Source organism: Leptodactylus fuscus, chromosome 8 (genome assembly GCF_031893055.1).
Source record: "Leptodactylus fuscus isolate aLepFus1 chromosome 8, aLepFus1.hap2, whole genome shotgun sequence".
Taxonomy (NCBI): Eukaryota; Metazoa; Chordata; class Amphibia; order Anura; family Leptodactylidae; genus Leptodactylus; species Leptodactylus fuscus.
This window is the reverse complement of record NC_134272.1, coordinates 10,397,929-10,467,815: the sequence shown is the minus strand read 5'-3', so window position 1 is coordinate 10,467,815 and position 69,887 is coordinate 10,397,929. Positions and strand designations below refer to the sequence as shown.

Genomic DNA, 69,887 nt, shown 5'->3' with positions numbered 1-69,887 from the left:
CACCAGAACGTTTTAGGAAGTTTTAGTGACTGGCCCTTGCACGAGCGTTATTCACAAGGAAAGAAGACCTTTGTCTCCATGAGTGTCGTGTCCAGATTGTGCATCTCCTGGTCAGGATTTGGGGGTCACTGTCGGTGAAGAGCAGCTTTTATTTGCTAAATCTTACCTTATGAGGATAATGGAGAAAATGTATCTTGTCTTATATGATCATTTTTGGGCATTTGCTGCAAAAAAAAGTTGTAATTTTTTTGTGCAAGTTTGGGTTTTGGATTGCTCTATTTTCTCTTCCATGCTGCCCTCATCACTTTCCTAGGTGTAGTGTGTACGGGGTCACTGTCCTTGTCAGATCTATGATCGCTGGGGCAGGTAAATGATGTCTGAGATGTCCATTAGTTATGAGCCGCTCTAGATATAAGTGCATGCGCAGAGCCCTGCCGGAGGACGCAGCAGGTTTGGGATGAGGAGTGGGTCTAGTCATAAATGGGGCGCCTCCTCTGGCCGCACAGAGATTATCAGGACTGGCGAGACTGGGATACTAAACGCCCGTCCTGATAATTCCCGCACTGTCCTCTGTTCACTGTTCTCTTACATAGATTTTACCAATGTACAGATGATGCTAAAGAAACCAATAACAATTTTTTATTGTCAGGTTAAAATATTCAAGATTTAAAACCGCGTTAGAACCAAAAGCCCCGGAGAAAGCAGCGGCCCCAACAAAAGCAAAAAGAAATAAATTTATCACCCTGGAGGACATCAAACGTAAGTATCGCCCATGTAATAGGTACATAGTGGGGGAAATTTACTGACACATCTACAGCAATGTTCTGGTGTAGTTGGGTGCACATATGGCGCCTGTATCTTTGGTACACAGCCCTGTTTTGCTCCAAAGATGCATCAGATTGTTCCTTCTGTGTCTCGCTGAGGTGTGGGGTGGAAACCAAGGTGTGCTGGGGCCCTGGCCAGTCCTGACAGTGCCCATTGGTTTCCCTCTTCTACCAGCGGGTTCATCTCACATGTCCATTCTTTTCCAGGAGTTGCTTTACCGCTTTTGGAAATGAACCAGCGCCAATGCCTAACGCGGGACTTTACAGCAGAGCTCAAGTAAGTGACTTCCATTGATCTCCGTGCATAGTATAGGTCATCGATGGAAAAATAGATGGATCACGGGCTCCTCATATTCATCACATATAATGTCTCACCTAAACTCTTTTCCTTCTTATTTAGATCCAAGGAACTGGACGATTTCCTCCTCGCCGCCGTTCATTATATGAGCTTGTTTTTAATGAAAAGATCCAAATCCAAGAAACCCCCCTCTCTGCTGCTGTAAGTGTTGCTCTATACAAGGGTTAATGGCATGAAGGGAAGGGAAGGGGTTGTTACCCCTCTATAGAGAAGTCTTGTCTTATGTTATTTGTGTTTCTAGGAGTCGGACACCTCCAAAACAAGAGGCCGAGTTAAGATCTCTGGAAGATCAGTTGAAAGCCGCGCTCACCCATCTGGCCACTAGATATTGCCAGTTGATCCTCGGAACCGGCAGACAAAAACAGCACATGGACTGTGGAAAGTACGTTGTCCTTTAAGAATATTTGGTAACACGGAACTCGCCATCCCATAAAGTTACAATTGGAACTGATCCCTATATAAGGCCCCGGTGGGCGAGACCCTATAGTAGGACCCGATAGTAGGACCCGATCATTTTCCCCTTCTTCACATTCACTCTCAGTAACACTTGAGCTGCCATCTGTGTCTCGGAGCTCATTGTAGATTTCCTGTGTTTATGTTTCAGGAGTAAATCATCAGCAACATGGAGCGATCTCCGATTTTTTGAGGTATTGCCATTGAAATTTTGATCTAAGATGTAGTATTTTCGGTGGGTCAGGGTGTGGGCACGGTGCTCGCAGGCTACTCATTTCTTACACTGGTTATGTTGTATCTTTTCAGGCATTATACAACTTTTGTACTAAAGTCACCTGGGTTACATTGTGGCGCAAGAAGTTGGAGGTGATGCAAGAGGAGTTTGGCAGGATTTTTAGAACGGAGCATTTTAACACCAAAATGCGTATTCCGGAAATCTTCAACATCTTTCGAGGGAGCCCAATGACACCATCAGCTCCGGGTGACAGGTAGGACACGACTTGCACCTGCTATGAGAATCTTGAGGTGTGCGTATAAATGGTTCAGAGTATGACCCCATTGGTGTGTCTGACCTAATAGGATGTCACTAGGTCTATTACCTTCATAGATGTGTATGGATACAGGGGGGTTATTCTGTTATTAGATTATTGGGCAGGGTGGCTGCTGCGCCCCATTAGGGATGGTTTCAATTAATAACAATAAAAGTTATATTTTATATTTTGGGTCATTCTTGGATGCCCATTCTGTTCACGCAAATAATTTTGGTGTCCTATTCACCTTGTGTTTAAGTCCTAACAGGAAACCCAAGAAACCAAGTTTCCAGACTGTCATGAGGCGCTGCTCCCCGCTCCTGACTACTGTACTGCCGACCTCCATTGACAAGTCTCCATACTTGTTTGAGCGCCATGGAGTACATCCCAAGGTCACCAAGGATGTTCCCAAGAAGATTGATTTGGAGTATGAGGTCCCTTCTCGGTGAGTTCCTTGTGATGTCCATATTCAGTCTCATCTGATGACTGATACATGTGGTGCACGTTACCCCGGGGTCACCTTACCCTCTTTTCAAGGTTTTAGAACCTTCTCATTGGCCAATGGTCAGCTGTAGATTTCTCACTGGATGGTAACATTGTATCCGACTATTTGGGCATTCTATGTGCCAAGTGCATTGTGTACACTAGATGGGCGCTGTATGATATCTTCTATTCTTGGACTATTGACTTTATTGGACTGTATTCACATAGAACGAGCAAAATTATGATGGTGGGGAATTAAAAAAGGCCAAAAAGTCTTACCATTGAGCATTAGGTCACCATGTTTTCTCATAAACATGGGGCATATTCCGGACTGCGGTTTGTTCTCCTCCTTCTTTTATGTTCCCATCTGTCACTTCTTTAGTTTGTATCTATTGTACTTGTATTATGTTATGTACTTAAAGGGATTGTCCGGAGAATATTTTATTTTCTAAGGTAGGCTAAATCCTGTAAAAAGGTCACACTTTCCCTCCGTGATTGTCGCTGCTTCCCACTCTGACATCGCCCGGTTTCCCTGCCAGGATCGGCTTCCTGAGTCTCCTTATCATACAGGAAACAACTTCTCGGCCAATCGCTCTCTGTGGCGGGTCACCAGCGGTTGAGAAAGCCGATCCTGGCAGGGGACCCGGGCAGTGTCAGAGCAGGGAGGTCGGGGGCGAGGATGAATTGTTTCAGTAGGTTACTACATTCTGAGTGTGCAGTAGACAACACAAGATCTCTGGACAACTCCTCTAGGCTGAGGCCCCACGTTGCAGAAATGCAGCTTTTTTTGTTACTGATTGTGCTGCGGTTTTTTTTTTGAGTCAAAGTCAGGAGTGGACTGATCAGAAGGGAGAAGTAGAAGAACTTCCTTTATACGTCCTTATTCCACAACGTGAGGCTTCAGGCTTAAACTTTTCTCATATGTTTGTAGCCCTGGAATAGATGGTAGCGCTGTGCAATAATAATAAGGTGTTACAGTCATATGTCAGATACGGACTGTGCAGGAGCGGCCAGACTCATTCATCACACACTCTTGTCTCTTCTGTCTCAGTCATGGCATAATCGGAGAACCAATGAAGAACTTCCACTACAAGGATTTAACACCCCTAGAAGCCAATGAGGAAGAAGAGAAGGAGGAGGAGGAAGAGGAGAAGAAAGAGGAGGAAGAGGAGGAGAAAGAGGAGGAGAAGGAGGAGTTGAACGCAGAATACATGCTTGGATCTTTTTTTCAGGTTCCAAGAAAGAGTATTCAACTCTGATATGACTACACGGATATGACAATTATTACCGGATATGACTTTTCTCTCGGATATGACAATTATTACCGGATATGACTTTTCTCTCGGATTTGACATTTATTATCGGACTTGACTTTTTTTTTACCGGACTTGACATTTATACCAGGATTTTACCTGGATTATGACCTTCATTCCACCAGCATTGCAGCCAAAGTCGCCATTCCAACATCGCTCGCAGCATCGCAGCCAAAGTCGCCATTCCAACATCACTCGCTGCATCGCCACCCCGCTTGAATTCCATCAAAGCCTAATACAGCCGCCTCGCACCACAATTCAGTCTATGTCTGTGATTACTCGAGTTGTTTGGTCTTCACTATAGAATTTCCTCTAAGGTCCCTGGATTGATCTCACCCCAGTTTCTGCCATAAGAAGCGCAGGTCTGGGCACACGGCCAATACTACATAAGTTAGATGTTTTGTGCTCCACGTGATACTGTTCTGTATAGTGGGCACGATAGGTGGGACTTATTAGATGGGTCATATCCCCCCGCAGGATGGCAGATTCATCATCCTTTACACCATAAACAGTAGAGATGGGTGAAGCGATTTGTTCCAAGCTAGAACATTTCACTCAACCATCAGTGCAACGCTCCACCAATCTGGGGGGTTTTTGGCCGAGGACGAGGCCGTTCCGCAGTAAAAGATAAATGAGAGCCCACCTGGGTTTGTAAGAAAAAAAAAGCACCTAAAGGATTCACACAACACAGGAGGGACTTAGGGACAATTCTGTGACTGTTATTCATCCAAAGCGCTGACTTGAACCCAATTGAACTTCTCTGGAGAGACTTGAAAATGTCCACCGACAGTCCTCATGTCTTATACTCCAGTCACATCTAGAGCTGCAGTCACTATTCTGCTGTTACATCATGTCTTATACTCCAGTCACATCTAGAGCTGCAGTCACTATTCTGCTGTTACATCATGTCTTATACTCCAGTCACATCTAGAGCTGCAGTCACTATTCTGCTGTTACATCATGTCTTATACTCCAGTCACCTCTAGAGCTGCAGTCACTATTTTGCTGTTACATCATGTCTTATACTCCAGTCACATCTAGAGCTGCAGTCACTATTCTGCTGTTACATCATGTCTTATACTCCAGTCACATCTAGAGCTGCAGTCACTATTCTGCTGTTACATCATGTCTTATACTCCAGTCACAGCCAGTTCTGCTACATCTGAGATGTAGCAGGGTTCAGCACACACTCAGCTCTGCTGCATCTCAGGTGTAGCAGAGCTGTGCGCTCAATGCTGCTACATCTGAGATCAGACCACAATGGAGACTGCTGTGGACCGATCTTAGACTCCGCCTCCTCACAGACGAGCCTGCGGCAGAACTAGCGTTGATTGGCCGAATGCTGTACTCTGTATGGTATTCGGCCAATCAGCACTGGTCAATGCATTCCTATGGGAAAATGTCACCTCCCGCATACCGCAAGCTGACAGGGATCCCGATGTAATACAGGGACTTGGGCTTGTTAGATGCCCCGAGACATGCTTCCCCTGCTGTCCCAGTTGCATTGCAGAGGTGTTGGCATCATTTCCTGAGGTGTCATAGTGGACTTGGTGACTCTCCTGAGTCGAATTGTGGGTTTCCCTGAAACAAAGCATTTTCTCCCATAGACTATAATGGGGTTCGATATTTGTTCCAATAGTCGAATATTGAGGGGCTATTCGAAACAAATAACGAAAATCGAATATTTTACTGTTCGCTCATCTCTAATCAGTACCAAAGCTTATGGTGTGAATTGAGGTTGTCTCACATTAAATAGATTAGGTATCTAAGGGGTTAATACATGGTTGGAGTGTAGTGTGAGATAAAATACCTATAAAAGTGACACCATATACAAAAATAGTACAAAAACAATTGTATATCCATGTACTTACCAATGCGACCTCCACTCACAGCCCCAACACGTGTTTCGCACACCCTGCTTCATCAGGGGGCTATGAAGGGCTAGCCCGGGGGGGCTATGAAGGGCTAGCCAGGGAGCTATGAAGGGCTAGCCAGGGGGCTATGAAGGGATAGCCAGGGAGCTATGAAGGGCTGGCCCGGGGGCTATGAAGGACTAGCCAGGGGGCTATGAAGGGATATCCAGGGAGCTATGAAGGGCTAGCCAGGGGGCTATGAAGGGCTGGCCCGGGGGCTATGAAGGGCTGGCCCGGGGGCTATGAAGGGCTAACCCCCTGATGAAGCAGGGTGTGTGAAACACGTGTCGGTATTGTGTGGCTATACCTATATAGTATAAGCATTATATCTCACACTATACACTCCAACCATGTATTAACCCCTTGGATACCTAATCTATTTAATGTGAGACAACCTCAATTCCCACCATAAGCTCTGGCACTGATGGCATCTGCATATATGTATTTATTGCATACAGTTGTGCGCTTCTTATCATCTACACACTGTTGTTGTACTTGGTTATCTATACATGTGTGTGATTACTATATATTGTGCTGCAGTGACATTTTCATTGTTTTTATTGTCTCATTTTTTCTTTGATAATTATAATAAAATTCATCTATTTATTGAAAATACTATCTTTGTGGTTATACTCATTACTTGATACAGAGACCAAATAGGTCCAATATGTTTTGGAGAATATGTCTGAGCTGTGACTGTCTACATCTATTATTTCTATTGCATTCAGTAAGAAAATCCCACAAGACATCAGTGCAAAATGTACAGGGACCCCAAAATCTTTAATCTGGGGCCCATACGATGCATTATATTGGTCCCTCCCTTTAGTCTTCCCTGGTGGTTGCTATCGGGCCCTCAGGGGTCCAGCTCTGGATTCTCCCACTATAATGGGGAATGACCGGGCACCTGAAGTTCCATCAGCAGAGAGAGGACTCACAACACCTCGGCCTTCCTCTGTATTGTAGATGTTGGGGTACAGGGGGACAACACATCCCGGCCTTGTTAGCATTAGTTGCACAGGCCTTTGGGGTTGTATCTGTACCTGGGCTCCCACTAACCATATACGCTGGGGTGCACGGGATCCCTGAACCATATACTTATCAGTATTACAGAAGCCTTGTCATCATGTAATCGTATGTACAAGTCTCCGGGTAAGAAATCGATTTCTCCTGTCTGATATTAATGATATGAAATATATTAGAAGTCGTCTTCTCTATCATGTAAGTGAATGTCCGAGAAAGAAAATACAAAATGACCAAAATGTTGTTTTTATTTTTTTTAGTCATCTCAAATCTACAAAGAATGGAAGATAAAAGTGACCAAATACCCCAAATTATTACCAATAAGCAGCTCTCACAATAGAAGTCCTCCTAGCGCTCTGCTCACACAGTCCTCTCCCAAACATAAACTATCAGTTCTATGTACCCAAAGATGACATAACCCACAATGGCGTCTGCCGGGTTTCCACCGTTTCTATACGTGTTTGGCAGAATCTGCGGTGGATGTGAGCCGAGCCATAGACTGCTGCATGGCCGCCTGCCGGGACCTCCAGCGCTCAGGACAGCCAGCCTCCTTTCATGCTCCAGTTGTTGTGGAACTACAAGTTTCAGCATGGCTTCTTGCTCTGCTTCTCATGGATATACCCATAGAAATAAATTGAGCATGCTGGGAGTTGTAGTTCCACAGCAGCTGCAGTTCTGATGGTTGCCGAACAGATACCCCTATAAGGACAAGTCCACACATGACGGCGACGGCAAATTATTCATCATAGAAATCCGAAAAAAAATCTGTGAAATCCACGGTGAAGCCGGCAGCGTAAACTGACATGGGGCAGAATGAAAAGCATCGGTCAGGATACACTGCAGGTATAGGAGAGCATTATACCTATAGGGGGAGGGACCCTATACGTATATATAGCATCAATGGTCTGTATACAATGCATAGAAGCCAGGTCTATAGGTGCAACCACCAGGGGCGCTATTACAATAAATGGTTAACCCCTCTCTATCCCAAATACACTAAATATAGAGTAAAGCTCATTGTAAGAGGGGGAAGAACTTTCACATGAATATTTTCTGTACCCTTAGTGCTAGAGTGCCCCCTAAAGATTAGAGTACCCCTAAAGAACACTAGAGTGCCCCCATAAAGAAGAGTAGAGAGCCCCAATAACCATTGTCAGAGCCCTTTCATATGATTATGTTTTTATAGACCCCCAGGCACATGTATTACACATCTATTCTTTCCATACACATTAGTAGTAACACTATATAATAATGGACTATGGGCACGGCCGGCCCTCATACAGCGCTCACTTCTTCCCCATCTACTAATAAGGCAGCACTAGAAGTCGCCATAAAGGTCTCTCCCAATCCTCAGGACACTGGACTGTCTCTCACAGTGTATATGTCAGTGCAGGGCAATGGACACTGCCAGGCAGGAGCTACCTGAGGGTCTCACGGCCATGACATCACGTCACCTGCGCACGGCCAACTGACATTCAGAGCTTAACTGTCGACGGCGGAGAGAAGAAGCGATTAGAAAGATTTCTAAGGATTTCTACAGATTTCATTTTGGATTAATTTGAAATTATTTGGATTGAGTGAGACAACCAGGATGGTGTCCACTGGAAGAGGAGAGGACGGAGAGGAGAAGAAGAGGAAGAGGGAAGAGGAGAGCGACGGAGAAGAGAAGAAGAGGAAGAGAGTAGAGAAGAGTGACAGAGAGGAGAAGAAGAGAGAAGAAAAGAGGAAGAGGGAAGAGGAGAGCGACGATGGACTAAAGGAGAAGAACAAGAAGAGAAGATCCCAGGATAAAAGATCGGAGGACCAAGAGCCGACCCCTGGAAGGAGCCAAGACGCTGGAACATCAGGCCCCTACCCCGGCCATACCATCAGCCGTTTCATCCTCCACAAGATGTTGGGTAGGGGCAGCTTTGGCAACGTAAGTTATATCACTTTTTATTCATTTTGACCCCTATTTTATTTTGTGTTGTCAACATTGCAGACTGGGTAGATATTAACCCCTTAAGGACGCAGGGTAGTTTGGGCCTTAAGGCTCAGACCCTGTTTTTCAAATATGACATCTTTTACTTTATGTGAGGATCGCTTCATAATGCATTTACCTATCCAGGTGATTCCAAGATTGTTTTTTCATGACACTTTGTACTTTATGTTGGTGGTAAATTTTGGTCATTATACTTTGCGTTTGTTTGTAAAAAAAAAAAAAAAAAAAAAGGACAATGTACTGAAAATTACATAAAATTATCAATTTTGAAAGTTTGTTATTCTCGTGAAAACACAGACAGTCCTATCACACAAAATTCTTCCTAATTAACATTTCCCATATGTCTACTTTATATCGGCTGTTTCTTCAATGTCTTTTTACTTTTCTAGGAAGTTAGAAGGCTTATTATAACTTTAGTAGCAAATTGTCAGATTTTCAAGAAAATTTCAAGATTTCGTATTCTAGGGACCTATTTAGTTGTGAAGTGACTTTGAGGGGCCTGTATAATAGAAAACACCCAAAAATGACCCCATCTTTGAAACGGTAGTCTTCAAACTATTCAGAATTGTATATAGGAACTTTATTAACCCTTTAGGTGTTCCACAGGAATTAATGCAAAATGAAGGTGAAATTTCCACATGTCACTTTTTTATGCACATTTTCCATTTCAAACCACATTTTTCCGTAACAATGAAGGGGTTAACAGCAAAACCTACCATAATATTTATTTCTGTGATTCTGCAGTTTGTAGAAATATCCCATAGGGGGCCCTACTGTGCAACGTGACTCAATACGTGTCCTCAGAAATCAAAGAGCACCTTTAGGGATTTCGGGCAGCAATTTCATTAGGATGGATTATAGATACCATGTTGCATTTACAGAGCCCTAGAAGGACCACAATAGTGGGAAACCTCCAAAAGTGACCCCATTTTGGAAACTGCACCCCTCAAAGAATTTATCAGGGGGTGTAGTGAGTATTAGTATCGCAGACGTGAATGCACAGTGGATGGTGAAGAGGTGATATGTAAGCGGTGCAGAAGACATTGGGAGCACCACATTCCCTACTATGTCCCAGTAGCTCCTATGATTGGGGGGTCACTTTGGGGGTCTCTTCTATTGTTTTTTTTCTTGTAAGCTGCAAAACTGGTCTGTACCCTGACATACGCTCGCACCGCTTATATATTCCCCTCCTGACGCATTTGGCGATTTTGTTTTTTTTTATGTCTTCACATTATTCAAGCTATATTTTTTTTATTTTTGTGTTGATGTGGCCATATGAGTGCTTGTATTTTTCCGGGATATGATGCATTTTGTAATGACACCATTTTTGGGTGCCTATAGCTTATTGGCTATTTTTTATTAACTCTTTTTTTGCTGGATAAAAAAAAAAAAAAAATCAATTCTGGCATTGCATTTTACTTTTTAAATGTTTTTCCACATGGCGTACAGCATAAGTATCATGTGACCTTTATTCTGCGGGTCGGTACGGTTATGGCGATACCTCATTTATAGGTTTTTTTATGCGTTAGTAATTTTGCCGAACAAAAACCCATTTGGGGACATATATCAATGTTTTTTGCATCGCCATCTTCTGAGATGCGTAACATTTTTATTTTTCGATTGACAGAGTTGGTTGAGGGCTTATTTTTTGCGAGACAACCTGTGCTTTTCATTGGTACTATTTTGGTGTACATACGACTTTTTGATCACTTTTTATAGCATATTTTTTAAGGTGAGAATGCAAAAAATCATTATGTCCGGCGTTTTTTGTCCTTCACGTTAACCATATAGATGAAATAATGTTTTAGTTTTATGGTACAGGTTGTTATGGATGCGGTGATACCAAATATGCATTGTTTTTATTAATTTATAGGTGTTTTTTTTTTTTAATAACTCATTTGCTATAGAAAAAGGGAATTTTGGGGCTTTATAAATTAATTTATTTATTTCACACACTTTATGTATTTATTTTTTACACTTTTTTTTACATTTTTTATTTGTGTTATAACTATACTTGGACCAGTAATACTCTGATTGCTGGTCCAGTACTATAGCCTGCAATACACATGTATTACAGGCAGGGCCGGCGTCAGCGCACGGCATAGTCGGGCAAGTGCCGGGGCCCACAGATCCTCTGGGGGCCCCCCGGCACTTGCCCGTCCTAGCACTTGCCTGTCCCGATTTCAGCTCATCGGTGTCCGACGGACGCTGATGAGCTGATTAGGCGATTAAAGCAGGAGCTGTGACAGCTCAGCTCCTGCTTAGCTGCGGTCCAGCTTGCGTGTGTAGGCGCGATGATGTCATCACATCACGCTTACACACGCAAGCCGGGCCGCAGCTTTAAAGCAGGAGCTGAGCTGTCACCGCTCCTGCTTTAATCGCCTATGTGAATGGAGTGAGAGAGCGGAGAGAGGAGCGTCGGGGGAGCGATGGAAGGTGAGTGTAAGTGTTTGTTTTGTATTATATTAAGGTGGAACATAATGAAGGGGGCCCATGAAACTGGGGGGAAAATGAAGGGGAGGGAACGGCATGACACTGGGGAAGATGAAGGGGGTGGGGAGAGAACGGCATGAAACTGGGGACAGAGATGGAGGGGGCCCAATGAAACTGGGGGGCAAATGAAGGGGAGGGGGGAACGGCATGACACTGGGGCAGAGACGGGGGACATGAAACTGGGCAGATGAAGGGGGAGAACGTGATGAAACTGGGGACAGAGATGGAGGGGGGGACATGAAACTGGGGCAGAGGAAGGGTGTATAATAAACTGGGGGAGAGATGGAGGGGGGCATATAATTTACGGGTGACTGTAGGAGGATTATACTGTGTGGGAGCACATGATGAATGAATGAGAATGTGCGGAGTCAACATAAAAGTGGGTGGAGCTAAATTTGCACATTTTGCCCCTCTTTCTACTCTTTAAAAGTTGGGAGGTATGGCGTTGATGACACCACACTCCTGTGTGACGTCACTTGCTTCATCTGCGACGCACAGTGTCTCAAGTCCCCCGCCTCCTTTACAAGGGGGCCCACTGAGGCTCTGTCGCCCAAGGGCCCATAAAAACCTGGAGCCGGCTCTGATTACAGGCAGACGCAGAGACACACTTCCAGGCATCACGGCAGGATCACCAGGTAAGCGGGGGTCCTAGCAGCCCGGGGTCACTAACCAGACCCCAGGCTACATAAAATTCATCAGGGCACCCCCCGCGGCAAGGTCATGGGGGTGCCCTCCAGGGCGGGTGATGTGACAGAAAACTCTCTCGATGTCGCGGACATGTGTCCGCGGCATCGGGAGGGTTAATACCGCCGATTGGAGCGGAGCTCCGACCGGCAATTCACCGGGACAGCTCGTCCTGACTCTCCGCTGTGTAATGCAGCTGAGTATCGGGAGTAATGGCGCAGGCACAGCTTCTGTGCCCGCGCCATTACTGGTCAGTAATAGTACTGACCTGAGCGTGAACGTGCTACTTGCCAGGACGTACTATTACTGACCAGAGTGTTAAGGGGTTAATTATAGTCTAGGTCTATGGGGTGACTGTTAGGACGCCCAGAGACTTTCCTGCCCCCATGACCACTGCTTTGTGCCCCATATCTCATCTGCTCTGTGTATCACCATAGCTAGTGTTAATATAAAGGAGTACTCTGACTCATGGAGGATCTCAGGATCAGAGCTGGGGGGGGTGGACTGTTTATTTCCATGCTGACCCCAAACCGATCCACCCAGCCATCTTGTGCCTATTCTGTCCATTCCCATATGGTAATAGTAGAGTCCCCCTTTATGGCCTTTCCATACACAATCCCAGAGCTGACACTACATGATGCCTATGAGCCCCTTTTCCTTTTTGATGTAGTAACCATTTTCTATTTGTCTCCTTCAGGTTTACCTGGCATCAGTCCCTGGCCGACAAACATTCATGGCAATCAAGACCATCGACAAAAGAGAGGACAATATGGATACCATCGTGAGAGAGCAGCAGATACTCGCCGCTGCCAGAGAATGCCCGTTCATATGCCACCTCTATGCCGCACACCACTCTGAGCAGCGGGCATATTTAATAACCGAGTATCTGTCTGGCGGCAGCCTGGAGGATTTGATAAAGATGTGCGGCTGCCTGAACATCGGCAATGTAAGGTAAGAAAAGGGGTAGATACCGGGAGGGGGGGGGGAGGGGGAGAAGATAAAAGCTGAGGTCGGGGGTTGTAGTCTGGGATTTGCTAACACTGACATTTCTCTTTGTTCTTCCCCCGAGATTCTACGCGGCAGAGATCGTTTGCGGACTTCAGTTCCTCCATGGACACGGCATCGTCCATCGGTAAGAACTTTCTTCCTTCTATGTCTCCCCTTTACATTCTGTATTTCATGCACCCACCTTTCCTAGGGTCCTGCCTGGTTTGTAGTCACCCATCCCCCGTCTCCATTGTTATTGGTCAGATTGTCATTTTCTTCTCTTATTTCGTTACAGTGACATCAAGCCAGGAAACATCATGTTGGATGCAGAAGGCCACACCCGTATCATCGACCTGGGGCTGGCCCAAGATGGAGTCACCACCTCCTCCAAACTCTGTGACGTGACGGGCACCTTCAACTACATGGCCCCAGAGGTGCATTTCAACACCGGATATAGTGTAGCAGTGGACTGGTGGAGCTTGGGAATAGTGACATCCAAGATGGCAACAGGACAACACCCGTTTTCCGAGGGTAAAAACCAACGGGAAGCCTTTAGAGCCAAACTCACCAAGAAGCCAGAATTACCAGATGACATCGATGCGGACTTGAAAAATCTTGTTGAAAATCTGCTACACAAGTCTCCTACGCATCGCCTGAGTTTGTGCCGCAACATCAGAGAGCATCCATTCTTTGCTACCATCGGCTGGGAGGAACTGGAGCAGAGGAGGACGCGGCCACCATTTACACCGTTTCAGCCAGTTCTGGAGAAGGAAGATCTGGAGTGGCCAGAGGACAGGAGCGCCCTTCATCCCATGGACCACCATAACTACACGTCACCAAGCTGGGATGCCTTACAGAACGAACTGGCGCCTACAGCCCAGAACTACACGACTCCTCCATGTCTCTGCTGCTCTGAACAACCAAGGCTGCCTTGAAACACCGACTCTCTCCATCGCCATGCCACACTTGCCAAACAGCGTGAAGATCGTCTGCGTCCATCGGGAGCGGCCTGTGCTCGGCTCAGCACAGGCCTGGTAAGTATAATGCACAACACACATCACATACACTACATGATAGGTATAGGCAGCACACACTACATGATAGGTATAGGCAGCACACACTACATGATAGGTATAGGCAGCACACACTACATGATAGGTATAGGCAGCACACGCACTACATGATAGGTATAGGCAGCACACACTACATGATAGGTATAGGCAGCACACACTACATGATAGGTATAGGCAGCACACGCACTACATGATAGGTATAGGCAGCACACGCACTACATGATAGGTATAGGCAGCACACACTACATGATAGGTATAGGCAGCACACGTAGACACATAGAGATAGCGGCCATTGATCCTGGGATTTATTCCGATTGCCAGATTTGGGGTCAGGAAGGAATTTTCCCCTATGCTGAGGACAATTGGCCCATTCCTCACAGGGTTTTCGCCTTCCTTAGGATCAAAACACGGCCTTAAATAGGATTAGATGAGAAGTAATAGTAATAATAATAATAATAATAATAAGCTAAAAATAGGAATTAATAGGAAAAAATATGTAGTTACAAAAATATAAAGATTAGATAAATGTATAAGAATCTGGAAACAGAAATAGTAGAATAGAAATCTAGGAAAAAACTAAAAAAAACTAAAAAAAAATAAGACTAAGTTATAACTCACACATAAACACGCACGCACATATAGAATATATATATATACACACTAGCTTAGTATAGAAAACATAGGATAATATGTAGTTTTAATATTATAGTATAAAAAAAAAAAAAAATAAGATATAGGTTATAGTTCACACATACACACACTTATAGAATATATATATACAGTATATACGCTACCTTAGTATAGAAAAAATAGGATAATATGTAGATTTAATATTATAGTATATAAGAAAAAAAAAAGAAAAAAAAAAAAAAAGACATAGGTTATAGTTCACACATAAACACATAGGAAAAAATAGTATATCTATATACACATACAGGTATACAGTAGTGACATATAGCATTAGTATAGTAATAAAATGTAACCCCTCCCCCATCTATAAGATTAGTATAATACACATATATAGACGTAATATAATAAGAATATAATAATATAATATGACCCCTCCCCCATCTATAAGATTAATATAATACACATATATAGACGTAATATAATAAGAATATAATAATATAATATGACCCCTCCCCCATCTATAAATAAAATGTTCCCCCCTTTACCTCTTACATCTTTGTCCTTGTCTTTATTCTCATTGGATCTGCTTGTAGTAAATCTTGTTCAGGCCTCGATGTCCTTTCCCAGCACTCGGGATCTTCAGGGGTTTCCAATCTCACTTTAAGTCATGTTACCTCTAGATGTCTATAGGTGGTGTGAACAGAGCCCTAAAGGGGTTGTCGTCTCTTTACCGTGTCTCTTCCTGTAACCTGTGGTCGGACCTGACTGCAGCCGTTCACTTTCCCTACAGCGCCTCTAGAGGTAATGACGTATAACACACTTCTCACTGACATCACTGGGTTGTCCATGGACCTGTTGGGTCTTCTGTTAATCCCATTCTGGGTAATAGTTGGTGGTTGTGACTGGAGGACCCCCCTCTATTACCTCAGGATTCCCCGGGGCAGTATTTTATATGGGTTTTCTAAGGCCGGGTTCACATCTGTGTTTGGTATTCTATTTGGGGAGTTCGCTTGGGTACCCCTCAAACAGAATACCGATCACAGATGTGAACAGGGCCTAAGACAGGCAGCAACTTTATTGGTCATATCATAAACAGGGAGGGTTTGTTACAGTGTATCAGTGCAGGACTACAGACTAGACTTAGTGGGATACACTGGATGATGGCGGGCGCTCTAATGCTGCCCCCTATAGTCAGGGCCTTCGCCTCACTCATGTGTTTCATATCCGATCCTCAGAGGGTAACATTTATAAAGAAGGAAAAGACATTAAAACCAAGAAATCCAACAGGAACCGCGGATTCCATCATTTCCTACTGTATCTGAGAAAGCAGGATGACAACAAATATGGCCGCCACATTGACTACCACAGGGGTTGTCACCCAAATTCTACCAACGGTGGATGGAAGAAAGACAGAGAATTAAGATGACAGCTATGTAATGTGTATGGCCACCTTAGCTTATGTTCATACACAGAAATTTGGTGCTGATTTTGAGGCCGTCACCCTGTATGAACCTGCCCTTAGGGTTCAGCTCCAAACAAATGCCCTTCACACCCCCCATGTAAAGTAAGCGGACATGTTATAAGAGCTTTTATTTACATTTTTACAACAGCCAAGTAATAAGGAGCCCCCTATGTATGCCCTGCCCCAGGCACCGGTGTTGTGGTGATGGGGATGTCCCCGCTATCCAGGTCCTGTAACAATTCAGAACATCTTATTACGGGGCGCGGATCCTCACTTCAGCAGGGCTTTCTGTAGACGTATAATGGACTCCTCGGGTCCTAGTGACAGTATCATCTCAGCCACACTGGGTCCGGTCTAGAGAGGAAGAAGGAAGCTTCTATTATCCATCCCAACGGGAGTCATATTGGTTTTTCAGGCTAAAATATTGATGACCTATCCTGAGAATAGGTTATCAATATCAGATTAGTTGGGGTCTGCAGCCCCCACAACTGTTCTCAGCAGCTGATAAACAGAAAATGGATCAGGAAGCAGACAGCTCCGTTCTCCGTGTAGTGGCTAGATCAGGTACTGCAGATCAGGTCTCATTCACTTTAATAGAAACTAAGCTGCAGTGAGTCAATTTAGCCACTAGGCAGAGAACAGCGCTGTCTGCTTCCTGTTCCATTCTCTGTAGGTCAGATGCTGAGAACAGTGGGGGTGTCGGACTACCACTGATCCAATACGGAGGACCTATCCCCAGGACAGTAAAAATCAGTCATCTCTGGGCACTTCCTATGGCCCATACAGTAGTGACTACCTTGTATTCTCATGAGTGTGACTGTACCTGGAGTCCGCTGAGCAGCAGACGGAGCAGCTTCATGGATGTGCTGTATTTGGTGGCTCTCAGCTGCTGCAGGTGACTCTTCAGTTCCGTACTTAACACTTCCAGGCCGGTGACATTGTGGCTGTTCTGCAGAATCCTAAAAACAATAAGTTCCAATTTCTTCATCAGTGACGTGAAGACGACCTGTACGCTAATAATTCAGGCCTAGTCACAGTATAGGCCACAATCCATGCAGCAGTATCACTGGTTGGTATGGGGGATATCATACATTATATGTAATTTATTAGGATTACAAATGCCGTCCACATCATAGGGCTGAGATCTGCGCTGTCATATTATATGGCCACCTGAATGAACCCTGAAAATTACAAGATAGGGTATAAGTGTCAGATTGCAATGGTTCCAAACATTGGTATCCCCAGTGATCAGGAGAACAGGGAGCAAAAATTATCCGGAATACTCTCTGTGAATGAAGCGCAAATGCACTGACATGGAAAGCTCTGCATTCATTTCATTTCCGGGACTGCAAACTCAGCAGTGCCATAGATGGAAATAGAGCGGCCACCAAGCAAGAGCGCCGGCGCCTCATTCACAGGGAGACGTTCTGTTCCCCATTCTCCTGATCACTAGGTGCACTCCACACAATCTGACAATTATCCCCTATACCGTGACACAATCCCTTTAAGGACATGTAGAGAGTAATACCCACCGCACAACAAGGCTTCCAATCTCAGTGGCTTCACTTGACAGGCGATGAAGATCTTCCTGCTGCACTGAGGGCCGGATCCACAGATACGAGTAATCCGGAGACAGAAGATCCGTCAGCAGGTTCAGGTGTCCCTGGGACATAAAAAAGCAGGAATGTTACCCTAGGACAATATAGAAGAGCGATGAGAGACATATGGAGAGATTGCCCGCAGCCAGGACCCCTACTCATTAGTCAGACTGTAATGGTGATACAAACTAGCACAGATCGATCTGTTTTATTGCCGATCAGTGATTGTACCATTGACCCTTGTAAACCGAATGGCATAAAACCACCAAAATACGCACAATGTAACTTTACCTCCATATTCCACATTACAGTATCAGACTTTCCAGCCTATCAGATGCCGGACTAAAGGAACTTCTCTATAATTTAGTCAAATAAAAACAGATTGTTATACAATGACTGGCTGTCCTCATACTGCACCTTCCTCAGCACCAGTATCCGCTCAATGTACTCTTTCTCAAACGTCACATCCTTGTACTTTTCCTGCAGCAGTGTCTGTAGCTCTGCCACCAACTGAGCGCGGGTGTCAGCACCCTCAATCCACCGGGTGAGGTGAACCCTGCAAGGAAATGGAGGGGTACGGATAGTTCATGGGGTCGGCAACCTTCAGCACTACATCTGTTGTGGAACTAAAATTCCCAGCATGCCCAGTTGCTCTGCTCTTATTAGAGCTCCCACACAAGTGACTGGGGCATGCTGGGAGTTGTAGTTTTACAGTAAAGTGCTGACGTTTGATGATCCACGAACAGTGAATATTCGGGACACATGGCAAAAACTTTACCTGTTGAATTCTGGGAGCCTATCCATATCCAGGAGAGCGGAGTGGGTGCTGATGCTCTGCAGGTTGTACTGCTGTATTAGTTCAGGGATCGTGCGGCCGATCTGGTTTCCTATATAAGAATATTAAATACAAAATTTTGCACAGTGCAATAAAAATTTGGCAGTTTAAGGACAAATTCACACAGGACAGATTTGTTGCAGAAAACTGAAAATCAGAATAGACTTCCATTTATAATGGAAGCGCATACAAATCTGCTGTGTGTGAACGCCCACTAAATGGGTTGTATGAGGTTCAAAAAACATGGAGGCCTCTGCATTACAGACCAAGAACAGCGCCATGAATTTTCTTAGTATTACAGCTCAGCCCATTGACTTGAATGGGACAGAACTGTGATCAGGCCATGTGATAAATGAATGTGATGTCTCATGGCCTGTGAAGCAAAAGCGACCCTCAAGGAGGGGTCCGAACGCAGGGGTCTCAGGTGTCGGATATTCAGTTGATGACCTACACCAAAGATAGGTCATCAATTAAAAAGTCCCCAAAAATCCTGTCACTGGAAAAATGTCTCCATATCAGCATTATCTAAGCTAGATAGAGACTGTTATCCCTGCCAACCCCCCCTACACACTTGCACAATCTGTGTGTCTGAGTATGCAAGTGCAGTCAATGGGAAATAACACTGTTATATAATGGATGATATTGGTGCCCCATTCTGTTACCAGCGAATCCCGATCCGCAGTTAGTAATAATGTCCAGCAGCGTTTCCGGCATGTATCCCTTCTGGACGAAATGTTGGATGAATATATCCCCCTGTCGTTTGGATAGTTTGCTGCCATCTTTGTTGAGCAAAAGTGGGAGGTGGGCATATTCTGGAGGTTGCCAGCCCAAGGCCCGGTACAGGAGCAGGTGTTTGGTCGTAGAGATCAGCCATTCTTCTCCCCTCAGGACGTGACTCACAGCCATTTTATAGTCGTCCACAACATTAGCCAAGTGGTAAGTGGGAAAACCGTCCCCCTTCAAAATCACCGGGTCTCCTTCCACACTTGCTACATCATGGTGTGTCCATCCATAAACAAGGTCCTGGAAAGAATGAGCACCGCTAGGTAACTGGAACCGGACCACAAAGGGCAGATTCTTAGCCAGCTTCTCCTGTACTTGGCTTGAGGTAAGATGTCTGCAGCGATTGTCATAGCTTTAGGTAAGAAAACAGAGAGTAGCATTTAAGTATCAGCATCTCTTACACTGAAAGGGTTAATGTCACATGATAGTAATGGAGGAAAGGTGCAAAGAGAGACCTTCACTCTGGGAAACCCCACATATCCCTGCAATACAGACCCATTGACCTCAAGAGATGACGCGTAACCAGCACTTAAAGGGTTTCAGACATTACATATAGACCACTTATCCTTAGGACAGGTCGTCAACATGTGATCGGGGAGGTCTGACACCCGGGACCCTCACAGATCAGCTATGTGAAGAGGCTATGGCCTCTTCCTTGTACCAATGATGTCACATTCATCGGTCACGTGATCAGGAAGTAGCTTTGTCCTATTTGAGGGAATAGTACTGAGCTGCAATACCAAGCATAGACCCTATGATGTATAGGAGATTCAGTGAAGAGGTGGCAGCACTCACCTGAAAACTACGGCCTCATCAACCAGCTGGTCTGCGTGGGTCCTGAGTGTCAGACGCCAAATGATCAATATAAGTTATATTGCCCTAAAAATCCCTTTAAGAAATTTGAACTTTAAGTTCTGAACAAGAACTACATGTGACACTTTGGGTGCGATGTGAAGCAGAGTTGTCGCTTAAAGGGATTTTCCAAATTCTGAGTCAGGTTTGGAAAACCCCTTTATTGTACACGATGATGGGGGGGGGGGACATTTAATGTCGTATTGGTTGATTGGTTACAGTGGTCATGTGACATGATACCTTAATGGATAGGTTATCACAGCACGGAGGATCATCAGATGGCAAAGTCTCCAACTACAGTAATAGGGACGGTCGTCTTCAGGACTGTGAGTATATGTAAAGGATGATTTTTTTCCTGGCCTCTTATACAGTTAGCAAGTTTCCTGGAATCCACCTGGATTTTGGAAACCCCCTTTAACCATTGTACCACACCTGGAAGCAGCATGCACTATACGGCAGGTAGCAATTTCCTACCCATTTACTAAGATATATGCTGACAAAGATGTCGAGCGGGGTTTTCCTGAATCGGTAGACATTGGGAAGATCTCTGGTTGAACTTGATGGACATATGTCGTTTTTCAAGCATACTCACTATGTAAGAGGTCAATCCCTCACCAGATTTCCGGCCACTATAGTCTCTCTGCACTTTAATGGAGAGGTGGGCACGGACAATGGAGGGGTGGTCTTTCTCAGCTCCTTATGTAACTCCCAAAGACTTCAATAGTGAGGGCTCCACTTGAATATGCTCACTTCTCTATTGAAGTGTATGGAGAAAGAAGCTTTTGATAGGTGTAATGACAACCATGTTTGCTAGCACCCATCTTTCCCAGAACCTGATGGAGAAAGACTGCCCAGGTCCAAGATCTGCAGGTTCAACATAGAATAAAGCGCAGGTAAACATATCTATGAAACTCAAGGAAGCACGGTCTTACCGAGGTGTCTGTCTACTCCTCAGCGCTTCTTTCTTCATCAATTCCAGCCTCTGCGGAGTGCAAAAACAGCGGTAAGCCGCCCCACGTTCCAGCAGTGTTTGCACCGCCTCATGGTATAAACTGAGTCGCTGTGACTGTTCGTAGGGTCCGTAAAGACCTCCTCGTCGGGGACTCTCATCCGGTGGGATCCCTGAGGACAAGACATTCACAATGCAAGTATTAGCCACATCTTCTACTTACAGGTGCCAAATGGTTTGCATTGCACGAAGTGCTATAGAACATAAAGTCTACGGTAGAACAATCGTCTACCTGCCCACTCCAACATGTCTTCTATACCCTCCGCTGCTCCCGGGACCAAGCGGCTTCTATCTGTGTCCTCAAGGCGCAAAATAAAAGCTCCCCCATGTTTCTTAGCAAAAAGATAATTGTAGAGGGCCGTGCGCAGACCACCGAGATGAAGAAAACCTACAGAGATAGAAAGTGGTGATGAGCATTAAAAAACAAAACAAAAAAAGGAATGTTGGATTAACATATTTCCCACAAAATAAAAAGAGAGATAACGCCTCTGGTACTTCTAACCTTTGCCCCCCACCCTTTGTGTCCCATTCACTGTCATAGTGCCTTCTTTGACTCATAGTAATAAAGTCCCACACAGTGATGATGCCCGCTTAGTGCTCCAGCACACTCCAAGTCTGCCACCCCAGCACACGCCAAGGGCGCCATCCTAGTACCCCAGCACACACTAAGGCTGCCACCCCAGCACATGCCAAGGCCGCCACTCTAGTTCCCCAGCACACACTAAGGTGGCCACACTAGCACATAGTAAGGATGTAGGATGAAATAGTGACCCTTACATAACTAAATGAATACTCACCCAACTACTGTAATGCCCCTAAATCAGGGGTAGGGAACGTACGGCTCTCCAGCTGTTGCAAAACTACAACTCCCAGCATGCATACTTGCTCTGCTGTTCTTGGAAGTGAATGGAGCATGCTGGGAGTTGTAGTTTCACAGCAGCTGGCGAGCCAATGTTCCCTACCCCTGCCCTAAACAAACGGGGCAGATCATTCTGCAGATTTTCTCCAGTCTATGCCTTCAGTGAACCGGCAAACCAGAAATGGTGACGTCACCGCAATCCACCAGCTCCAATCCAGTGATGCCAATGGTTACAGGGTGACTGGTGGAGGACGGAGCCGACCTCATCCTACTACACCATCGTATTGAGCCATAGCTGTGTCTTGATGATCCAGTTGGAATCAGGAAAGCGATAAAATCCAGACTGACCCCGGATACGGAATGGCTGAGAGTAATGAATGAGCGCTCTATTGATGGAGTAATTTATTAAAGGGATATTCCAGGCTGTATCTTAGGGATAGGGGGCAACTTGCTGATTGATGGCGCGTGCAACCCCAGGGGCCTCCAATGATCACAAGACCTGGGGCTTTGCTCCCCATTTTAGAACAGCAGGACAGTAATGGCCGCCCCATTCATTTCAAAGAGATCACCAGAGATGGCCGAGTTTTGCGTCCGGCAGTTCCATAAACATAAAGCAATATTGCCCATAGTCCTACCAATAAGTGTATACAGCTCCTGTACAAAGCTATAGGTTTCCATCTCCATGCGCCCCCTGATGGTGGACATGATAGTAACATGATGCACAGACTTTCTCTACTGCATAACTGTATAAATGTACCTGTGGGGCTGGGAGCAAATCTCACCCGAATTTCCTTCTGAGGCCCTCCAGTGACCCCCCGGGCCCCCTGCCGCACAGCTGGCAGCAGAACCCTACACAGCAGCCTCATCTCCTCAGCTTCTGTCCTTGTCAGGAGCTGTAAACTCCATATACTCCAGCAACACGCCGGCCTGTCACAACCCTAGTTCTTTGAAATGTCCTCACTACAGGAGCCATTTTCTTGACGCCTTTCACTTCACGTCTATTACTTTTGTCTTCAATAAAATGGCGCCCGCGGCCGTATTTAAGCGTCAGATGCTCTTGGTTGGCAAAACACCGGAAGATTGGCAAAACGAGATTCCGGTGACAGCTAGAACACCCTGTGAGCGCTCTATGGTCTCAGCATTCTTCCGGTCCTCTCGAGGCCTACGGTTGCCGGCTGGACCCAAAAACGTCTGAGTGTGAGTTTCCCGGCAGCACTAGCGCTGGCGACTTGTACACAATCATCATGGCGTCCCAGGACGGTGGGTACCGGGTCCCCCGAGGGCAGAGCTGTGTGTTACCCGATTCTGAGCCGCCCTAATATTTGCGAGCGCTTGTTGCCCTGCCACTTAGACTGTTGTGCCAGCTGGCATGGCTCTTCCCTGCTCTAATGCCCCCTGACAATAAGTGCCTGCTCACCATGGCTGTAGATGCCCCTTCCTTGCTGCCCCCTCCTCCCCAGGACCCGCCCAGCTACACGTCCTAACTTTATGCCCAAGTCATCTGCCATCTGTCATTCATGTGCCCACCTTATCTGTAACCACAGCCCCCTATTGTGTGCCATCTGTGCTCTATATGGGACACTGTCACCCCTATACAGGGGCGGTGCCATCTGTTAGAAGTTGTCAGACCTGCCCTCTGTGGGCACCATATGTCAGCTGCCTATACTGGCCCTATAGAGCAAGTTTTGGCTATTCTGACCCCGGCACGCTGCATAAAAGGCAATGAAAGTTGCGCCACCTATTGGCAATCTTTCCTGGTGCCGTATTCGCTTACTCCATTTTGCCATGTGCGCGCCATATTTATTATAAATACCCGTGCCATAAGTAGGGCAGGCTTACTCCCTTCACAGATGCCCCATTGTATTAACCTTTTGTGTGCCAGCGCTTGCCTGTATGTTGCGTGAATGTACTGGTGCAGCAGAACTTTCCGGCATGTTCATGGGTGAAATACGGCTTGTTTGTCTCGTCTTAAAGGCGTTGTCCTTGTCTCCAGCCAAACTTACATGGCTGGGGTAACTATCTAGAACGGGGGTAGGGAACCCTCGGCTCTCCAGCTGATGTGACATTACAACTCCCATCATGCTCCATTCACTTCCATGGGAGATCCAAGAACAGCAGAGCAAGTATGCATGCTGGGAATTGTAGTCTTGCAACACCTGGAGAGCTGTACGTTCCCTACCCCTGATCTAGGGCCTCTCTGGCATCCTGCACCACTTCTATCCTGATTAATAGGACCTGCACGCTGGGGCCCAATGTGAGACTTGGCTTGGTTTGCATAGAGTAAAACTTCCCTAAGTTTAGTGATGGCGCTCCTGGTGCACAACTATAACTCCCAGCGTGTCCTGACTTCTTGCAGCATGCTAGGAATTGCAGTTTTGCATCACCTTGAGAGCCACAGGTTGGACACCGCTATCAGACCGACTACTAGGTTGCAGTAGCTCCAGTACTAGACCAAGACCTGCACCCCTTTCTGTCCTGTTGACTTCTCTTCCTTGCATTTAAGGAGGTGACATCCGGCCATAGACTTGAATTACATTGTGACCCATCTTCATCTCTGTAGAATGTAAGTGTCACATGTCATCTCATGAGGAGGACGCTAGACTTGTATGGGATGTCATCTGACCCCAAGCATTGCTTCTCTATGATGTAGCATAAATGCCATGTGACTGAGCCATCAGGGTTTTTTTTGCCAAGGGACAGATGACCCTGATGTCAGACCCTGCATGAAGATTGATTTATTGTTGATACAGATCTCATCTGCATTCTCTAGAAACAGGATTTCTATATATTAATGTATGGGAATGTGGGGGTCAGTGCTAAATTTTGGGCGTGTCTGTTTGTTCAGATAATTGGCCCCCATCAGGATTCCTAATGAACAGGTTTCTATCAATCGAACCATCTGAATGTTTGTCGGGACTATTTCCGTAAGGCCAGATCATGGTCAGGCGGCCATTTTTATGATCACCCCTATAGCTTTAGTAGATTGATTTACTTGCTATTACAATTCTGACTGTCTATGCCAGTAGTTATTACTAGTCTTGCATCCATTTTACAGGAGAAGTCGGTGATCTCCAACCAGTATCTTCCAGCTATTAAGGTGGCTATAGACATCAGGCGACCGTCAGGAGTGGCCAATCATCCAATGTATATTGGGTCCTAACTCTCTCTGAAGGTTTGGGCATGTTAAAGAGAACCATTCACCTCCTCCACCAACTCCAGCACCTGTAAATAGTCTTCACTCGTTCCAGTACAGTTGGAATAAGTTTTGTGCATGGTATACTATTTAGTCTCTGTACTGTCAAGTGGGAGGTGTCAGGCAAGAGGTGTGACCCTGAGCTCCAATCAGAGGCAGGTAGTATCTGAGCTCAGAATCGCACTCCTCGCCTGACATAGAGCCTTAATAGCATATGAGACTCCAAACCTATTCGCACTGATTGCTCAGGAACGGTGGGGGCTACAGAAAAAATCCAAAGGTGCCAGAATTGGTGTATTCGCCCATGTTAAATGATGCAAAGAACTTGACTTGGTGGAGGTGGTGAAAGGACTCAATCCATTTTCTTAAACTCTAAGTCAGAGCCAGATGTCTCTATTTAGAATAGGCTTGCTCAGATGAGCCAAGTGTGCATGTCTGTAGAGGGTCAGGAGGTGTCGCTTTAGGTTATATATGGAGATGTGAGATAAAGCAATGACCAAGGGGCGGGGATAGTTGTAGCATTAACCCTTAAGTACTACCATCGTTTCTATAATAATGATATGTCTATGGGAGTGGTACATAAGACACTATGATAGTACTTAAGGGTTAAGGCTAGGGCCCCATGTCGCGGAAACGCAGCTTTTTTTTTTTTTTTTTTTTTTGAGACTCAGCCAGGAGTGGATTGCGCAGAAGGGAGAAGTGTAAGAACCTCCTATATATTTCCCATTCCTTTTGTCGCCACTGTTGGCTTTGGCTCAAAAAACTTCAACAAAATCTGCAGCAAAGAAAGCTGCGTTTCTGCAACGTGAGGCCTTATCCTAAGGCCGGGGCCCCACGGGACGTAGATGCCGCGATTTGCCCGCAGCGGAGATGCTGCGATAAAAATTGCGGCGGTTTACAGTGCAAGCAAAGGGGATGGTATTCATGTGAATCCCATGCCCACTTTGTGGAAGAAATCGCAGCGCGGACATGCTGCGATTTGCAAAGCCGTTGCGGCTTTGCAAATCGCAGCATGTCAATTATATCTACAGAAACGACGGCTGCTTTCCGGTAGATATAATGGAAAGAGAAAATCCGCACAGGAAAACTCTGTGAACTTTCTCTTAAAAGCGATGCGGAAAGAACCGCAGTGCATTCACGCCGCGGTTCTTTCTGCAGTGCTTTAGCGCTTCGATTACGGCCCGTGGGGCCCCGGCTTTTAAGCGGTTTTCTGGGACTTGCATATTGACTGCCTATCCTGTCCGTGGGTGCCTGACTCCCATAGCCCTGCACCGTTCAGCTGTCTAAAGACGCTTCTGTACTGTGGCTACTCATCTGTGTTGATGACATCACATTCATCAATCACTTGATACAGTCTCAGTCTCATTCAAGTAAATGGGGCTCAGCTGCAATACAAAGCACAACCACTAGAATGTGCAGCGCTGTGCTTGGTATTCAGTGATCAAGTCTCTACGTTAACCTGACAAGTGTGCGCCTCTTCATCCAGCTGATCTTCCAAGGTGTCAGCAATCCGATATTAACGACCTGTCCTAAGAATGTGGCAGCAATGTTTAAGTTTTGGAAAAACCCCTTTAGGCTAAGGCTGAGTTCAGAGGTTTTTTTGGTCAGGAATCCGCCTCAAATCGGCCTCCAGAAAAAGCCTCCCAATAGAACTGATAGGGCCTGTTCACACGGAGTAAACACGCCATTGGAGTCAATGGGAGTCTTATTTTTACACATGTATTTTGCCAAGATACACGCGTGTTTACTCCGTGTGAATGGCCTTTAGGAAGCTTTTTTTTTTTTTTGGAAGCTGATTTTGAGGCGGATTCAAACTCTGTGTGAATTCAGCCTTAGGGTGCATTCACACTACGGATACGCTGACTGATTCTGAACGTTAAAACACGTTCAGAATCAGCGTGTATAAAGCAGTTCCATTCATTTCAATGGGAGCCGGCATACGAGCGCTCCCCATTGAAATGAATGGGCTGCTTTTTTTTTTTTTTTTTTTTTTTTTTTTTTTTTCTACGAGCGCTCCCATTGAAGTGAATGGGATCTGCTTTATACGCGCTGATTCTGAACGTGTTTTAACGTTCAGAATCAATCAGCGTATCTGTAGTGTGAATGCACCCTTAGGCCCCACATTGCAGAAACGCAGCTTTTTTTTCTTGCAGATTTTGTTGCAGTTTTTTTGAGCCAAAGCTAAGAGCCTACAAAAGGAAAGTGGGAATTTCTAGGAAGTTCTTATACTTCTACCTTTGCTCAATCAACTCTTGGCTTTGACTCAAGAAACCAAAGCTAAAGCCAAAAATAGGTACAAAAGGATTGGAGAATATCTAGGAAGCTTCTTATACTTCTCCCTTCTGCTCAGTTCACTCTTGGCTTTGGCTCAAAAATCAGCTACGTTACCACAACGTGGGGCCTTGACCTTAAAGAGCAATACAGTTGGCCTGTCATGGCTGATAACAGGGAAGAACTGAGCACGTGGCTGCTGTACATTATAGGTTTAGTACCATTTCTTAGTCTCATTTGCTTTCACCTTGGTGTTTGTCAGTCTTCTGTGCACAGTGGCCTCAGATGTGATACCAAAATATCCTGGGTAATTCCACCTGTATGAAGGAAGGGGGCAGCCTTGGGCTCTGGGTGGGTAGCGCGTACATTGGGGGCCACTATTAACCAGCTATTAGGTGACTGGCTGATCTGCAGATCCTCAGTTTGTGGTTATCGGTTCCGCCAGCAGCCATATAATCCCCCCCACGTCAGTGGCCGTGATAAGACGTCTTACGTGGTAACGTTGGTGCCATCTCCCTGGAATAATCTGCAGCTGGCAGTGAACTTGTTTGCCCCTTGTGCCAGGTCAATGAGGGGGACAATTAAGAGACCTGTTACCTTCATTCTGCTGACACAATAATCCGACTCATGTGGAATGATCTGTTTTGTGTGTGGCCTGAATTGACTGTTCATGTCCCTGTCCTCTATAGAAGTGGAAGAGCTGGGCATGGAGGCGGATGGACAGAAGGCACAGCTGAGCTGTGAAGAAGGTGGAGACGCAGTTCCTCGGGCCTCTGAGGACGGCAGCACGGCACAACCGGAAGCAGACGGCGCCGTCAGCAATGGAGGGGACTCCGAGTCAGAGAAAGAGCTTGTAGAGTTTAAGATCATTTGGAATAAGAACAAGTACGACGTAAAGCTTCCACTGGATAGTACAGGAGCAAGCCTTAAACAGAAGATTCACACCCTCACAGGTGAGTCCTGCACTGTATGAGAAGGGGTTTCTGCCTTTGGATAGGTCATCAGTGGGGTCTGACACCTCGAACTCCCAGTGACCAACAGTTTGGAGTAACAGCGACGCGTCCTCCTCCATGTCACAGGCCGTGTGATATCACATAACCTGTAAGTGAATGGGGCTAAGCTGCAAAACCATGCACAGCTGCTATATAATATATGGTGCCATGCTTGGTTTTCAGAGGCTGCAGCGCTCACACTTGTATAAAGATGACATAACCTTTCCCCAATGTGTCCCTTTAATATGGCCATTGGCATGACATTGAATCCTGGCCGCCATTGTCAGGAGAACCTACAGCACATCCATGTTTCCTTTATTTTTCAGGTCTTCCACCAGCTATGCAGAAAGTCATGTTTAAGGGACTGCTGCCCGAGGACAAAACACTACGGCAAATCAAAGTCACCAATGGAGCAAAGGTTATGGTGGTCGGATCCACCATCAATGACGTACTGGCTGTTACCACCCCCAAAGAGACCATCCAGCAAGAGGTGAAGGAAGAGGAAAACAAGAAGGAGCCCTTGTGCAGGCAGAAGGTAAGGGCACCAGCTGGTCTCTTTCATAGATGCCTCTACTTAAAGGGGTATTTCCATCTTAAGACGTTATCCACTATCCTATGGGTAACTTGTAGGACCAAGGATAGTCCAGTTGCTCAGGCACCCCCAATCAGGAACGCGAAGAGAGGTCCTCCATTCTGAATGGAGCCGTTGTTGGGATGGACACACACTACACATCCTGTGGATAACTTTATAAGATGGATATCCCTTTAACTCGGCGGACAGCAGCATTGTAAATGTGGGAAGGAACTATAGTAACCAGAGGAAAGTCATGTCAGCACACGGTGACCGTACAGACTCCATGAGGATGATCTTAAAATCTTGGCAATAAAGGGGTGTTGTAGGCCAAGACATAGTCACAGAATGGGTGCAGGTCCACTATGTAAAACATGGAGGTCTCCCCACCCCGGCCCTATGGGTGTTCTGTGTATGAGGAAAAGGCTATTTTCGAAGCTCCCATAGAAGGGAATGGAGATGACCCATCAGCTAGGTCTCATGTAATTTCTGCTTCTTGGACTTGTCATCTAACTTTTCTTTCTATATCACAAAAGCAACACAGAAAGGTTCTGGACAAGGGCAAACCGGAGGATGTCATGCCATCCCTAAAAGGCGTGCAGGTAAGGAACAGCTTTTTTTTTTTTTTTTTGTGTGAACTTCAGACATTATTCCCTATCGATAGGATGAGGGATAAATTTGTGATCAGTAGGGGTTGGACTCCTCAGACCCCCACTAATCCAAAGAATATGGTTCGGTTCCCCCATCTTGAATGAGCTTAAGGCTGAGCAAGCCCCTGCGGCTCCATTCATTTTCTATGGGAGCGCTGCAATGTACTTGGCTCTTTCTGGTACTGCCATAGAGTATGATTGGAGTGGCAGGGCGCAGGCTTGACATACAGATCTTTCATGATGTGGAACCAGGCTCTCATCCTTGGGATTAGTGAGGTCTGAACCCCCCACTGATCGTGAAGTCGTCCTCTACCCCTTTAATAACTCTGACCTAAGCATAAGAAGCGGCCTCATCTATAATCAATCTTATGGTTTTATTTAGGCATATACAGCTGGTGTAGAGGAGAATTAGGAACAAGATCCTGCTTGTTTTTTTTTTTTTAACCCCATAAACGGTGCCTCTGTTTTTATGGGCTGGCTCTGGTAGACAACCCATTGATTGAAGCCTTTTTACAACCTTCACAAGATCTGACTATTTACTATTAATGTGTTCTGTTACAGGAGAGGCTTCCGACTACTCCTATATCTGGTATGTACAACAAATCCGGAGGGAAAGTCAGACTGACATTTAAACTGGAGCAAGACCAGCTATGGATCGGTACAAAAGGTAACTACTTAAGCAGAAGGGCAAGAAAGTCACCACATACTTTACATTTCTGATCCTGAGTTACATCCTGTATTATACTCCAGAGCTGCACTCACTATTCTGCTGGTGCAGTCACTGTGTACATACATTACATTACTTATCCTGTATTATACTCCAGAGCTGCGCTCACTATTCTGCTGGTGCAGTCACTGTGTACATACATTACATTACTTATCCTGTATTATACTCCTGTAGTAAGGTTCATACATGAGCATGGCTCCATTCCCTTCTATGAAAGTGACAGATATCTCCAAGTGCAGCACACTGTCAGTCCCGTATAAGTGAATGGAGTAGTGGTCACTCTGGCTCACTACCACGGGTGACTTGAATACCTCCATTTTCAGGATCACTTAGCGCTCCCACCAACCGACCCCCAAATTGTGGGAAAACCCCCCTCTAAGGCATTGACACGTGGCTTTAAAGAAATGGATTCACCCCGGGTAACCCCCATTGATCTGAAAGACACAACAGGCCCCGCTGATATGGGTGCAGGTCCCGAGAACTCTGGTGCACAGCAAATTTTTGTTGGGGGGAAAATTTCAGCTGCAGTGACATGGTAATGTCCATGGTGGCCGCTCTGATGTTTGACTGTTGATCTAATACACAGACAACCCTCGCCCGCGGCGTCTTAGAAATCACATGTGGGGGTTTATATAAAGGCCTCACAAACTGGGCAAAGTATTGTGGCTAATGTTCGGTTTTTTTTTGTTTGTTTGTTTTTCCCTTGCAGAAAGAACAGAAAAAATCCCCATGGGTTCTATTAAAAATGTAATCTCCGAGCCAATTGAAGAACATGAAGACTATCACATGATGGTAAGTGGCTTCAGTATTCAGCTGTCCTTTATAGCTCACGTGCACGCTACTCCCAGGAGTAGTTGTCATTCTTAAAGGGGTTGTGTGTGGATAGAAGCTTCTTATAGTACATTCCTTGCTTACTATATAGGAGACCTTTCCATGGAGCAACAATGACTGGTTTTGCATAGCACGGGTGAAGGTGAGGGGTCACAAGTGTCTTTCCTCTGCCTCTCGGTCACACGACTGACTCTGCTCTACTCTATGGACTTGTAGCTGGAGTATAGCAGAGTAATACTTGTTACAGGGAGCTGGAGAGACTGAACATAGAAACTTCCGCCCACTGCAAAACCTATGGACGCCGGGGACTGTCTTCTATACTGTAGGCAAGCTTCTACAATGCAGTGATCACTTTCTGTTCCCACATAACCCCTTTAAAGTGATAGTCATGTTGCATCCGATGTCCAGTTGGCTGCAGCATTTTGAGAAGGAGCTGAGTCGATAGATTTATTTTAATATTCGTGTTGTGGACAAAGATTTAGTGAGATATGCCAGTTATCTAAATCTCAGCTTTTTCTGGGCTTAGTGGCTGGCCTTGCTTAAAGGATTTCTCCAGGAATTGGACTAGGCCAGGGAGGTGTAAAATAAAGCCTACTAATCTGTGCTCTGTAGTCCTCTGCTGGTGTCAATGCCAGAAGTCCTCGGCCTCACATGACCACAGTCACTGGCAAGGAACTGGTGACGTGAGTGACCTCATCTGTCCCTCTTCACCGCCTGCTGAGGCCACTGATTGGTGTCGCATGAGGCTCAGGACCTCTAGCATTGATGGACGACACAAGACGGAACGGACACTGGCTGTGGACAGCAGAGCAGCAGGGACAGGTGAGTGTACTTTATATTTTACACCTCCCCAGTCTCCACACGGGTTGTTCCATTTTCTTGGCCCCACGAAACAACCCAGGAATTCCCGTGCCGCCTCTATTACTTGAATGGGATGGGTGCTGCACTCGTGCCTGTCTGATAGCAGCTTCTAGAACAGATGATCTGTGCAGGGTCATAACCTCTCACCCCAACAGATGACCTAACGATCAGAATGAGAATTTTATTTGGGGACAGAAACCCCCCTTTAGTGATTACCAGCTGTCTCTCCATGCAGTGTCCTACAAGGACTGTCTATGATGGTCCTTACATTGTGGTGAGGATTAGTAGGCACGATGAGGTTGCCAGGAATGACACGATCTGTAATGTTTTCCATCCTAATTTCTCTGCTGTTTCACCCACTGAATAACTTTCTCTTCTCGGCAGGCATTTCAGCTGGGTCCTACTGAAGCATCTTACTACTGGGTATACTGGGTGCCAGCACAGTATGTGGATGCCATCAAGGACACAGTGTTAGGAAAATGGCAGTATTTTTGAAGTTACGCTCACCTCTGGCACAGGACACGAGACAATTGGAGGAGCCAACCAACAGCCACACCTTTTCTCACCCCGCGTCCTCAACACCTCTACCCCGACCCCGCATTTGAACCCCTTTCTCCACTGCTCCAAGGAAACTTACAGGGCTGGAACTTTTGCCATTGCAAAACATCCTGTGAGACACAGAAGATTTATTTTATAGGAGCCAGAGGTGACCGATCCAATAATAGTTTACATTTTTAACTCTTGCACGTTGTAGGCTCACCCCCTGCAACTGCGTCAGCCATATATCCAAGTCAGTAAAGCAAACCCATCCTTTTTTATCCCCCCCTTTAAACCCTTTCACTGCTAGGAAGACCTTTAGGGAACCCTTTACATAGGTTTCCTTGAGCAGCGCCTGGGGATTATTGGATGATTTGATGCTGACAACCTGCAAAAACTTGGAACAGCGCCACCTGCAGATGCCACATTTTCACTGCATGCAGGGATCCCTTCAGAACACACAGAGAAAACCCCACATGATGGCGGCAAATGTTTCCATAAATTTTGTTTCTTTAGTACCTGCCGCCACAATAATGGAGGGGCGTCAACCTGCTTAATTTTGTTTGTTTTTGTTTTTTTCTTTTTGTTTGATTTGGTTTCTTAATATAGAAAAAAATAATTAAATGGATGCAGGAGAGGCTGCACTGTAAAAAATCATCTCTGTCCTTGTGTAATTGAGGTTTACGTGCAGCAATGGATATAGGGGAGATACAGGAGTACAAGGCTTATAGCAGTGACTGTCTGGTCTCCTGAGCAGTCAGTTTGGATCTCTTTGGGGGTATACACAGAGTCTCCTCCTACAGGTCATGTGATGTAAGTAAAGCAGGTGGGCAGAGGCTGACTCTGCCAGTCTACTGTATTCTCATAGGGTTTTATTAGAGTCGTCATCTTTGTCTGATGGCAGATGTATAACCTGAAGCTTCTGGGCCCCTGTGCAAAATCTTCTAATGGCCATTGAGAATAGTGGTCTATTTTATGTGGCAGAGGGTCCATTGGGGCCCCCTAAGGGTCCAGGGCCGAGTCGTGACTGCTACTGCTGCACTTGCTGTAGCTACGCCGCTGGGTAAGACAGATGGTGGCAGCAGAAGCCCCTCTGCCCTGTGTGCAAAAGGAGAAGATTGTAAGGAATCTGTCACCAACCTGGGAGCCGATAACTTCCCCAAATCAGGTTCCCATTGTCTTCAATGGGAGGCAGATATTGCATCAAGACATGAGGAGGGGGGAGAACAATAATCAGTGTCCTTCTCGATCTTGCCATGGATTCTGTGGCTGATTAGGACCTGGAGTTTGCAGCCCAGAGTCCATTAATTTGGCCCTACTCAGTGGAGGAAAGCCTGTGGCTGAATACGGTGGTGGAAAATGAAGAGGAATTTCTCTTAGTTTTCCGCCGTGTGAACTTAGCCTTAAAAGGAGTATTCCAGTCATAAGAACTCCTCCCCTCCCCCTTCATGCACAAGGTAACTGTAACTTGCATTATGATTCTGACTCACAAGATCAGGGGTGTCTTGCACTTTGAATGAAGCCGTGCTCAGGCAATATGTGCTGCTATCTCATTCATTTCATTGGGGCCTGTGGAGATAACCAAGCGCTCTACGCTACCTCCAGCCATCCCATTGGAATGAATGCAGTGGGGGCTCGTGTTTCTGTCCTCTATTCCATTCCAACTAGGGTGCAAACACATCCTCGTGATTGGTGAGATTCCTGCAGTTGGACTACCACAATCAGCAAGTCACCCCTTTGTCCTGTGGATGGGGTGTAACGTATTGTGACTGCAGTCCACCCTGCCATTTCCCTAACCCCCCCCCCCCCCCCCAAGATGGCTATCAGCCAAACATGAAATTAATCACTGGAATTGCAGATTTGTGTTCGCTGCAACATTTCTACAGGTCTATACTGTGGCTGACACTGGGTGAGGACAACTAATTTATTTTTGTCCCTTTAGTGTTCCTCTTAAGGGGTTATGCACTTTACTAATATTGCTGGCCTATGGGACTAGGTTTGTGGTGGTCCAACAGCCATGAGATCCCTGCTGATCAGCTGTTTGGTACACCACAACTCCTGGCAATGTTCATGTATCGGGAGCTGCTCACTCACCATAGAAAGTGTAGCAGTGGGTTTAGGTATTGCAGCTCTATCCCACTAAAGCAGGGGTAGGGAACCTTTGGCTCTCCAGCTGCTGTGAAACTACAACTCCCAGCATGCTCCATTGACTTCCATGGGAGTTCCCGGAACAGCAGAGCCAATATGCATGCTGGGAGTTGTAGTTTTGCAACAGCTGGAGAGCCGTACGTTCCCTACCCCTGCACTAAAGTCTATGGAACGGCACTTCAGGACCTAAACCCTTCCCTACACCTCATACGGTGAGGGAGCAACATGGCTTCCGGCTCATAAACCATACCAGGAGCCATGGTGTTTAGGATACGCTCATGGTTGCCTGACCCTATCCTAAGAGGTAATCAGTCTTCAATGTTGTTTCCACCCTTCTATATATATATATAATATATATTAGATCTATGCACACACACAGAACAGTGGGCATTTGCTGTGTGATAGATCGATCTATCTGTATAAAAATCTTCTGATAACAGAACAACATTGAGAGAGTGTTGCAGTCCTCTGAATGGTATATGTCAGTGAGGCTGAGAATGAAGGATCTGCAAATTTGCAACACCTGCCATCTTTATTTAGCATCCAATTACTGGACACCGCACCCGCGGTCTGTGCGGAGCCTGGCACCGGTATACTACATAGAATCCTGCAATGTGTGAACGGTGTCCTTTGTACTCTGTGGACAACGTGAGAGGACAAATAATTGTCTTGTATATTTAATGTGTTACTCAGGATGGGAGAATATGATGGATATTACGTTACAGTACACACTGAGATCTGACAGCTCGGCCTGGACGATAAATCAGGTTGTCAGATTAGAATAAATATCCTGCATATAAGAATCTTCCTGCTGTGCCAGCTCTGCTAGCCGGAGGAACCCCGGGGGCACGAGGCAGAGCCTTTCATTTTAGATGATCTGGCACAATTATAAGACCGCTTTCTAAGATGGGGGGGCGCGGGCACAAAAAGCACATCCATTACTGTCTCCCATTAAAACCAACTGAGACTGCTTGAAGTTCTCCAAACTCTACTGTGTGAACATAGTCTAAGTTTAACCCTCAGATGACATGATCAATAGCGATGGCGGCAGGGTCTGTGCATCAATGGATCTCACGGCAGGGTCTGTGCATCAATGGATCGTGTGCGCAAGTCCTCGAGAAAAGTAACCAAATACCCCCAAGTAGCCATCACTTCTAAATGTTAACAAATGGCATGTACTCCCCCACATGTAGTATAATGGCCCCTAGTGCTCCTACATGTAGTATAATGGCCCCTCAGTGTCTCCACATGTAGTATAATGGCCCCTCAGTGTCTCCACATGTAGTATAATGGCCCCCTAGTGCTCCTACATGTAGTCTAATGACCACTACAATGCTCCATATGTAATATAATGGCCCCCATAGTGGTCCAAATTTAATATAATTCACAATAGGCGCTGTCATTTTACTTCCTGCCAGTAGGTGTCGCTGCCCGCAATTCCTCTCCCCTGACAGGGCGGAGCCCCAACACTGGGGAGGGAATCTCTTTGGTGACGTCTGCTGCGTCATGTGACGCATGCGCCTTGGCCTGAGCAGGAGAAGGCAGATTGGAGCGCTAAAGCTGTGACTGATGCGCTGGGCCCGGCTGTCCCCGCAGCTACGTTGGATCCTGGAGCGTCTCATCCCTTCACAGTCCTGTCCTAGTTCTGAAGATCGTGTGTGCCGAGCAGGCCGCAGCCCGAGACTCGCGTAGGAGTTGTCCCAGGTGTCGGGCCTCTTGCCTGGGTGTCCAGTCGGTGAGTTCCGCCTGTTTCTTGTTGCAGCATCCGGCTTGGCCACACTTCCTATCCCATAACTAACCCCCTGGGTTGTGGTAGGGGGCTCTGACGTTGTCTTGTATCTGGTGGACGGTACTGTGTAACCTGTGGCGCCCTGGTGCTGAGGAACTACAACTCCCAGCCTGCCCTGACCTGTCTCACTGTGGGCTGTAGGTTTATAAGGGACAGAAGTGACTCTGTGTAAGTGTAGCACTACAAGTCCCAGCATGCATTGTGAGCAGGGCATCATGGGAGTTGTAGTTCATCCACAACAAGTAAAACCGGTATTGTTGTGTCTTATAGGTGTGCACTGAGTCATATCATGACCTGGCGGTTTCTTGGCATTCCTGTCTGACATGTTGGGCCTTTACATTGACATTTATGGGGCTATAAGGCTGCGGCGTACAATTTGGTGATGTCCGTACTCTCGTCCCGGGCAGATCTGGGCTCTGTTTAACACCCGGGTCACATCTGCGTTTGGGGACGCCTCTAACGGAAACCTATAAGCATAGAAAAGCGGTTACCGGGGAAAACACACAGACCCCATAGACTATAATTAGGTCCGTGTGTTTTCCCGCACCCCGTTATAGTCAGTGGGGTCCATGTGCTTTCCCAGGTAACCGCTTTTATATGTGTATAGGATTGTGTTTGAGGGGTCCCCGAACGGAATCCCAAACGCAGATGTGACCCGGCCCTCAAGGGAACGTACAGCCATGTAATGTGTATATCTCGTGTGAGAGCCACTCCTTGTAAACAAGACAAACTGACCGAATGGACAAACCCTTTAAAGAAATGACCTGCACTCCCCTGTGACCGCTCACCAATCCTGCAGCGATGATGTTGCGTTATTCCCTTGACCACAGGCATACATGCAAGCATCGCCATTAAGGCCAGTGATGGACTGCAGTGGTCAGGTGGATGATGTGGAACTACAACTCCCAGCAGGCTCCGTTCACTTCTGTGGTAGTCCCAAGAGTTGCAGTATCACAACATCTGACGTGCCAAAGGTTGCTGACCCCTGATGTATGTCAGGTCATTGCTGCTGCTCCGCTGCACTATGACATTTGCACACTGTGGGGTACTGGCCTTAAAGGAATCTGTCAGGGAGATTTAGGACACTAAGCGGCCTTATGGACCTCCGGTTTACTGTATATTAATGCCATCTGGCGCACAATCAAAAAATATTATACTTACCCATCACCTGTAGTCGTGGTGCGGTTCTGCAGTGAAACCTGAGCAGCGACTTCAATGTCCTCGGCCTTACTGAAGAACTGCACAGGTGCCCGGAGCACCAGAGAGGAGTCTGATGAAAGGGATAAGACTCCTCTCTAGGTAGGCACAGATGGCAGTGCTACAGGTCTATATGGGACGCTAAATCTCTGACCCATAAGGGACCTGGAAGTGGTTTAGAGTCCCATATCCACATGACAGACTTACTTTCTGTTGCTCTGCATGTTAGTTGTTGGGTCCTGTGTGTGGGTTTAGCCTTCTGACCGCCAACAGCTGCTCTTGGGGATGGTTTATATCGTATTTTAACCTCTAAAATTAAAGGGGTTGTCCAGGATAAGTTGTTTTTTTGCAAGGTGGCTGGGGAAAGTGAAAGGACGAAAATAAACACCCATCCTCGCCTGTCCCTGGTGCCCCAGTGTCTCTCACTGCAGTTCGGTCCTGCTGCTCTGGGGTCTTGTTTTGGCAGAAGCCCCTGTGGACTATGTAAAGGACCTGCGGTGTCACTCACATTCGTCCCCCGTCCTTTCCTCAGGTTCCCCGAAGCAGCGAGAACGTGATTGAGGGTTGGTTGTTTATTTTTTTTCACCTTTCTCATCCTCCTTGGAAAAAAAAAAGCAGTTATCCTGGACAACCCCTTTAAGTCTTCTTTACAGGTACATGTCTGGGCAAGTTAATAGGGCTGGCCGATGGGGCTGAGCACTTATTTCGTATAACCAGTACCTATGTGGCCACCCCCGGTGATGTGATGTCATTACTGCAGCAGTCGCTCTGTTATTGCCAGGGAAACAGTCAGCGAGTGCCTTAGATGGGGCCTGTTGACATCAGGTCAGCTGTGCATTGTGTCCTCGGGTCGGGTCCATTGACGACATTCTCACGTGCACAATCTGCAGGTCACAGGTTCTGCTGCGCAATTAACTCTTTGCATTGCAGAGAGTGAAATCTGCCATGAAAACCTGCTGCTGCATACATTTCTAAGCGAATGAAATCTGTACCGGGGGTCAGTTTATGCTGCAGATTATTTTTTGTGTGGGTGATACTTGTTACCGTCTCATCCGCCTTGGTTTATCTAGACTACATTGCGGGTCTCCTATCTGCAAATCTGAATGGAAGATCCGCAGTGTATTGATGACATGTAGACGACCCGGTGTGGTCATTGGTGCCGGCTCTCCTGTCTGCTGTATACAATGGTGTCCTGAGTGGCCGCACCTGCACCCGTATGCTGTGAGGGCTCCACAAATGGGGAATCAAGGTGGGAACATCTAGTCTGTACATGGGTCTGATCTATGATGCTGGGAGTCCTCGCCTGTATGGGACAGTAGACCCACTGGGACTCCCATCATCCAACACTACGCTGCTCGGAGTCCTGGTGTTCTGACTGGGTGATGACAAGATATAAATTTTATATATATATATATATATATATATATATATATATATATATATATATATATTCTTCACTCCATTTATCTGGGAACATACTGCGCCCTATACCTGGTCGGCAGATCCTATACAATTGTGGCATTGCTAGGGTATGGCATCACTTTACGATTAGTGGGGGTCTGTCCATGAGGCTCCCACCGATCTTGAGAATAAAGGGGCCACCTAACTGCCCCCACATAAATGAATAGGGCTGGATGTAGTTCCTGGGGCTCTGCTGTGCGGGCAGTGACACAACCTCTTTATTCTCAGGATCAATAGGGCAGATAAAGGGATGGCACCTCCGAGCAACCTGTCATCACCTTATAAGATGAGAATACTCCTTGTGAGACTCCTTACAATTACTCAAGTGTCTGTGACCATGAGATACGAGCCAGATACATCAGGTAGAAATGTCATCCTTGTTGTGTATACACCAGTGACGCCCTAATAACATGAGCCATAGAGATTCTTTGTTCCCGCGCTATTGTTTGGTATCCTATGTCCAGGGGGAGACGGCTCCAGTATAAGCCATATGCTGCCCCCCCCCCACTCATGTCCATGTGTCACCGTGAGAATAAAAACAGAACATGGCAAGTGTATATATATATGTGTGTGTGTATATATATATATATATACACACACACACACACACACCTGGGAACCTCCCCACATGGATGAGACTGATTCATTCTCTCTCTTTCTCTCTATCTATCTATCTATCTATCTATCTATCTATCTATCTATCTATCTATATATATACATACTTTGCACTGTTATCACAGCCTTCTAATCTGACGATCTGTCATGGCACACTTGCAATGGAAAGTGATGCCTCCATATTCGGTTTTGCCTGTTTTGTGCGGGCGCACGTACATGTGTCCTTACAAGGCGCTCGTGTCCTGTACAAGCTCATTATGGAGATGCGCTTAATGGGATTTTTGGATTTTCCCACTGTATCGATTGATATGTCAGGAGTCTCATTACAGGAGATTAACGCTCCCCCCTTTCCATTGATCGGGAGACGGAGGGGTCCAGTAACTAATACAGAAGTAGTAAGGTGGATGGGCTATACTTATTGGGGTTAACCCCTTATTGTATGCACGGCACGGTTTGCAGGAGTGATGGGATAAAGTGTTTGGGCATATGTTAACAAAATATTAGGGGAAAGCAGCTAAACCTCTGTGACACAGATATAGTAATCTACTCTCTCAACATATTTTGTCTCCTTTCTGTGAAATCCTGCCGGTCTTTGCTTGTCCGTTTATTGAACGCTGACATCTGTATACTGCTTCTTGCTAGGGTATATGGGCTCTTGTATAATGCCTGGGGGCTTTCTCCGGCACTATAAGGCCGGGGCCTCACGGGTTGGTCTATGATTTGCTTGAGCGCTGCGGATCATCCCATGGCCTCACACCTAGAATGAAGACTCTGGTGCGGCTTGAAAGTCGAGAATCTCCGCTCAGATCGCAATTCTCTATGTAATATGTCCAGAGATATCGCCAGTTGAATCAGAAGCGGCGGCATGTATATATCCCAATCCTGAATTTATACAGCTAGAACTGTGATCTTGGTGTCATATGAAAGCTAAAAAATCTCCTTTCATATGTCACTTGTACCGGGTTTTGTAATGCCTGCGATATACCTGTTTGACGTCACCCCCAGCCCTTCAGTCCCGGCCCCCCAGCGTTATACAGGATCCCGTACACCCGTAGTTCTAGGGACAGTAGTATACAGGTTTCAGCTCTCAATAGGAAAACATAGGGAAAGTATAATGCCTGGTTCACGTCTGCAAGATTGCAACAACTACCATTAGGAGCCATCGTGTGATGGAACAGAAAAAACGCAAATGCATATGTGTCAGATGTGAACGGAGGCCTAAACTGACCCCATTCCATGAAAGATCTCGTATAATCTTATTATGTTAGGGATCAGGGGACTTGCTCTGGCTCAGCTCTTTGTCATGGTGTTTCCTTGTATATTTTATGTTTGCTTTGTCTTGGGTCAGGGAGGCAGGTGGATGGTGTCCCCTCCCATCCTGCCAGCAGGGGGTATAACCCCCCCCCCCCTTTATTTCCATACACCAAAACAGGCGTGAATTATAATGAGTGTCCATCGATTGACTCCCTGTCTTATGGGCTTTGAATCTGCTTGAGGTTTTTTTTATATGCTGGAAGCTTACTGCGTGTTTTTTTTTTTTTTTTCTTCCCCTCCCTCTCCTCCTTTTTGCTGTCAATGGGTTAACTCCCTCAGTGCTGGACAAGCCTGTGTCGCAGTGATTTGTAACCACCCGGGCCTGGTCGTTGCAGGCAGGCGAGGGTTAAGATGCCGAGCCATCTGCCTGTGTTTTGCTCTTCATGCAAATAGTTCTGTAATCCGCTCCCCTGCCAAGGAGTGGCTGCCGCCCTGCCAGCTCGCCATTGGAGGAAGCGTCCATACCTCTCCCTTCATCATTATGCTAGCCCAGGGGAAGAATAGCCTTTTATGCTCTATAACCGGGGGATGAGGATGGACAAGGGAGCAGCTATCCGACAGGCAGAGGGTCCCGGAGCGCCCAGCAAATTGGTAATAGAAATACACGGAGATAATACTGGCATAGGGACAGATGTGAGGATGCCTGATATACATGGGGGGGTGTCAGTGATCCGTATACTGGTGTATGAGGATGGGGCTGGATTGTGATGTGCCTGTGTTATCTGTCTGTCCACCCCATATCTATCTATCTATCTATCTATCTATCTATCTATCTATCCATCTCCTATCTATCTATCTATCTATCTATCTATCTATCTATCTCCTATCTATCTATCATCTATCTATCTATCCTAGCCTACGTTATCTGTATCATTAGTATATACACGTATACTTGTACATATGGCGTTTGCAACGTGGATTGCTGTGCGTTGAAACTTTTTGTCTCCTGTTTTTCAGGATTGCTTCCCCACCCTGTCTCTCAGGAATATTTAGATGAGGCAGCAGCGAGGCGCGAACAACCCCATCTGCAGTCTATAGAAACCTTTCCAGGACATCTTTGGTTGACAGCACCTGGCAGCCGACAATTCGGAAGAGCCTGACATGCCGTTTGCCTCCTGAGGGGGAGGATGGGGACTCAAGGAAGCCCGGTGAAGAGCTACGACTACCTCCTGAAATTCCTGCTGGTTGGAGACAGCGACGTCGGGAAGGGAGAGATCTTGGAGAGTTTGCAGGACGGAGCGTCAGAGTCCCCTTACTCCTATAGTAACGGTAAGGCTCCTTGATATTTGCTTGGCACTGAATCTCTGCCAATAGCATGGCACCGTATAGAAGCGGCATTCTTAGAGCAAAGGAAAGGATTGGATTTCTATTGAGTCATTTGCAGAGGTGATGAGATGGTCACATAGGGTGAGAGCTCTTATTTGGGGAACATAACCAAATTCTGCCACAACTCCAAGTCTGTCCTATCTAGACTCGTATCTGATCCTGTCCTTGGCTCTAAACTCAGCCATGTGTAAAGAGCGTATTGTATATTTAAAGGGGCAATAATAAGGCTTACCAGCGCATTCCCCAAACTGGATAAGCTTTATTACCAATATTCACCTCAGTCCCCCGGAGCCCCATTTATTACCTGTGCAGAGGACAGCTAAGGACCACTTGTTCCCTGTCCTCACTCCAGCTCTCACTCATGTCACCGACTCCACTTGGACCGCACAGGTAATAAACTGGGGTTAGGGAAGACTGGGGCGTATATCGGTAATAAAGCTTATCCAACAATGTATTGTACCCTGGACAACCACCTAAAAGCATGATGTGATCTCATGTAACGGGGCACGGACAGTTATGAACCGCTCTCCCCCTTTGTTTTATCTTTTGCTGCTGGTGGTGGTGGGGCGGGGGTATAGTCTATTGTTTTCAGGGCTGAGTTTGTGATATTTGCTCACCTTTGGAATCACAATGGGCGGAAGGTATTGGGAGCTGATAACTTTTGTCAGGACAGTTGTCTTGCCCTTGAGCCCAGCCCAATTACACTGGCCATTGCAGGCAGGACAAGTGCCCCTGATGGTATAACACATCCATACTTGCTTGTTTGCATTGGCCAGGAAATACCGATCGTCTGTCCCCTATCCAGGCCCATGGTGTGGTGGTCCCACGTCTGTTTCCACAGGGTCGATCAAAGATGGGTTATTATGCGGCTAAGGCTCTGTTCACATCTGCATTCGGGGATTCCGTTCCCCTCTCCACATGGAAAATACAGAGAAAAACATCGCAAGCGGCACTTATCTCTCCACGTTTTTCGCACGGAAACCACACAGACTCCATTATAATCTATGGGGTCCGCAGGTTTCCTCAGGTAACCGCTTTTTTATGCGGATTCCCACGAATGGAAAACTGAACACAGACTTGACTCTATCCTTAGAAGATGTGATCACCCGGCTGCTGATTATTGGGCGATATTTGGCACTCGTAGGGTGAGGTCACACACCCCATCTTTGACCCTGCCTTCATTTAACCAAGCAAACCAGTTTATCAGCCTTCCCCATTGCCCTCGGACTTGTAGTCACCGCTTACTTGTATCGTCACCTTTATTTGTTGCTTTCTTTGTCCTTCGGCCACAGATTTGAGCACCTTCGGGGTTTGTGAGCCCTTCTTTGCCGAGGTCAGTGACCTGTCTGTCTTGGTATCACATGCCTCCTTAGCTTCTATATAAATAAAGTTGGTTGAAATGAACACTATGTACACTAGTATGTCTTCATAGAGCCTTTCCATGTAGCATGAGTGCATAGTTGTCCTTTTAATCAACTTTATTGATATAACCTTGCAGAACACTAAGCTTAAAGGGATTCTACCATTAAAACCTCTTTTTTTTGTGGATAAGACGTCGGAATAACCTTTAGAAAGTCTTTTCATCTCTTACCTTTAGACGTGGTCTCTGCTGCGCCGCTCCTTAGAAACACCGTTTTTTACCGGTATGCAAATGAGTTATCTCGCAGCGATGGAGGCGTTCCCACCGTTGCCAGAGAAGTGTCTCCAAGCGCTGCCTCCTTCTTCGTCCGCCGCGTCAACTTCAAGGTCTTCTTCCGGCGCAGGCTCGTAACTTCTAGCAGAGCAGACTGCACAGGCCACTGGAAACTGGCCGCTAACAATACTGTGCAAGTGGGCATTTTCCTGTGACCTGTGCGCCTGCGCAGTCTGCTCTGCCCGAAGCCTAGAAGTTAAGAGCCTGCGCCGGAAGAAGACCTTGAAGTTGACGCTGCGGACGAAGAAGGAGGTGGCGCTTGGAGACACTTCTCTGGCAGCGGTGGGAACGCCTCCATCGCTGCGAGATAACTCATTTGCATACCAGTAAAAACCGGTATTTCTAAGGAACAGCGCGGCAGAGACCACGTCTAAAGGTAAGAGATGAATAGCCTTTCTAATGGCTATTCCGACGTCTTATCCACAAAAAAAACAGTTTTGATGGTAGAATCCCTTTAAGTGCAAACTATCATCCTGTCAGATGAGCCGCTTATACGCTTCACACCTACGTATGTAAAATATGTTGGAGAAAATGGAAGCAGAGAACTTTCCAGACTTGTAGAAGAAGACTTCACGACAAGGCTAAATCTCAAAGCCTAAATGGGCTGATAACGGGGAACGATAAATTATACCAGGCCGCACAAGATTAGTACAAAATCTCTTAATCTATGGACGTCTTTCCTCCCATGATACCAGAGCGCTCCAGATCTGACAGTCTGCCGCCATCCACCAGTGACACGGGGCTGATCTTATGCATATAAGGTATTAGCGGAGATCTGCGGTATTCACATGCAAAGCAGCGCGGGCAGCTGAGCTAACGGTTTATGGTCATGTCTGGGGAGATGTTCCTGATCCATGGTCCCGGCTTTCCTTGAAGTCTTTTGTGACATCTCCAGTGACTGGCGTTACTCGCAGGCAGCGTCTTACCCATGCAAGCATTGCATCAGTGTGCGTATCTGTAATATATGGGGATTAAAGGCCCATCTCGTGCACTGAGGGAATATTGCTGGAATATGTCATCACTGCTGTGTGAATGGATCCTGACTGGTTTCCCCTGCAAAATGTTGCCCGGTCATCCTCTGTGCAGGTCTGGTTTGTGGCATTGGTCTTGCTCTATTGATGGGGTGACATTGGTACAGGCTTCTTGTTCTCTGCTATACAATCCCTAGACCAAGGCTCAGCAACCTTCGTCCCTCCAGCTACTGTGCAACTACAACTCCCAGCATGCTCCATTCGCTTCAGTGGGAGTTCCAAGAACACCAGAGCAAGCATGCATGCTGGGAGTTGTAGTTTTACCACAGCTGAAGGTTGCCTATCCCTGACATGTTGGTGCTTTCCGTCTCCAATCTTTACGCTCAGGCAGTTTCCCTTGGTCCGTGGTTATTCCAAAAAATGAAATTCCTCTCCTCCCCTTTCAGTATTTTCCTAAACTCGTGAGGATCCCCCCGGGACATGAGTCAGACTTGGTTTTTCCAGCGCAGTCAACAAGGCCACATATCGTTTATTTTTCACCAGGCCGGATCACACCCCATTGTCGTGTACAGGACAATAGTAACCTGCTGCAGACAGATTGCAGGTTGTGACTATTACTCTCCGAGTCTGTCGCATCAGATGCCGCCACCGCTGTCCGTATGGGAAGCAAATGTTTGTTTCAGGATGCAAACGGTTAATAAAGTTGCATTTTCCGCAGCCAAGTTTTCCATGGGCTGAGAGCTCGTCTTCCCCCAGTATTTGGAGGATAGTATTACTCACAAGGCTCTGCAGGAAAAGCCATTTACATGATTGGAAACGCTCGTCCTACCCCTAATGGCTTCTGGGAAATGACTTGGAGAGCGGTGCAGTGTAGATGATGGATCACAAGGGGCGGGGGGGGGGGGGGGGGGGATGCTTTCAGGGACGTTCACATATTATATCTACATTATTTAGCATATCGCCGAGATGTGGGAGGTCGGACGCCTTGTGCATACTTCTATCTGCCGAGTCCTGTCATTGAGTCGTCCTCTTCAGCACTCTCTTAGGCTGAGGCCACACGTTGCGTTTTCTGTTGCAGATTTTGATGTGTTTTTTGGGGGGAGGGCCGGAGCCAAGGAAGCAGAAATATAAAGGAAGAAAATGCAACAAAACCTGCAACAAAAAACCCACATCTCTGTTTAGGAAAGCTGGGTGACCTGCAGCATGGCCAGCTGTTATATACAGTCGCCACTCGGCTCTCCCTGGCTCCTGAGTGGAAGCCTAGTGTTGCAAAATTGGAGAAAATTTGGTGTTTCGGGCCTGTGGGTAAGTAGGGGTAGGGCGGCTGTGGGCCGGACAAGAGAGTAAGGTTTATGGCCGGCTTTAGGCTTTAGTTCTCAGGTGTTGGCTCAGAATTCTTGTTTTTGCTGCGTAAAATATTACAGAATGAAAAGAAAATCCATCACTTATTCACACACAATTCCATCTGGAAGACGTCTAGCAACACACAGACTGATAATATGAAGGTGGCCATACACTCCGTCAGCTGGACAGTTATTCCTACCGACCTCCTCTGAACACATGCACACTCGGCTTGGGGAAAGTAAATTTGATGGTGGCAGAACTTCACATACATGTTATGGTCGACCATTCCTGATGTCTTTGGCAGGTTTGGCAGGCATTAATCTAATGTGTATGGTCAGCTGAATAGCTATTTCTATTGACCTACCCTATACACATGCACCCTCGGCTTGGATGATCATAGGGGAAAGTAAGAACAATGGTGGCACAACTTCCCATACACATTAATATACGCATAAATCTACTGTCTGGCCACCTTTATAGCCATGGGGTCTCTAAAATATTAGAGGGGAGTGGGCCATAGCCTGTGTAATGCTTCTGCAGTGCCGGCCATACATACATGGCATTTTCTGGCCATATGATTTCTGCTCTCAAGAGCAAAGGAGGATTGGAAACTTGACTTTTAGACCCAATGCACATGGGAAAAAGGGTCGGTGCAGGGTGTTAATTTTGGATTACACAAGGGCAGGGCTCCTTGCATCGTAATAATGTCTGATACTAGGAGTCGCTCTACAGTCAGTACTGTATACGGTGCGGGGCAGGGACTGCTAGCATTAGAGATCACAAGGGGTCCGGTCTCCTGAATTCAGGCCGAGAAATCCCTTTCATTTAGGGACTGGATATTCTCGCTTGGGTTCATGTGTATAGGGCCTTATCCTGGCAGTGCATCTATCTTGCAGGATAAGCAGCGCCTGTCGTTCCTTGCGGCTGCTTATCCCACATGTCACCAATGTTATAGGGATCTTTTTACGGGCCGGGTGTTAAGCCAACAATTGATCCCTTAAGGCGACATCTGAAGGGGCAGTGGTTTGGTTCCTACGTGTTTGGTCATCTGAATCCGGCCTGTCTCTTGGGCTTCCGTCACCTCCTGCAATAAACCTGGACGGTTATTATTGTGCACTTGCGTCAAAGGTACAGCCGAGGTAATACGGGCATCACGTGGGTGCAAGGTTGCCATAAACCAGCAGCATATGTCCGGCACTTCCTCCCGTCCGGGGTTTGCTGCACTTTTACAGCTAAGTGCCTTGTAAACAAGTCATCGGCGCTCGCTGCTCTCTTAAAGGGACAGACTTCTTTATTTTATGTTCTGTACTAAAGCTGGGACCACATGAAGACCAAAGCCCGCCATGTTGCCCTGCGACTCCTTCACTAATGTAAGTCCATGGAGTCGCCGTGTGGCCCTGAGGCTGCCATGACTTCTAGTGGCAAAAAAAATCCAAGCAAAACCAATCTGGGGTTATGTACCACAGAAACAAGCGGCTATAGCAATGTCTGGCGGCTGCTTATCCCCGTCTCCTGTTGGAGGCCATACTGTTCCTCCCGCAGCACATCCATTATCCGCAGGGCCGCATCCATCAATGTTTGTTGTAGTAATTTTGCCGTTCTCTGAACTGTTTGTACTCTCTTAATAATTGATGAAGACCATAATGTAGGAAAGTAAACCGCACTCACGCGATGGACGGCGGGAACGCCCGGCGGTTATTAATAGCAAGAAACGTTTGCCTTTCAAGAGCCCTTCATCATCAAGATTCAGGTTATCAATAATTTACATATAATGTAAGAACGGTGAGTAATGCTGAGCGCGGCAGAATCTGGAGGCGATGGCGAGCCCCATCTACGATTTATAGGACTGCTTGGGACGGGACACAGTCTGGATTCTTCAGCCTCATAGATTGTAGATACTGATCCAGGACTAGAAAGGAATTAGGAATGGCGCCACTCTGAGGCCCTGTCTGGTATTGCAGCTCAGCCCCATCCCACCAGATACCACAATACCCCCGTGCTATGGGGAGGCCTCGTGTCAGAGCAGGGGACCACTGGGCCTAATATTAATCTGCCATGAAATAATAGACATCTGCAAATAAAACTTTCCAGAGTGTGCTGACGTCTTCTTCTTACTCTTCAGGTATTGACTATAAGACGACCACCATCCTTCTAGACGGCCGGCGGGTGAAACTGGAGCTCTGGTAAGTTCCTCATGTCGGGGCCTAAAAACACTGAGATCTTTCCTTATAATGTGACCCCATCCTCAGGGCTCATTCACACGACAGGATTCTCTGGCCTTCATACAACGCCAGCCCCGTATACTTAAAGGGATCTATTCAATCAACCAATGGACCGTGTGAACGATCCGAGAAGAAAAATACAACCTTCTATATCGCTCGCTCTGGTTTCGCAGGTCTCTCAATAGACTCATGTCTGTGTCCATGAAAATAGATTACACTCCTGTAGAAGTACTTTCTATGTGTGAATATAGCCTGATGGTAATGGCCGACCTCCTTCTCTGTTGACCTCTTGTGCTTTTCTTCTCAGGGACACTTCTGGCCAGGGAAGGTTTTGCACCATCTTTCGTTCTTACTCCAGAGGAGCCCAGGTAATAAACTGCTCATGTATGTCGGGAGAAGAGCAGGAGCGCGGTAGATTATAGTCCATGGACTCATGTATATCTGCTCTGCCTCCTGTTTTAGGGAATCCTCTTGGTTTATGACATCACCAACCGATGGTCCTTCGATGGAATAGACCGATGGATCAAGGAGATCGATGAGGTACGCAGCATGGTTGGGGTTGTCGTGAAGAATAAGTATGTCGCGGGTGAGGATCGTGTTCATTGGTCATGTCAGGAGACAATACAGGAAGGGAACGTTCGGCTCTCCAGCTGTTGCAAAACTACAACTCCCAGCATGCATACTTGCTCTGCTGTTCTTGGAACTCCCATGGAAGTGAAAGGAGCATGCTGGGAGTTGTAGTTTCACAGCATCTGGAGAGCCAAATGTTCCCTACCCCTGGTCTAGACCCTTTCTTCCTTTGGGGATCTATATAGGTTAACCCTTGGGTTTCTGCACTGGGTCACATCCTCTCCCCCCTCTACCCCTGTTCACAGGTTACCTGTACTAATAAAGTGATCTAGTCGGCCAGCCGCCATAGTACAAGTGAAAACCTATGAACATGGGCAAGGGGTAGGAGTCACTGGTGTCTTTCATGTCACCCAAGATCAGAACCAGCCGGGAATCCTTAGGTTTGTCCCAAATAGAATCCTGCAGGATGTCATTGTTTTAGTCCCTGGATAAGGATTTTGCAGATTGACATCTCTAGGATAGACGATCATCGTCAGATCAGTGGGTGACCCTTACCAGTGAGTAGGGATCACGATCAGATTAGTGCGAGCCCTGAAGACAGTCTATCATTGTTATAAGATGGTGAGGATCCGGCTGAACGTGAACTTGCAATACAGAACCTATTTGGAAATTACATAAAAGCTTAACCTGCCAGTCTCCTTGTTATGGGGGCCGTGCAGCTGTCATCAGATGGCAGATGTTATGGAGGTGGGAAGACTTCTAGGCGTGTAGTTGTTTGAGCAGGAGATGCGGCTTATTCCACTAAACCTGCACACTCGGCCAATAAGAACTTATCAGCTATTTGCAATTCTGACTTGTAATGAATCTCCTGTTTTGCAGCATGCGCCCGGGGTGCCCCGTATATTGGTGGGGAATCGACTCCACTTGGCCTTTAAAAGGCAAGTGCCCACAGAGCAGGCCCGGGCCTACGCAGAGAAGAATGGGATGACGTTTTTTGAGGTCAGCCCCCTCTGTAACTTCAACGTAACAGAGTCCTTCACAGAATTGTCCCGGATAGTGCTGATGAGACACGGCATGGAAAAGATCTGGAGACCAAACAGGGGTGAGTGATACCTGGAGATGGGTCAGTACTGGGGATGGAAGTTTCTGGGATGTTTCTTACACGACTCTCTTTGTTCCTTAGTATTCAGCTTGCAGGATTTGTGTTGCCGGGCCATTGTCTCCTGCACGCCTGTACATCTCATCGATAAGCTTCCTCTTCCAGTCGCCATCAAAAGCCACCTCAAATCCTTTTCAATGGCCAACGGGATGAATGCGGTGATGATGCATGGACGATCTTACTCCGTCGCCGGCGGCAGTGGCGGAGCTGCAGGCAGTGGTGGGGGAAGCAAAGGCAACAGCCTAAAACGGTCAAAGTCCATCAGGCCACCCCAGAGTCCCCCTCAGAACTGCTCAAGAAGCAATTGTAAGATATCATAGCCATGGGGATGTGGAGAAGACGAGGCTGCTAAAGGCAATAAACCCTACAACGTGGATGAAGAGCCAGGTGATGTGGCCCCGAGGGTCTGCCGCTGGTATCAGCATGGTGCCCTAGTGAGGTCATGGGAGGAGAAGACCCTAGAAGAGGGCGCTCAATTGTCACCCCAACCATCCTCATGCATGATGGACGTGCCTCAGCCCCGCATCCCCGAGAGCAGCAGAGTGTGCACTGTGCTAAAGGAACCCCCTCTTCCTTTATTTATAAGTATATGATAACTGACACCTCACTTTTATAGTTCTAATGCCTGACCATACAAGTCTTCTGTATCATGCTGTAAATAATATTTGTACACCCTTGTGGCAGGGACGAACATGGAGCACTTGTCATACGCCTTTATACAAACCACCGCGTGTACCGCTCATTAACCGGTCGTGTAAAGCTGTAGACTCAATATTAACAGGGGTGTATATATAATATATATATATATATATATATATATATATATATATATATATATATATATATATATATATATATATATATATATACATACTCTGAGCCTCAGTCACCTGCAATGATCACTTCCTCTTGTATGCACAATATGGCTGCCAGCAGAGCACAAAAAGGCAGCTCGGCCCCATTATGCCTGTCTATGGGACCTACAAAAATTGATAAATTCTACCTCAGCATTTTTGGATACAGACCCCTCTATTAGCAGTGACGTCAATGTTCGCCACCAGGTGGGGCCGCACCCTGTTGATTTTGAGGCTTCCTTTACATGGTGAAGCACATTTGGACACGATGGAGGTAGGGACGGGTCCTGTGAATGTTGACACCGCTACTGTGTACTGTCTGGCCTAAAGTCGCCACTGCAAAAACCGCGACAATCTGCGGGTAAATGGTTTTTCAGCGGTCTGACTCTGTCGACTTGATCGCCATAGACCCGTACACAGACGTGAACTGAGCCTTACAGAGTAGCTGCCGACTCCTTATACACAGGTCAATGGTTTCTATTAAATAACATTTCCGGCCCATCGTCTGCTTTGTGCTGTTCCTCCGTTATCCCCCCTGGACACTGATGAATAAATTACCAACTGGGTGTTACTGTTCCCCTGGGCAAAACTCTGCTCTGACTTTCCGCTGTTGGACAGTAGGCCGAGGTGGAAGGTCATCTCCGATCCATCTTCCAAGTAGGCCGTGTGGACTTACACGGTACAATCAGTACTGACAATCTGAGACTTGTATGACATATCATGGCGACGCTCAGCTGTCTGTTGCTCATGTATTGACAGGGGGAGAAACGGAGGTACAGCACAATGCAGAAGTTTCAGAAAAGTTTCTGTAAAATTGGTATTTTCTGATCAATAGGAGTTAAAATATAGATGTGTAAGGAAAAACCACAACTCCCAGCATGCCCTGCCAGTGGCAGGAGGGCCATGCTTTAAAATTTTTGGCACAGAGTGTCAGTCCTAGACCTATGTAAAGGATCAGGTTATGGAGTAGGCAGTAGACATTGGAAGGTCCCATGATGGCCGCACATTCAAACGGTCCCTTCACCCTCCTCCTCGTGTCCATTAACCTATTCAATGGCCTCATTGCCTGTCTATGAAGCAAATCCCTGGCAAAAGACGAAACGCTAGGAGTTATTGCTGAGGAATTGGGCACTCCCCGGCCATACCATCCACTGCCTCCCCCCTCCCAGTCAGTCCCATTGCTGACACAAGATCTTCCATGTCCAACCCCTATGTACAGTAGTTTTTATAAACCAAAACCTAAATGTTTCAGCAGAAGAGGATTCTGGGTATATTAACCCTTTTGTTGACTCAGGGCGCGAATGTTTGTGCAGTCAGTGATGGATAAATGAAGGTATAAGTTATTAAAGCGAGACGGTCTGTGCCGAGTGCGGGGGCAGCCATGTTGTAATGTGTGAGAATGGCGCCTCCACTGTTTGCAGGGAGAGGTTGAAATTTAAAGGAGTTTTCTGGGGCTTATATATTCATGGCGTATCTTTAGGGCATGTGATCAGTGTATATTGGACAGCCAGGAACTTCGCAGATCAGCGCTGATTACCAAGCCGTAGGGGCTGTGCTTGGTCGTGCAGTTCAGCCCCATTCTCTTGAATGGGACTGAGCTGTGGCTGTACCATATAACATCATTAGCACATGGAAGAGGCTGCATTGCTAATGAGCGCAGGTGATGGGTGAGGGTCTCTGGTGTCTGACCCCGACCCATCACTTACCGATGACCTTTCCTAAGGGCAGTGCATTGACAGGCAAGTCCTGGAGAATCCTTTTAAAGGACAAGTCCTGTAAGATTACAGAAAAGGCAGCGAGATCAGGTAACTGGGCAGTGAAAGTGACAAGACAACAACTCCCATCATGTCACAACTCCTAGACGTGATTTGCTGGCGGACTGGAATGGCTCTTGTAGACATTGACATATTGTTGGTATGTTCCATATTATATACGTTCCACCTACCCCAGATTGGAAATGGGTTTTCCCTATTAAAACATCTTAAAGGGAAGTTCCTTTCTTGCAGTCATGTATGACACCCGGGCACGCACCGAATATGACTGGCGTTTGGCCCCCGGCTGTCTCCAGAGACACAAGAGATTTTTGGCATCTGAGATCAAAACTTTTGAGGGCCTGCGGCTGAGTGTATGGTTGTGCCCGTCTACCCACATAGGCCATGTACATTGATTATTCAACTATATATACAGACATGTCCTTCTCTGGGTTACCTAGGAGTAGCCCTGGGCACGGGCGTGGACTCTTAGGTGTTTTAAGGGGTTGCTGCACTTATCCACAGGATGTCTGGAGGGTCCAACAACTGAAATCTCCACCAATCTCAAGAACAATGGCCTGATGCTAAATGGTTGTAATAGGCCTGCCCCTTTAACAAAGCACTCCAGTAAAAAGAAAAATAGTTCTGTTCCTCCACACACACCCCTACACCTTTACCAAAAAATGAGCTTGTCTATAGTGTAATATTATAAAATAAGTGTATTGTGAAGTTATGTGATCTCATCTGGAGCACTGACCTCCTATTCGCTCCTCTGATGCACACAGTTGGCGAAATTTACTAAAAGTCAGGTGGTTTCTGGTGTAAAAGTGAGGCGGTCACTGGCCGTAAAATATATTCCACTCTCTTTGTTTGTCACCTGCTCAGTACCTTAGAAAGCAGTACGGAGATGAAGGTGGAGGTGGCAGATTTACTAAAACTTACACCAAAACCTGAAATCTGTGACAGTCCCTGACTGGTGGACAATTCAGTTTTGACACACGGGGACCTCAAGAATTATTAGGAGGGCGAAGGCTTTAAATAGTCCCAGCAGGAGAACGAATTAAGACTGGCATAGGAAACGCACATGAGAGGAGCAGAGAGGAGGTCAGCGCTCCAGCGGAGAGCACGTAACTACTCAATAAAGTTATCAATGAGTTACATACTATCATTACAATACACAAATACTGGAGAGCTTCTTTAAGGGAACTTTCCCTTTAAATACACAGTACATTAGTATATGTCATATTTTGGGACCACCTAAAGGGGTTATATAATATATTAACAAAACGCCCGATTTCTTCCATAAATTGTTTACCTGGGTTTTCGTTTTGGACGGGCACCCGGGTCAGGTTGAAAACACTAAGGGCTTAGTGCATGATCGCCCCCCCTCCCGCTGTTAGGCTTCTCTCTTCACGTTGTGTCCCCTTCTATATTTCGAAGTGACCCTTTTTTAGAGGATTCTTCCGCCATATTATCTGAGGTCGGAGGTGGCGGAGAGCTAATGTACCCCTCCAGGTGTGTTATGGGGTGTAAATCGGGGGCCGTACCCCCACTTACTCTCATGTATTGTATGCCGGATGGGAGGAGGCTGCACTAGGGTCCTCCATGGGACCTCCATAGGTGTGTATGTCGGGTGTAGTAACGTTTCGGTTGACATTCCATCCCCCGCTTTATCTCCCATTGGTTCTTTCTCCTTGATCTTGTGGCATGTGATGTGCGAGGAGATATTTATGCATCATTCATATCAGGCCCGGGCAACCTGTTTCTCCCCGGTTGATCTTCATCTTACACGTCCAACATGCCTGACCGGTCACCAACCCAGGAAGGTATTCTGAGACTTGTAGTGCGACAGCTGCCCGGGAGCCATTCTATTGCACATTGCCTACCTCCACTCTATAGCTCAAGTACAATATTAGGCAAAGCTCAAACGACGGGTTGGAATGGGAATTTGGGCCAGGATTATTCTTCATTTCTTCCAGCAATCTCTAGTTTCTGCTGCTCGGGGCCGGTCTAGCATTCCGGGACCTCACCCGTGTATGGGATGGGGCTGATCTATCCAACTGTGAAAACATGAGATATATTTTTTTTTTCTAAAATAAATGAAAATCCCTGTGTAAATTGAAGCTGTGTCTGTGCCGTTTCTTCAGTTGGGTGTAATGAAGGGGTCCCCTGTGTCTGGATGTTGGACATGGAAACTGGGAGCTTGCTTATCTGCGGAACAAACAATCCTCTACTGGCCCATCTGGAAATTGTGCACCACCTCGTGTACCCATTGCTCTTAATATGTCCTACCAGCTAGGCCAGAACCACCTAAATGGCAATCCAATGATGTCAAAGGAGTACACTACCCAAAAGTAGCCTTGGAGAACCTTTACATAGAGCAGCAAGGAAAGCACTTTTACGCCCTCTTGTGGCGAGACCCAGTGTTTGATCAGACCCCACCTGTAACTATTGACATATAGGACCGAGACATAACGGCAGGGCGAGTTTTGAAGCAATCCTACATTTTTTTCTGGGTGTGGCATTTTTTTGGCCTATGAGTGTCTTTACTAACATATATAGTATATATTTCCTGTATATAGTAAGCTTTCTGGAGAACCTTGTCCACTGTCGGCCGCACTACTACTCCCTAATCTTCCATAGGTTGCTTATAGGAAGCTCTTACCTGCCCCCTGCTGTCTAGAAGTAGTGTTGCATCATCATTTCTCCCCTTTGTGATGTTATACTGGTAATATCCCTATTTCGAGGACATTGTGACATCACATCGCTACGTTTCCCTACAATAAGCGCAAATACCTTCTTCCTACACTCTTCCAGACTTCCAACAATGACCGACTATTCTCATCCATTGTCCCCGCTGACGCCTCCGGGACTTTTTACCATTCTTTTATGGAATTCCCTGCCGCCCCCTTAATGCTGACATCTATGAAGCTGCGTTTATCCCTTCCATGGCTATTTTATGCCTCTCACTTTCGCATAAGGCCTGAACCCGGCGTAATGGAGAACAAAGAGTTGCATAGAGTTCTGTACCAGCATAAGGGGGTTCTCCTGAATTGCCCCCCACAAAAGACTAAAATATGGGATTATTGAAATGAGTTTCCTCTCCCCCAACAGACCTCTCCATAAATCAATCCCCTTCCCATTGTCCTGCACATCAGATGTTTGCCTATCTGAACTGACCCCTATGACTCCCAATTCCCTCCTCGAGGCGCTCGCTTACATCTTAATGTTTGGAGGACACGTGTGAAATGTACGAGCCGCCCCACAACATCATGATATCCATCTCCCCATGGAGTTTGCAGCAAATCCTCATGTAAGGCCACAGCTGGGGTTTAGTCCTGTTAATGGCTGCCCTTATAATGAGCAGGCCGGGGCGTGCGGGGTGGCGAGGACGCCTTTGTTCAGCAGTCACCCTGCAGGCAACAGGCTGCACGGGACCTTACGGCCTTCATGATGAGAACAGATGGGGCAGTCGTGCAGTTCTTTGCACCCACAGACTTAATGGAACATAAATCCCTTTTGCTCGGAAAATGAGACGTCCGCCATAAAGCAAATCTTCTATCTGTCATGGATCATTATAGGCGCAGACAGAGATGGCAGCTTTGTCCTTGTCTTAAAAGCTGCTTACTCATGAATATAACCGTCCATAAATTACTATTATTACCCGTTCTATCAAGCCGAACGTGTGTATAGGGAGACCGAGGATACGACAGTCATAGGCGTCCCACCCCAATATTGATTGTGCGGCCTGATGTCCATATATCGGAAAGGACGGTGTTAATATGTATTTGGTATGTGCTCCCTATAGGGGGTAATAGGAGCGACCTCTTATGGCCAATACCCATCCTCTAAAAGGGTACATGAACTTGTTGAAATATGTGCTGCCTGTTCTCTGGCTATATAATCTTTCATACATGATGTCCTATCAGTATTTCTGCTGTCAATAGCCCCATTATGGCTGCAGCACACTTTACAATTCTCCCTGAGGCTGTGGGTTTGTACAATAAGGAGCAGTCTGCCCCCTCCATCCATTACAACTACTACTGGTTTCTTTATATGTAATTCTGCCAGGAGTAACTGTGCAACAGCAATCAAATATTATGGCCCAAGTGACCATAACATAGGAGACCCACTAGATTATAAATATAGGGCAAAGACACACAGGCAAGCAGCTAAAACGCAAGAAAAAAGCACAGTAAAGCAGCTTGTTGTCTGTGAATAATATCCCATCTGTAATCATACAAGAAGCCAGAAGTAGATGCCAGTACATGGAAGATGATTCTTATATTATAAGGAGTGAGCTGTGCAGAATGTTCAGTCCAGTGCACAGAGCAACAGTTTGCAGATGTGTGTGCAGGCTGTGAGGAGAATCAGCCCCTCCCCTCTCTATGTGAAGACAGAACAGACTTTCCCCCTCTACTCAATGCGAAGCCGTCTTGCTTTTGGATGGTACCTATGGACGAATCGTCACTAGCAACAGGGAGTGAACTGAAAATTAACTAGAACTTTAGAGAGGTTTTTCAGACAGAAAACATCATTTTTAATTAAACTGTTTTATATTTGGCCAAGAATCACATGATTTATGAAAAGGTAAACTCCATGATGACGTCGATCAGATTCCATAGTAAGCCATCTACAATATGCAGATTCTCTGCTTGCTAGGAAGTCCCCGTATGTGCTTAGGTAGTTGCCTAGCATACAGGTGGTGCAAGCAGCAGGTGACCACTCTTGTGCTCCATGCTCCTGTGGAGTCATTCACGGTACAAAGGGATTTTTGACAGCTTGTATAGATAATACTACAGGCAAAAACCCCGCCATGCAGTTTACTGAAGCGTACAGAGAGATGTGCAGGGCAGATTCGCTTTCATCAAGATCATTTAGAAGAAAAATAACCTACAGGAATGTTTGAGATTAGTCACTGACAGGTAGGATATGCCATTACATAATGATCGGTGGAAATGTGATCTCTGTGACCTACGATGATCCTGGGAACAGAGTCTACACAATCATCTATCACTTTCTAATAGATGGATTGTGACCTAAGGATGTAAGGAAGATTAGAAAATCTAAGCATTAGTCAGTGACTGTGAGGGTAAGTTCACATGGGTTTTTTTGGATCGGAACCGTTCCGATCCAAAAGCTGAGTAGCCGTGACTGAAAGCCGTTGCACTGCACCAGCATCCAGCCGCGCACTCCGCTCCGGATTAGGCCCCATGAATGGAGGAGGAAGTGTCTTCAGGCCGAATCGCGAGGCAAAACAGCCTCAAGAATGAGCACCTCGATTTCAATGGAAGCCATATTTTTGGTCAGGATCTTAAGGCGAATACGGCCTCAAAATCCTGACCAAAAAACTCAGTGTGAACTTCCCCTAAGGGCTTGTTCACATGGAGTACTTTCCACAAGGATTTGGGACAGAAATCCTTGTGGAACTTTCTTTCAAGAAGTCTCTACCTTCATGTAGAAACTGCGCTGCCTCCAAAAAAGAGGTTTCTGGAGCGGAAACCATGCTGGCGTTTCAATACCACTCATTGGGTCGCTGAAAAACCTCAACCGGGGAACTCAAGTTTTTGGAAACATTTTTAAGTGATTTTTTTTTTTCTACATCAAAGAAACTCTATGAACATAACCTAACATAGGGTTCCCCAAACTTGTGACCCTCCAGCTGTTACATTACCACAGCTCTCCGTAAAAGGGTCCTCAACCCCCTCCTCTATTCCCCCTGATGGAGACCTGCTCTCTTTCCATAGACTTGACTGAAGGGAGTCAGGCACATACACGGCCATCTTTTCATTCGAGATCTCGTCCCTTCATCTACTTGACAACTCTCCTGAAATGTGCAAGAAGCTCTGACAAAAAACAGTGACCTCTTCCAGTCCCGGAATAGTGCGGCGGGGCCACTCAAAAAATGTGGTGACTCCCAGACCTCCATTGGAAACAGTTGGCCAGTACGGTTATAGGACTGGATGAGAGTTCCTGCCCGTGGCGGCCATCTTATAGGTGATATATTACATGGCCACAGGGGCGTGACATGCTACAAAATGGGAGCGGAGACTCTCAAACAAAAACTTTTGCGCCATACTTTACACATCACGATTCCCAGGGGCCTGTGGATATGTCGTAAATGTCTAAGATCAGAAACCCCCTTTAAGAAGCGTACCCCATGACATCATACTTGTTACTATAGCAACCAATCAGGGCTCAGCTTTAATCTTTTCCAAAAAGTGGGATTGGCCGCTACGTCAGAAAGCGTCTCCGTATCCGTTAGTTATCAAAAAGTGTAACCAGAGTTTGACAGGCGTAGCTTTATTGTTCGTTCCCTATTGACAGGACTTGTTTCACAACTTTAGGCCCAGGCGTAGCAGCCCCAGTGCATTGTGGGTCTTGTAGTTCCCTGATTTTATTTTATAGAAGGGTTATAAGAGGAATGGGCCGGATTGTCAGGGAGATGTCAATGCAGGGACTGAGTATGCGTGGGAAGGGGTTAAATGGCAGCGCCCTTTGATCCCCTCATTTAATGTCTGCAAGAGGGGAGGGGGCTACAGACTGGAAGCCACCAACACTGAATGAAAGGAGACAACAAGGGGTGGAATTGGGTTACTCCCCCATCACAGGGAAGCTCTGCTCCTTCCCTCCTCCTTCTCCTTTCCACGCTGCTGTACACCTCTGTGGCACACACATGTAGACAGGCTCCCTCTGTCTCATCCCGCACACTACACCTTTGTCGCACAACACGCCTGGCCGGCGCACTGCCCTCTACATCACAATGGGCACACTCTTGGCCTGAGTGTGCCACCCAATTTCGTCCACCATCTGCGGGGTCACGCGTAAAACACACACATAACACAACGCCCCCGTGCCCCGGGGCAAACACACCAGTTGCTGCACTGGGTACATAACTTGTATGGCCTTCATACACGTCCGTGTGACCGGTCCTTTAGTCTGTATCTCACCTGCACCCCTTACAACCTGGGCACGCACACTGCACCCTCTGCCTGCTATCCCCATCACCCCCTATAAAACCAGACACACTAACCCCCTCCTCACACAGACACAGGGTCTGCTCCCTCCCATCCAGGATCCTGTTTAGAAAGTTATCCTGTCCCACATCAGGGGCGGGTGAAAAGAGGACAAGAAGGGAGTCCACTGGGCACATCACACAACACTCGGGAGACGGTGCCCACAAGATGCCCTTCTCTCTCCTCAGGCTGTCAGGGATGGCATTGTGATTTACCTGGAACATACCCAAGAAAGGTTAGATGTCACCAGTGCACATGTATGTGACAACACGGGCACGTACATGGACTAGGACACATGCCCACGACATGCCCGCACACATACATGATATTCCAGGCTTTGGTCCTATCCATTGCATTTCGTATGTAATAGCGATATAAAATATGTAACTTTGGCCTAAACCTTTAACACACGGACACGTATTAGAGATGCACATACATGTGCGTGATCTCGACTTCTAGTTGAAGGGAGATGAGGGCTACACTTTGCTTTGTTCTGCTTTGCCTACAAGCCCAACATGCTAGCTACAGCTCAGCCCGGGGGCATTTTGGCATCTGCCCCAACCAGCTGAATGCCAACTTGTGGGTGGACGCCCAGAGCACCTGTGAAAGGGAATGTGAAGCCGATCAGGTAAGAACGGTTTACTCCACTGAACCCGCCGTAACCTTTGAATTCTATTCATTCTGAAATCTGTATTGTACTTATGGAAAACCTGACACTAACCCAGATTAACATGGATAGATGTAGCAGAGGCGAGCTAACACTTCACAGGACTCACCGTGGGATCCTAATGGGAGGTTTTACATGGGACTGCATATAACTCACACCGTTATCCTAGCAATGCCGCATTGTTATACAACAAATTCAGCTCTGCTACTTCTGCATAGAAAATACAGTTTTGCATGTTGTGTGTGCCTAGACCAAAAGAATGAAATATGTCCATATATACCGCCATGTTGACCAATTTCTCATATTTATGAATGGGATAATCACAGAAATTTTATTAACAAATGTCACATAACTACAACTCCCAGCATGACCCGATAGTCGCAGGTTCTCAGTTGTAGCTTCTCAACAGCAGAGACAACAAGGCGACAGGATAGGAGAGGCCTCATGTACTATGCAGCACTGAAATGGTTAAACCCCAAAGGCTTATGGGCCATTTATTATAATTCTGTCTCATTCTGATTTCTCTTCAGGACTGTGAACCTTTCGAAAAATGTTGCACCAATGTTTGCGGCCAGCAGAGCTGTGTGGCGGCCCGCTACCCTGATTCGGGCCTGCCAGCCCCTGGATCCATCCGTCCTGCCACCTGCACGGGTTTTGTCTGCGCTCAGCAGGGTTCTGTCTGTGAGATGTGGGAAGGACGTCCAGTCTGCCGCTGTCGGGAGCGATGTGGGAAGCAGCCGGGGTTCACCTGCGCCTCCGATGGCCTGACTTATTATAACCGCTGCTATATGGATGCCGAGGCTTGCTCTAGAGGTATTACGCTGGTTGAAGTGCCCTGCAAATTTGTGTCCTCTTGGCCTATCACCACTATGGCACCTTCTGAAACCACCCTGCAGCCAACCCAACCATCAACGCCCTTGGAAGTACCGCTGCCACCAGCCTTGTACCATTCGCCAACCCCACAATCGGTGACCGTAGGTGGGACCGTAGGGCTACAATGTGAATCTAGTGGCCGCCCACGACCTGAGATCCTCTGGGAAAAGTTAGGCGAGGGCCCTGCTGCACCACTCATGCGACCAGACCAGATGTATGGCAACCTCGTGGTGACCAATTCTGGCCAACTTGTCATCTATAATGCTCGCCCAGAAGACGCCGGTGTTTACGTTTGCATGGCGAGGAACTCTGCAGGTCTCCTCCGCGCTCAGTTCCCACTCTCTGTCGTGAAGAAGGGTACATCTTCAGGGGTTACAACCAACCGGCGTCCAGTCCACCCATCTGAATGTCTCAAGCCTCCCGATCATAGAGATTGCCAAGGTCCTCGAGTCCTTCGCTGGTTCTATGACTCCCAAAGTGCTGACTGCCAGACTTTCTATGATAAAGGCTGCTCAGGTGGTACCAATGTCTTCCAGACTTATGAAGAGTGCAGATCATCGTGCCAGCCCCGGTCTCCAGACCTTTGCACACTACCACCCGTGAGAGGACCGTGCAAGGCTCTGCAGTGGAGGTGGGCTTATAGTTCTCTTATGCGCCAGTGTTTTTCTTTCATTTACGGTGGATGTCATGGCAATCAAAACAACTTTGAGAGCAGACAAGCCTGTGATGATCGTTGCCCCCTGCCACGTGCCAAGCCATGCCAAGGATGCCACCTACGAGGACGACTTGTGCCTAGCTTGTGCCGTAGTGACTTTGTAATTGTGGGGCGGCTTGAGGAGTCTGGGGAGGAACGAGTTCTGCGGGTGGTCCTCATAGAAGTACTGAAGGATGACTACATGGGTCTCCGTCTTTTCCATACCAAGTATTTGGAGGTGACGGTGGGGGACGGCGGAGGAAGCGGGTGCATGTGCAACAGCCTTCCAGGTTCAGGAGACAACCAGCTCTTGATCATGGGTGAAGTACAAGACGGCATGGCGTTATTAGGACCCTCAAGCTACGTACGGCCCGCCAATGAGAAGAGGCTGAGGAAGGTCAGAGACATGCTTGACAAGGGAACGTGTCAGATGCTGAACCGATTTCAGGACTGAAAAGACGTAGGACCTTACATAGTCCTGCACTGGTGCTCTTCATGATAGGGGGTGGATGATCCCGATGCTGGTGACCAATGGGCGATCGACCACTATTATGATGTCATTTCATGCCTCAAATATGTCACCAATTCCTAATGAATTTATAGGCTATGACCTCATGAATATTGTGTGAGCTCACAAAGTGTTTCCTCTGCTGGGCTCAGGTGTCTGTTGAAGTCTTGTTAGTAGGAAATTCAGTCCATTTTAGGCAATTGTTTATTTTACCTTTAGAGGGGCCTCGGACAGTAAACGGACCCCCAGCGACCAGCTTTAATCCAAGTGGGAACCTGCCAAGTGTTCAGTTTCCCTATAGCACACCCACAGGCGAAATGAAGCATTGCACAGACCTCCATTACATCAATAGGCTGTCCATGTAATGTACTGATGTGATGGTTCCTCCAAAGAGACACTCTATGTAGCTATTAGGATAAGGGGGGGGGGAGGTCCCCTTAATAATAAAGCTAGGTTTAAAGAATAACTCCGTTTTTAATCTTATTTTTTTTCATAAATCCATAGTGGAGGTGAAGAGAAGAAACTTTGTAATAGACTTTATATAAGTAAAGTGCCTTTGTCTCCTTCTGCCACTGATCAAATCTGTGCAATAGAAGTCTATGGAGAGGAGAGAGACATCAGCACTATAGACTGTTTTCTTTCCCAACTGGCCTGTCAGGAATTACTCTCCAGCCGCCTCCTGACGGAGATGATTCATTTAGTCCTGTAGATATCTCTCTCCTTCTCCTCCTCTCTCCATAGACTTCATTGTAAACTGACACTGCTTGTGTACAGAGTACAGACTGAAATCCCCCAGGTAAGAAGTAAGACAGGCACTTTTCTTTCTTTTCCCTTCACCCGCCCTACATAAACCTTTCCTTACACTTTAAGTGTAACCTTTACCATAGATGGGTCATGTGATGTATTAAACCCGTGTCTGAGATGTCTATACAGTCGCTATAAGTGACTTTTTTTTTAATGTTTTTTGACATTTTTCTAATTTTCTACATGATGCCAAATGATAGAACTGTTGCAGCCTTTCCTTATACGATACTTTACCTATTGTGTTGGATTTCTATGTTCTATGGATCATTTTATATACAATATGTTGGTTTTTTTTCCCACTTTTTGGTGCTATAAATAAATTATAATAACTCCCTGCTATAGTCCATTTACAAGGTCTTTCAGAAAAGCGGGTAACTTATGAGATCCATCTACTTGAATGATTCTGATGAATATAATTTTGCAAAAAATATCATACAGTAGAATGAAATTTAGTGCACTACCAAAAGTGGCCACATGAGGGCGCCCCAGACTTCAGGTACAATTCTGCCCATTCACAATGAAGTTGACAAAATTTTGTCTTCACTTTATATTGTTAAGCCCCAATGTCAGGGCCCCGTTTGCTATAAAGCTAATCCGAATGACAAAGTCGGGTTGCTTTATGTAGATTATAAATTTCTGCAGACAAAAAAACCCCATCAACCTTAAAGAAAGTGTCATTTTATTTAATGCAAATACCCAATACAATTGCACAAAGCTATAAACAGACATATAAAAAGAAGGCATGCAAAGACCACAGCATTAGCGGACTGTAAGGGTTAATGCGCTGCCGCCATCTTCATATACGTATGACCTTCGGTCACATCTTACGGAAGATCAAACACTTGTTATTTGCCGGCATGTCCACCTGCAACACAACGTGAGAGTCGGAGATCAGTGGCGCAAAGGTTTGTGTGTCACCTGATAGGAGATTGGCATTGGTTAATCGCAGCCATGCCAGGGGGGAGGGGCGGACGGCAGACATTCAGAATGCTATTGTGTCTGTCAATGTCACATTGTCATACACACGGCTGACCTGTCGACCATTAACCTCGGCTATTATTACAGGATTGCAACAGTTTAATAGGCAAAGTCCAGTTTATTTGCAGTCAGTGCAGGATATGGACACAGGGACAATCAATCCGGCCATTAACGCAAAGATATTTTCTATTCTGATCATAATCCTCTGGTACGATACACGTTGGATTAGAATGGTTTTTCCTTAAAATTGTTCTGACCACTGTACTGTGTCTGGTATTCCAGTAGTCACTAGAGTTGCAATACCAGACACAGCCTGTGGATCGGAGTGGCGCCGTTCCTGGGTGAAACATAAAAGCAGACCCTTTTATCCAATACTGGACAACTCCTTTAAGATGAATACAATAGGCGAGGGGCAAATATATTAAGACTGACCTTTGGTATGCCAGACTTTAAAAACAGTTCGACAGGGAGAAGGACCAAGAGATTTATGTGCGTTTTAGTAAATCGGCCCATCTTCACAGAATCTGGTGGGAATGGCACGGATCGGTGCTTGAGGGCCACACTAGACACACGAAAGGGCCGTGCGCCGAACGTGCGCCTCAATATCCTCCCTCTACGACATTTTTCTGCTATAGAGGGAATGATACATCCCCATAAACTATTTAAAGGGATTGTCCAGGATTTCCTTTAGACCATCTGATGTCTGCGGGCCAAATCCCAGCTTTCCCTCTGTCTCAACAGTAGGTGTCGTGTAAAAGTACATGGCTGTCCTCATGGAACATGGGCTGCTGACAACAGGTCCCGACAGTATTCCCCTCTCCCCACTGAAACACATGCACACTCAGTGAGTCGAGGGTTAGGAGGAATAGTTGTTGGTTGAGCTTTTGCTCTGCTAGAAATCCTTACCATCCTCTCCAATGTCAACCCGCAAGCCTTTGCCAGCTCACGCAGATCCGATGTATCCCAGATTCCCCAGGCTGGATTACTGCAATGCAATAGTCATATAGAGAGTCATATACATGCAGAGGACAGGATTAAAGAGGAGCTCCGGGAGCAGAGATGAGGCCGTATACACAGTGCTAATCCAGGTTATGTGGATAGAAGAGTTCCCAGGCTACATGACCGGACAGCTGCAGAGTTTAAGCAGGACCCAGATATCTCTATTAACCCCTATAACTCAATAAAGAGCATCCCTTGTGCCCGGGCAGAGCCGCGCAGTCTATATGACCCCAAGTGAGCACGTCCGGTACATTACCTGTCTACTAATCAGAAGCCCCTATGGACACATGACTGCTATAGGTGCAGCACAACAGGTGACAGAGATAAAGCATGGGGGATACATTGTGTAATACCTGTTTTTCAGACTCTGGTTAAAATCAATATTACTCTGCGGAGTGAGGACGCCATTGACCGAGTATGGCTGCGGAGAGAACAGAGACAGTGGTCAGTAAATGCAGGGAGGTCACAGGACGACGACTACTTATGGTTACTAGGCCCGGTCAGATCTACAAAGCCGACAACTGTGCACATCAATTCTTACATATTTTGCAGAGTGTGGCCCCCGATACCAGCTCCATAAGAGTATCCCATATCGGAACACTGGTTGCTTTAGATATGACCCATCCACAACCAGAGTGCTGGAAAATTATTAGATCGCCATTGACGTAACAAGGCTCAGGCATGATGGATTTCAATTTGCAAGATCCTCCGCTCTCAGGAAGGTAAGTGGTACCAAGTCTGCCCTATTTCCTACAGTAACCTCCATACTTATGGAGAACATATAAGGGGCCTATAGATATCCATAGCAATTCATGTCACACTACACCAAACAGAAGGCACAATCTTACCCCATAGGTGAGGAGGACGCCTCCAGGCTGCAGTATATGTCCAGCCCCATAAAACAGTCCCTGTTATAAATCGAAATATCATATTAAAGGAACGTAAGAAATGCAGAGAAATCTGTTCTATATTCTGGATTCTTCAAACACCCTTTCTTACCCACAGGGGTTCACAACGTGTCACTCACATGGCAGGGGACACATTTGGACCTACAAAGTTCAGCTACCATCGCCATATAAATGTTTCATAGCAATTATTAGTTATTTTCTACATTGCTTGCTTGGCAGCATCTATAGCCCTAGCAACACTAAACACAATGCGCCACCACCAGCAGGTGGCACCACTATAATATAGCAGGGAGGGTGCCAGCTGCACTTAAAGGGGTTAAATGCAGACAGCAGGGGTAGAATAGAAGATTAAAAAAGCACTGATACTAACACTATGTTCACATCTGCACCATGTGTCCATTGTTCTGATCCATCGGAGGACCATTACCTCTGCCACCCTGTTTGTATACGGAGCAGCGGCAGTAATGACATCACAGCTGTATACTACTAAGACTGGAGATTAGCTGCAGCAGTCCTATCGACGTTGCCATGTTTAGAGCTGGGAAGACATTTTTTTCCCCTTATATGACAATTGGCAGCCCCATGACTGGGGGGGTTTGGCTTTTCTCTGGATCACTATGGTAGGTTCACATGTTGGGCTGCACAGACTTGTCTGTCTTAGCTATTGTGGAACAGTCATGGGGTCCCCATACAGGCCTAGTATGACATGGAGCAGTAACCTGTGTACAGCTGGCTTCAGATATGTGGATCAGGTTGATGCAGACAACCAGTTGCAGTGAATTTGGCTCCAGGCCCCAGGTTTCCCAGCTCCGAGAGACGTCGAGGGCGCGAGGTTGGTCCACATTGGTAAGAGACCACTTGGAGATGTATTCAGTTATGCTGAAGGAACAAGAAGAAATGGCGCGGCATAGTGAACACGGCAACATGTAGAGGGAATAGGAAACCCAGGGATAATGGAAATGGAAAAAAAAAAGGTACTATTCCGTTATCGGGCCAGCAGAGCTTATCAGCACCAGCATCGGGACAGCAGCAGTCAGCATTTCAGCATTGGGAATGACATCTGAGGACTGACTGCTGGCCCGATGCTTGTGCCCAGCTCTCCTTCCATCTGCCCCGTACCCCTCTCTGGCCCAGCTCTCCTTCCATCTGCCCCTCTCCCCGCCACGTGACTAGGCTTGACCGACATTACTAGTCGCCGGGACGCTGCAGGAAGTTTGTCCCTCTGGGTCACCATAGCTCCCCGCCGTTACTATGGTCAGCGCATCCCTGAATCGCCGCCGCCACTTTCAGGACCCTTTATTGAGCCCCGGTGTGTGCTATTTTTTTCCTTCCGGTCTCCGTTCTCTGTGCCGGCCATGGCTTCCAGTGCGAGCGTCTTTCTTTCCTCCTGAACGCTAATGGCCAGAATGAGAGCGCCGAGGTGAGGCCTAGTCGAGTGGCAGGGAGAGGGGGTACGGGGCAGATGTAAGAAGAGCTGGGGGGCAGCACTGGGAGGATGGATGGGGGCATTGATGTACTGGTTACTAGAGACAGGGCGCCAGCATCGGGCCAGCAGTCAGTCCTTGGGGCGGGCCAGAGAGGGGTACAGGGCAGATGGAAGGAGAGCTGGGCACAAGCATCGGTCCAGCAGTCAGTCCTCAGATGTCATTCCCGATGCTGAAATGCTGACTGCTGCTGTCCCAATGCTGGTGCTGGTAAGCTCTGCTGGCCCGATAACGGAATAGTACCAAAAAAAATGATACTCACCTGCCCCCGTTTTCCGACATCAGCTCCCTTGTTTCATCCTGGGCATACACTGAATGGACAGCGGCGTGAAGCGGCTCAGGTGACATGAGGCATGTTGGGTACTGATGACATCATCAGCGCCCAAGTGATGTCAGTGATTGGATGCAGAGGCCGCATGAGCTGCTTCACTTCCGGTCTGGCCAGGGCTTGCAGGGAATGGAGGTACCTGGGTCCAGTTTGCCTCGAATACCCGAACAATACAAGCGAATAATGGCGTCGGCGGTGTAACGTGAAGCTCAAGGGACCCAATGCAAAATCTGTAGAAGGGCCCCACTTCCTTGTAGTCCCATGTACATGAGTTGTATGACCCCTAACAACCAATCAGAAGTCAGCTCTCATTTCCTAAAGGGACTATGGAAAATGAAAGCTGTGACCTGATTGGCCGCCCTGGCCTTCGCCCTCCTCCGCAGACTGTCTATCCCTAACCTCACGGCCGTCACATGACCCGCCCTGATCACATGACCACCCGCTCTGGTCACCTGACTCACCTCCGAAGGCAGCGCTGGTCTACCTCAGACGGGCTCCAGCGCACATTGGGCAGGGCACGGGCAAAATGCGCGGCGTGCTGCCCGGTGCCCGAGGCCACCTCCAGCACCCGCACCACCGGGGCCGCGGGGTTCACGTACTGCCGCAGGACGTCCAGGATCGGCTCCTTGTTCCGGTCCGCGGCTGCAGCCACCAGCATCTTAGCGAGTCCCAGGGTTGTCTGCTCTAATGGGCGGAACTACAACTCCCAGAATCCCTCAGCTTATAGCGAACTACAGCCTCTTAAAGTGACAGTACCTCTTATTGATGTCACCGTGTGGCTCTAGCCTAAAGGGCTATCTAGTCATGGCAAGTTACCCCTGTTATGACTGGGAGGGGTCTGACTGCCAGAGCCCCCACTTATCACAAAATCCCAGCACTCTGCTATCTCCAGGGGTCCCATTGAAATAAATGGAGGGGCTGCTGTCCATCCTGCTGCTCCAGTCAAGACTGAGATGTCACTTGAAGATCTTGGGCCCCAATGCAAAACATGTAATGGGGCCCCCACGTACCATGTCCTAATTCTATAATACTGGTGTCGTCGTATGTTGTAAAGAGGTCTATGGGACCCCCTGAGGCTCTAACCCCCCCCAATCGGCCGGTTACCCCGCGACCTTTGACTAGAGGTAACTTGTATAACCTGTTCACCCTCCCCGGTACCCCAACAGCAGGCGCCGCTTCTCGCCATCTCTGGTCCCGGTCCAGCAGTGATGATGTGCCAAATGTGGCCAGTGACATCACTGAAGTACCAGGACATCCCCTTAACTGTTGGCTATGACATCACAAGGCGCGACAACTTGCGACACGACCACGTTTGCTTGCATTACATGTGATCAGAGCGACGCGACAATCTTTGGCATCACAACAACTAAATTCAGCCACATCCTAAAAGGGTGACATCATATTTCCTAGGGTTCATTCATGTACGACAATGACAAATGTC

The 69,887-nt window shown here is 46.8% G+C and overlaps 6 protein-coding genes across 10 annotated transcripts in view; 4 read left to right on the top strand and 2 right to left on the bottom strand.

The window, feature by feature from the left end:
- Window positions 1–2,740, top strand: part of LOC142217103 (protein phosphatase 1 regulatory subunit 36-like) — a 7,745-nt gene extending 5,005 nt beyond the window's left edge. The window contains exons 4-11 of the mRNA XM_075285295.1: window positions 650–759; window positions 1,032–1,101; window positions 1,225–1,323; window positions 1,424–1,564; window positions 1,787–1,829; window positions 1,942–2,123; window positions 2,425–2,610; window positions 2,710–2,740. Of these exons, the coding sequence (XP_075141396.1) occupies window positions 650–759; window positions 1,032–1,101; window positions 1,225–1,323; window positions 1,424–1,564; window positions 1,787–1,829; window positions 1,942–2,123; window positions 2,425–2,610; window positions 2,710–2,740 (862 nt within the window). The remainder of the gene's footprint in view (window positions 1–649; window positions 760–1,031; window positions 1,102–1,224; window positions 1,324–1,423; window positions 1,565–1,786; window positions 1,830–1,941; window positions 2,124–2,424; window positions 2,611–2,709) is intronic.
- A 13,612-nt stretch (window positions 2,741–16,352) lies between these two features.
- Window positions 16,353–23,055, bottom strand: EARS2 (glutamyl-tRNA synthetase 2, mitochondrial). Its single transcript, XM_075285660.1, has 9 exons — window positions 22,898–23,055; window positions 21,514–21,669; window positions 21,205–21,394; window positions 19,300–19,772; window positions 18,581–18,689; window positions 18,220–18,358; window positions 17,737–17,867; window positions 17,028–17,163; window positions 16,353–16,558 (listed from the first exon to the last, which is right to left on the bottom strand). The coding sequence occupies exons 1-9, from the start codon at window positions 23,004–23,006 to the stop codon at window positions 16,475–16,477; spliced, it is 1,527 nt and encodes a 508-aa protein (XP_075141761.1). The 5' UTR covers window positions 23,007–23,055; the 3' UTR covers window positions 16,353–16,474.
- A 243-nt stretch (window positions 23,056–23,298) lies between these two features.
- On the top strand, window positions 23,299–33,430 carry UBFD1 (ubiquitin family domain containing 1). Of its 2 annotated transcripts, none has more exons than XM_075283844.1 (7): window positions 23,299–23,337; window positions 28,294–28,557; window positions 28,923–29,131; window positions 29,704–29,769; window positions 30,379–30,484; window positions 31,254–31,336; window positions 32,621–33,430. In XM_075283844.1, exons 2-7 carry the CDS (start codon window positions 28,311–28,313, stop codon window positions 32,729–32,731), a joined length of 822 nt encoding a protein of 273 aa, XP_075139945.1. In that variant the 5' UTR covers window positions 23,299–23,337; window positions 28,294–28,310; the 3' UTR covers window positions 32,732–33,430. The 2 variants fall into 2 exon arrangements, with proteins under 2 accessions (XP_075139945.1, XP_075139946.1); XM_075283845.1 differs by lacking the exon at window positions 23,299–23,337 and adding an exon at window positions 23,370–23,400.
- Window positions 33,431–36,450: 3,020 nt separating this feature from the next.
- On the top strand, window positions 36,451–51,400 carry RAB40C (RAB40C, member RAS oncogene family). Of its 4 annotated transcripts, none has more exons than XM_075286093.1 (7): window positions 36,451–36,656; window positions 42,281–42,566; window positions 48,754–48,814; window positions 49,161–49,221; window positions 49,316–49,393; window positions 50,303–50,525; window positions 50,607–51,400. In XM_075286093.1, exons 2-7 carry the CDS (start codon window positions 42,425–42,427, stop codon window positions 50,900–50,902), a joined length of 861 nt encoding a protein of 286 aa, XP_075142194.1. In that variant the 5' UTR covers window positions 36,451–36,656; window positions 42,281–42,424; the 3' UTR covers window positions 50,903–51,400. The 4 variants fall into 4 exon arrangements, with proteins under 4 accessions (XP_075142194.1, XP_075142192.1, XP_075142195.1 ...); XM_075286091.1 differs by having other exon boundaries at window positions 42,255–42,566; XM_075286094.1 differs by lacking the exon at window positions 36,451–36,656 and adding an exon at window positions 41,721–41,888.
- A 9,215-nt stretch (window positions 51,401–60,615) lies between these two features.
- Window positions 60,616–63,042, top strand: WFIKKN1 (WAP, follistatin/kazal, immunoglobulin, kunitz and netrin domain containing 1). Its single transcript, XM_075283886.1, has 2 exons — window positions 60,616–60,831; window positions 61,401–63,042. Exons 1-2 carry the CDS (start codon window positions 60,673–60,675, stop codon window positions 62,889–62,891), a joined length of 1,650 nt encoding a protein of 549 aa, XP_075139987.1. The 5' UTR covers window positions 60,616–60,672; the 3' UTR covers window positions 62,892–63,042.
- Window positions 63,043–64,407: 1,365 nt separating this feature from the next.
- Window positions 64,408–69,126, bottom strand: METTL26 (methyltransferase like 26). The gene is made up of 6 exons (XM_075285760.1): window positions 68,908–69,126; window positions 67,354–67,513; window positions 66,575–66,634; window positions 66,080–66,147; window positions 65,634–65,712; window positions 64,408–64,614 (listed from the first exon to the last, which is right to left on the bottom strand). The coding sequence occupies exons 1-6, from the start codon at window positions 69,102–69,104 to the stop codon at window positions 64,567–64,569; spliced, it is 612 nt and encodes a 203-aa protein (XP_075141861.1). The 5' UTR covers window positions 69,105–69,126; the 3' UTR covers window positions 64,408–64,566.
- Window positions 69,127–69,887: the final 761 nt, after the last annotated feature.

What these genes read in the sequence shown, in the direction of transcription:
- EARS2 (XM_075285660.1), bottom strand. Translation starts at nt 23,006, where the DNA reads ATGAGGCTGCTGTGTAGGGTTCTGCTGCCAGCTGTGCGGCAGGGGGCC. An exon ending in ATTTGCTCCCAGCCCCACAG is followed by an intron (nt 21,670 to 22,897) that starts GTACATTTATAC and finishes CTATCTCTGTAG; the next exon opens with GTTTTCTTCATCTCGGTGGT. An exon ending in CTGCGGATCGGGATTCGCTG is followed by an intron (nt 18,690 to 19,299) that starts GTAACAGAATGG and finishes ATTCTTATATAG; the next exon opens with GAAACCAGATCGGCCGCACG.
- UBFD1 (XM_075283845.1), top strand. An exon ending in CATCCCTAAAAGGCGTGCAG is followed by an intron (nt 29,770 to 30,378) that starts GTAAGGAACAGC and finishes GTTCTGTTACAG; the next exon opens with GAGAGGCTTCCGACTACTCC. An exon ending in GCTATGGATCGGTACAAAAG is followed by an intron (nt 30,485 to 31,253) that starts GTAACTACTTAA and finishes TTTCCCTTGCAG; the next exon opens with AAAGAACAGAAAAAATCCCC.
- RAB40C (XM_075286093.1), top strand. Translation starts at nt 42,425, where the DNA reads ATGGGGACTCAAGGAAGCCCGGTGAAGAGCTACGACTACCTCCTGAAA. An exon ending in CCCTTACTCCTATAGTAACG is followed by an intron (nt 42,567 to 48,753) that starts GTAAGGCTCCTT and finishes CTTACTCTTCAG; the next exon opens with GTATTGACTATAAGACGACC. An exon ending in CGGGTGAAACTGGAGCTCTG is followed by an intron (nt 48,815 to 49,160) that starts GTAAGTTCCTCA and finishes TTTTCTTCTCAG; the next exon opens with GGACACTTCTGGCCAGGGAA.
- WFIKKN1 (XM_075283886.1), top strand. Translation starts at nt 60,673, where the DNA reads ATGAGGGCTACACTTTGCTTTGTTCTGCTTTGCCTACAAGCCCAACAT. An exon ending in GGGAATGTGAAGCCGATCAG is followed by an intron (nt 60,832 to 61,400) that starts GTAAGAACGGTT and finishes ATTTCTCTTCAG; the next exon opens with GACTGTGAACCTTTCGAAAA.
- METTL26 (XM_075285760.1), bottom strand. Translation starts at nt 69,104, where the DNA reads ATGCTGGTGGCTGCAGCCGCGGACCGGAACAAGGAGCCGATCCTGGAC. An exon ending in CTGAAGCCAGCTGTACACAG is followed by an intron (nt 66,635 to 67,353) that starts GTTACTGCTCCA and finishes GATTTATAACAG; the next exon opens with GGACTGTTTTATGGGGCTGG. An exon ending in AACCAGAGTCTGAAAAACAG is followed by an intron (nt 65,713 to 66,079) that starts GTATTACACAAT and finishes ATTGCATTGCAG; the next exon opens with TAATCCAGCCTGGGGAATCT.